Below are 58,431 nucleotides of genomic sequence, written 5' to 3' on the forward strand. Positions count from 1 at the left end.
AAAAAAAAAAAAAAAAAAAAAAAAAAAAAAAAAAAAAAAAAAAAAAAAAAAAAAAAAAAAAAAAAAAAATCACATAAATTTGCCTGCACTGAAAAAAAGGAAGCTGGTGAAGCAGCTTGACACCCTTACAATTAGCATTTTCAGAAGGAGATGAGCAAGTATTTTCACGTTTCCTATAACCAGCAAGAAGAGCTGAAGTCTGTGCGAGGTCCAAATCATGACTTGCTTGCCAAATAAACTGGTACTTGCATAAACAATCTCACTAAAATACATCTGGGCCATTAAATACTCACTAGACCACTGCTCAGAATATAGAAGTCATCACCAGAGAAGATAGTGCCTGGGTAAGATGAGAATGTCTGCACCCATCCCGGTACCACGGGACCCCCTAAGAACACAAAATAGATAACTCATTAAAAAATATTTTTGAATCTGGTTAGTTTACATATAGTTTCATACACATGGCTGCTAACGGAATAGCAACTAGTGTATTAATGCTCCATTCACAGTCTATGAAAAAAGTGGCACAGCAGCCCAGGCGATTGTCACAGCAAGTTTGAAGGAGCAGAACACCACAATAAATACCAGGGAAATTAAAAAAAAAATTTAAAAAAGAAGAAGAAAAGGTCATACGGGCAATGAGTAATTTTTCTATCCCAAGACAAATAAGAGTCACAAGCAACTAAGCCAAATGAAAATAATCAGCCCTCACCACTGGCATTTCCACGAAAGGGAAGTGTATACTTCTTGATAATGCGCAACATGGACTGGTAGGTATTCCAGGTTACATGAGAAACAAGCAGATCCTTATTGCCGGGTAGAAGTTTGACAAGTGCTGAGCAAGACCCAGAACCCAGCTTTCTCTTAGCATCAGACTTATTCAGAGCAGCTTCCAGATCTTCTAGGTCTCCACCAAGTTGGAACAGCCTGTCCAATATTTAAAAAACAAACAAACAAACAAACAAAAAAAACAACACATTTAAGAGGATGTGAGAAATAAAGCATTTTACTTAGTTACTGTGTATGTTTAGGTGTGATTAGGGAGTGTCATGTCAGGAATTCCTAATTGCAGCGGGAGCTATCACATGTTCAAGTTAAAGGATATCTATGAGGTGAGCGATTTGAGTGACAAAGAAGCCGTCACAGGTCGGCTCTATAGATCGGGAAGTGAGCAGAAACATGCCGCCGATCCTCTCACTTTCCAATCGTCTCCCTGCAGGGAGCGGTGACCGTCAGTCACTTCTCCCCGCATGGATTCCCTCATCCCCTCTCCGATCCTCCAGCGCTGAGTGGAGGAACGAATGGGGGAGGGGGCAGGCACAGCTGGCTCTGCCTCTAGATAGGCAGAGCCAGCTGTCACTCAAGCAGCTGAGTGGAGCGACAGTATTGCCGGTATCCGTCCCGGATGCAGACCTCACAGTATATCGAGGGCATTAGTCCACGATATACTAAGCTTTGGTTCACGGGAGGACAAAAGTATATGTACTCCAGTGACCCTAAAGAGAACTATGTGGAAAACACTTACCCCATGGTTCTCATTTAATGATCAGGTGACAGCCACTGCAATTAAGAGCCGGCACATCACATGTAATTGTATGTAATGAACATGCGATTAGGAATCAATCACTCTTCCTGGACGCATTGATCGTGCATTCAGGGAGAGGGATTGATTTCTAACCGCATGTAATTGTTTCACATATGATTACATGAAGTGTGCTGGCAATTAAATGTAGCGGTTGTCACACGGTCATTAACTTGAACGGGTAATAGCTGCCGCTTGTAAACAACACATTAGGGATTCCTGCTGCAAGAAAATGCACCTAAACATACAGGTGTGAATGGGGCCTTAATCTCCAGACTGTACTGACAGAAAGACACATTCTTTGGCAGGTAAAATCATTCTCATATTTATTTTATCTGTGCATTTAGATGCTTGCTTGGAGTTCAACGTTACATTATCAGCATCTTTCCTAAAACCAACCCTCCTCAACTAACCTAGAATAAAATGCCCACACCCCAGCCTCACAGCTGCTTTTTGCTCATGCTGTTTACTGAATCTTTCCTTTACAGCGATGGCTGTGCCTGTGCAGTGAGCACTCACAGACTTGTTTAGAGCCGCACTCAGGCACTGAATTTGTTCACAGTACGGTTGGCTACACCCAAGTCTATAAGGGCTCACTGAACAGGCAAACTTTCACAAGTTTCTAAGTGCCTTGCAGTCACTCTATGGGCCCGCTTCAAAAGCTGCCCTTTCTACAGGGTCATACAACACATGCTTCCAAACTTATAATCAGACTGAACTGTAAAATTATTTCCCAGTGTAGCGGTTTGCCTGGAATTCAAAAATGGCAACATTTTACACACAATATACATTAAAAAAGTTGTCACAAGATGGTAACACCACTCCTACTTACACTGTACCTTACTGTGCTTTCCCCCTTTCCTTCTCTCCCTACCTGGGGGGTTGGACAGGACCCCTTCCCCCTCCTTGCCTTCTCACCCCACCTTCCCCTCTTCCCCTATTCCTCCTCATACCCACACTTCCAGACCGGCTCCCGCCCTTCCCACAACTGCCCCCCCAATGCTATCATTGCCCGCCAGGCAATGATAGCACTTCATATACAAATGATCATCCCCGATATCCAACCCAGATCGGACTAGAAACAACAAACCTTTGGACAGTATGACAGCCAAACCCTCCTTGCTATATGCCTTTTCCAATGTTTAAGGGGTTGCATTAACCCTGCAGAGTTAGTGAGATCTGTTATTCCTTTGGCCCACCCAACTTAAGGATGCAGGTATTCCTTTCCACCTCAATATGTGAATTAATGTGATACCAGTACAATGGAATAGGAACTCCCGTGTTGGGCCCCACTCTACCACTGTTATGGTACCCTCTTTGCTTTATTGCTTTGTAACACAGTTTTGGATATCACATGGCTGTTTTTGATTATCAGTTTAACGCCTCTATACCTGTCATTGTCAAGGCTCTTAACAATAAAAAACAAATTTTACTTGTGAAAAAAAAAAAGTTGTCACAATTCGCACTAATAACAGTTTTGCAATTAAGAACTTACAAGAACCCAAAGGGATTCAGTTTAAAGGTTTTCTCAGGAAAGGAAATTATTTCATTGTAGCTGTCTTCTAGGCCTTTCAGCTGAAGAAGTGCAAGCCGAACCTGCAGAGAATACATAAAGTACCACACACTTATAAAATCCAGCTGTGTAGAAAGACTGTATAATCTTCACAGATACCCTTAAAACATCAACCACAACCACAAATTGTGCAAAATCTACAATATCTTTCTTTAAAGAACTCCTCTGGGGGAGGACCTTACCCTTGCAGCAGGGCTACACCCACACTCAAGGGTTAGGTGCTTGTTTTTGTTTTTTTCTAGGGGGACTCAAAACCGTTTTACTTAACCGATACCGGCCCCCGCGGTGGTCAGCGCTCCCCCCTCCACTCCAGATTTTGGAATCTCCTTCGGCATTCTCACATCTAACATAGGTCAATGGACCTGCAGAAGTCGTGATTACGTCAGAGGTCCTAAAACCACCAGAGTGAAGTGAAGAGGCTGTGGGGACCGGTCTAAAAGTCTGGATGCAGACTACAGGACTGAGGTTTCGGTAAGTAAAACAGTAGCGTCCTCTAGACAAAACAAGCACTTCATCCTTGCAGAGCAGAGGTTAAAAAAAAAAAAAAAAGTTCTTTTTTTTTATGGGAATGAAGTGCATTTCACTGGGTGAGTGTGGCTATGATGTAACCAACTTCACCAAGCAGTGAAGTTACACTTTCTGGGGATGATGAGTAAACCGTTCACACAGCTCTTTGCTGTTTGAACGAGATTCGCAGCACTGTACAGCCACTAGATGGAGCCAAGAAGCATAGTGGCTGCGCAGTGCTATGAAAGTTCTTTGCTGTGCCAACGGTTTAGAAATCAGCCCCTTAGTGTGCAAACAATATCCTTGGTATATCTAAAGCAGACTGAGCAGAGATTGTATAATTAGACATGACCAGCATGCCATTAGACATACACCTTACAATATGTTCTTTCATCCAAATTCCTTGGTTTTAAAAGTAGGTTTTCATTCAAGCCAATATTAGCAAACTATGCAATCAGATAGTAACAACTATTGCCATTTTAAACGCATGTTGAAGTTAAGTGCCTGAATGTGGCGAATTGATGAGTTAATAAGTGATGTCTTTAACAAACACAAGTTATAGCGCTCCACACAGAAATTATGATGATAATTACAAATGTTTACTTTACATATAAAATCAGGCAGTAGAACAGTAAAGATGAGATGCAACTGTCATGCGTCCTTACGTAGAAAGACTTTCTATGTCGTCATGTAAGATGCACACAGAAGCAATCTGCAGGATGCAAACAGGCTGACAGGAGGATAGAAGGCTGGAGTCACGAGAGAGGAAAGGTGGCAGAACCATTGAATGAGACATGTGAGGCTAAGCAATCAACTTTCAAAGTCAGCCAGGTAGCAAAGTGTAGAAGTCACACATTGCCATCAAATCCTTCTGCATGAAGTGTGACATGTTGATTTGGGGGTGGGGGGTTACGTAGGATTGACTTGCCTACCATCTTCAGCCAATTGTTTGTGTAATTCTCCTACCAAGATTACCCCTGCCGATAGATAGATAGATAGATAGATAGATAGATAGATAGATAGATAGATAGATAGATAGATAGATATAATAATGGATAGAGAGACCTCTATATGTTAATAAAAGCAAAAATACAACTGTGGATCTTTTTACAACTATACATCTGAAAAAGGAGTAGTTAGGAGAGACCTAGGATATTTCTTATACCATTAACTTTCTACTCCAGTTCCTACTAAAAATGACCCGAAACAATGCAGATTAATTATTGTAGTAAAGTAAAACACAACTTACATGATGCCAATAATCCTGGTCTTGATTCAGCTCCATTTGTTCCTGCATCCAAGCTAGGTTGGCCGCTAGATAGTCCCTCAGGTGTTCACAGTATGGGGTTTGGTATTTATAAGGACCACAGTAACCAAACATTGTGTTCATCCAGTGCATGTAGATAAGCTGCAGAGGTATGCAAGCAAGTCGTATAAGAACGGCTTCTGTTACAAGAAGGTATTCATTTTTCTCACTGGCTATTGTGCACAAGTTGAAATAGTTTATCCAAGGGCTAAATAAGCAGACCCTAGATCAGGGGTGGGCAACTCCGACCCTCCAGCTGTGCTGTAACTGGAAATCCCAACATGCCTCTGCGTGTCATGTCTGTAACAGTCAGTCTTGTAATGCCTCATGGGACTTGTACTGTAGTTCCACAACAGCTGGAGGGCCAGAGTTACCCACTCCTGGGCTGGTTCAACTGAATCTTTATGAGCAGTCCATTCATTGCAAGTAAAACTGTAGTACCTGAAGTGTAGCTATAACATATGTCCATACTTTACAATTCTGCAAAACCTCCCCTTCCCCCACCATAAACAGTGGACATCTTATATGAAAGAGCAAGTAGCAAGACCTGGACTTTCAAATCACATAATAGTTGCGGATGTATCACATTAAGTAATTCACTACATTTTAGAGGGAACCAGACTAAACTTCCTTGTTAAAGTGCAAATACATTGTGCAAGTACCAGTGTTATTCCTTTAATGGATCCCTATGGTGTCCTCTGCATCCTATATATAGGCTGTACACAGGACATTGGTTTCTCCCTAAAGCTGGGTATACTTGGTTTTATTTTTTTAATTCAACCTGCAGACTAAATGAAAAAAATAGAATAGATTCCTCCATCTACACTGAACAGCATGGATGGACGAATCCCCCACTGTTTGCATTGTAATCAGACAGCAGCCACTTGCAGAACACCCAGATGCAGCTTGCATGATTGGCTGCAAGCTCTGTTTGGCTGAAGATTGTCTGACCTGCTCCTTCAAATCAGATGATTGAGAGATGCAGGACGGAAGTGTGCCGACATTGGCACACACAAAGCGAATTAGGAACTGGCCAAAATTCTTATCATGAATACCCTACTTTAGCACTGCTAAAGTCCCACCCCTCATGGCACCAAGCCCCACCCTTGTGTCATTTAAAATGTCAAATGCTAGAGCCTTAGGCATTTTACAGTTAAAGTGTGTATGTCAGGCTTAAAAAAAACAAACATATTCATATCCATTTAAAGCCCCTGCAAGCACAGGGAAATATCTCTTGACCTACTAGAAATGCACTCAGCTCCTAAGTCCTGTACCAAAAAGGTACCTGTAATATTGCTTTATAACTCTATGATATTGATTTAGAAGAAACCACTATTAGAATACCTTAGCTTTCTAGTGTTTATTTGTAGTCATGTGACTGCTAACCCTCTGTCCTGGTACCTTACCTGGTAAGCAGTAGGCGGATTTTTCCCTAAGGACAGATATCCTAAAAGCCAAAGTGAGGGAGGAGCTGTATGTGCACATTCAGACCAAGCAATGGCGGGGCCCAACCTAACAATTACAGCACACGAGCACTGGAGGGAGCCTCCAACGTGCCCAGTGGTTTTACATACTCAATGGAGCAGCAACACAGCTTGTGGATGCTGACAACGCTTGGGGGGGAATGGTGTATTTGGTGTGAACAGGGCCTTACACTGCAGCAACAATCTGATAATAAGCCCATCAAAATCTTTGGACATCTTTGGAGAGTAGTGGGAGAGGTAAGCTTACTTTAAAAGTTGGCTATCCACAGGGCCAGGGTAATTACATAACACAAACATGGAGGATGGACACAGAGTGTAATTATCATAGCTATGGACCTTGGGAATCTTTGTCTACCAGACATCTTGGTAAGTGTAGTTCTAGCATGGCTCTGAATGACTGGCATTCACTTCAGGATAGCAGAATATCTTTTCAATCTATAAGTGGCCAATTTGTCTGATCGTAGCCATGGAACTAAAACATCCAGATGGCTAAACTGGATGGAAAGCCCAGTGCGTGGTTTGAAAATTGCAGCCTTACTCTTAGGGCCACATATCAAAAACGCATGATGATCTGCTTGCTGCTCATAATTCAGTTTTCAGAGAAAAGGAGAGAGAATATAATAATAATAATAAAAATAATAATAATAAACCCTCATCTGAGCTGTACATTTCCATGTTTAAGCCAACAGTGACTTATAAAAGCCTGTTTGTGATAAAACACTGGTGGAATGTATACACGTCAGCAAGTTATACATACACTTACCCGCTGAGAAACAGCAGCTTCAGCCACCCCCGCAGCATATGCCTGAATGCTGTCATTATATTTTTCATTGCTCTGCACCTCTAAAATGGCCCACCTGAAATATACAGTACATCAATATCACAAGAGCAACCTTAGCAAGTGAGGAACAACATCTTCTCCCATTTTACGCAGCACTTCCTATTCGATAGAAAAAGAAAATGGCTACTTCATAAAAACCCTTATGTTTATGAGAACTTTAAACACTTGTCTTTGTATTCTACAATAAAAGCCCGGGGCAGCCATGAATCTGCATTACCTCTTAGCAGTTGCGGTTATAGAGATGTACAAACAACTTAAAGGTTGCCATAGCCAAAAGGACACTGGCACAAGAGAACCCAGCTCTACTCTACAATAGTAGTCAACATTCTAAAATTATTTCCATGACATGCATGACTTGCCTAAGCAGTGCATTGGTCTGCCATTTATAATACTATACTCCTGCATCAGATAAATATATTAGACCATTCAACTGGACATGAATCAACTCAGAAGAGGGCTGGCATAGGATCACTGAGCAAAGAGTCTTTGGGGGGGTACAGTCATAGTGGAGGCAAGTATAGCAGAAAGAGCTCCTTTTTTACTTTAACTGGTGCAGGACAATATGTTTTTTTCCGAAAGCTGGGCTCTATAAGTGTTGCCTCTCCAATCTCCATTTCAGAGGCACTTCCTCTAGTTACCCAATACTACTTACGTCAAATTATGCAGATGTTAAATTTTACTCAATGTGTTTGGCAAATGCTAGGTGACTCGTGACTGTCTAGGGAGAAGTAGGAGGGCTGCCATTGCTGGTGTCCTTCTAAAAATGCTTCCTGGCAGTGTCTGACTTAAAGCAAAAGTAAACCGCTTTGTAAATTATTTTGCAAGTATGCACAGCTTACCTTACAAGGGTGCCCTTCTCTAAAGCTGGACATGCACCTTACAACCATCACACGACTTTCGTTGTGCAATGGTTGTAAGGTCATTAAAATTTCGTACGACCTGCCCATCTTGGACAGGCAGATCGTACTTGTGATCATTGCAATGCTGAGTGGGCAGTGTGCGCTTGAGCATACTGGCCCGTGCAGCTTTCGTCTTCCAAGCACGCTACCAGCCAGCCGTATCGGCGGGTTTTCCAGCGTGTTAGGAAGACGAAAGTCGTGCGACCGTACAGTAGATGCGGTCGCACGCTGCCCATACACCTGCCAATTATCGTACGATCGCGGGCTCAGCCACGATTATCGTACGATAATCGGGAGGTGTATGTGCACCTTTACACTGTGAGATCGATCTCAGGTCCTCAGCTCTGTCTCTTGCCATCTCCACCAAGAACACTTCTAGATTTTCAGAGGTCCTCTTCAGCCATTCAGCCTGTGTATGCATGCAAGAGTTACATCCTCCACGGCACCTGGCCCAATCACGGCATCTTACAGATGCGGTGAATTGCCTGAGTGTATACACTGCATGGTGCGTGCGGCATACAGTGTACAATAGAAAATTTAAAATCACTAGTGGAATAGAGAAAACAGTTATGGGGCAGAAGAGACTTAGCATGTTTCTTCTGCCCAAAATCCTGACCTGCCAGCAAGTTTCTATTTTCCTGACTTTACTTCTACTTTAACCCCTTCGTGACGGGAGACGTACAGTGTACGTCCCGTCACAAAGTGGCTATATGACTGGCCACATACACTGTACGTGCCGAGTTATATTAGCCTCTGTAATGCTGGTAACTGCTGATTCTCAGCAGTTCCAGTAATTGAGGCATTCATTAATTAAATAGTTAAGCTTTTGTAAAAGCTTCTTTCTTTCATTAATGAAAGAATGAAGCCTTTACATTCAGATATGGGTTCGCTAAATAGCGATCCCGTATCTGACAGCTGAAGATAGCAGAGAGGTAGCAGTGACTCACCTCTCTGCTATTCGTTTTGACAGCTGTATAGCCTGGCCCGATGTTAAATTATACATTTCAAGCACTAGATACAAATGTATCTCTTGAGTGAAATGTATCAGTTTTGATCGTCTAGGAACGATCAAAGACCTAGTGAGGTCTGATTCTGACAAGCTGTCAGGATCAGTCTCTAAAGTTATGATTAGCTGTTCCTAAGTTTGGAGCAGCCTGATAATAACTAAAAATTAAAAAAAAGACTATTGAATCACAAACCCAGAATAAGTAAATGAGCATCAGATCACATTATTTTTATACTGGTTTAAGGTCAGTGACTCACAGAGCATTAAAGCCAACGCATCAATATGACAGCCAGGGAATTAGTCTTCCCAAAGGAAAATTCAGCAATGGCAGCTCCCATGATCCTCTCATGACAGCGTCCCTTTAAATCACTACGCCGATATCCCCATGTGCTTTTGGGCCCCATAGAAGTTGAATAGTAGTTATTTGGATCATTTGATTTACACAACTTCCCTACCACTGCAAACTTGTGTGCATAACTTTTCACAACAACCCCCCCCAGTCAATACTTTGTAGAGCCACCTTTTGCAGCAACTACAGCTGCAGGTCCCTATAGGCTTGGTACATCTAGCTACTGGGAGTTCTGCCCCCTCTCCGAGGCAAAACTGCTCCAGCTCCTTCAGGTTGGATGGGTTACGCTGGTGTACAGCAATCTTTACGTCATGCCACAGATTCTCGGTTTCCCAGTACTGAGGCATTCATTAATGAAATAATTAAGCTTTTTGTAAAAGCTTCTTCCTTTCATTAATGAAAGAATGAAGCCGTTACATGCAAATACAGGACCGCAATTTGCGATCCCCTATTTGACAGCTGAAAATAGCAGAGAGGTAGCAGAGTGACTCACCTCTCTGCTATTTGTTTTGACAGCTCGAGAGCCCGATGTTTAGATACATTTCACTAAAAAGATACAATGTACTATATTTTTCCATGTATAAGACTATACTTTTTCATAAAAATATTTACCTAAAAAGGGAGGGGCGTCTTATACACGGGGGCCGAGAGGAGAACCGCGGTTGCGAAACTGCTGATACCTCTGCAAACTAGCCTCACGAGTGAAACTTCCGATTGCAAAGACAAGCTAACAGGTTTCCTCCAATCATGAGCCTTATGTACCCGACTTCAGCTGATGCTGCGGAGAGCCTGTAGCCAGTGCCCAGATGCAACAGGGAGCGGTAATGTCGGAGCATTCTGAGCCCATAAAATGTCAGAAAAGAAAAAAAAATCCCGGTAAATACCAATACCAGGAAGCAGCTGTCTTACTCTGCAAAATTTAAACTGGATGTAATCAGTTATGCAAAAGAGCATGGAAAATATTGATTTCTGAATTTTGGGTAAGAAAAGTGGGGGGCGTCTTATAGACGGAAAAATACGGTATATCTTTTGAGTGAAATGTATCAGTTCTGATCGTCTAGGCACGATCAAAGAGCTTTTAGTGAGATCTGAATCTGACTAAAGTCAGGATCAGTCTCTAAGGTTTAGCTGTTCCTAAGTTTGGAGCAGCCTAATAGCCAAAAATTTAAAAAAAAAGTTAATTTATCAAGCAGTCATAGTGACTGCTTGATATAAACTGACAAGAAAAAAAAAAGTTTTTTTTTTTTTTTACAAAGTAAAAAAAATTAAAGTGTAAAACAAAATTAGGAAAATAAAAATTATATATAAATATATGTTTATACTATAATTAATATAACAAATTCTAAAAAAATAATAATCAAAACCTGTGAAAAAAAGTGTTTTCTTCTGGTTTTTTTCCTCATTTTTTTTATTTTATTCAAACTAAGTGAGGGGTTAGGTACACATATGTGATATAATTATATAGCCCTATCTGTCCTCTAAAAAAACTATATATAATATGTGTGGGTACATTTAGTAAGAAAGTATATTACTGCTGTGGAAGAATCACACAGCAAAAATGTAAAAAGTGTGTCAGTCATTTATGAACAGAACCTGAAAACTAGCTCAGTCATGAAGAGGTTAAACGGGCACGCTGCCAATGACGTACTATGTACATCACTGGTTGCAAGGGGGTTAATGCCCTCCTTGTCTGAGTTTTTGTGGGGGTGGCCCTCTTCTTGGCAGGTTTGTTGTGGTGCTCTATTCTTTCGATATTTTATTAATGGATTCAATGGTGCTCCGTGGGATCTTTAAGTTTCGGATATATTTTTATAACTCAACCCTGATCTGTACTTCTCCACAACTTTGTCCCTGACCTGTTTGGAGAGCTCCTTGGTCTTCATTGTGCCGCTTGCTTGGTGGTGTCCCTTGCTCAGTGGTATTGCATACTCTGGGGCCCATCAGACCAGGTGTGTGTTTCTTACACACACACACACACACACACACACACACACACATCATCTGGACACAGATTGCACACGGGTGGTCTTTATTTAACTAATGATGTGACTTCTGAAGGTATTTGGTTGCACCAGATCTTATATAGGGGCTTCATAGCAAAGGGAGTGGATACATACGCACACACCACTTTTCTGTTATAATCTTTTATAACTATTTAAAACAAGTTATTTTCTTAATTTCACTAACATTTTGGACTTTTTTGTCTATGTCCATCACATGTAATCCAAATAAAAATGCACTTTAATTCCAGGTGGTAATACAACAAAATAGGAAAAATGCCAAGTGGGGGTGAGTACTTTTGCAAGCTACTGTACGAGAGCCCCATCTCCTCCTGGCATCCCCTCAACTGTCATACCCCCATATCCTCCTGCATCTCTCACCCGTTATCCTGGATCGTGTCCGTCAATTTAGCCCAGGCCACGGCGTCATCCCTCCTTCCCGGCACGGTGCTGAGGTTTCCTGTGTGCGGGTTCAGGATGACCGACACCTCCGAGCTCTGTGCCCTTACCACCGAGGGCACCAAGATCACCAGCAGTACCCAGCAAGCAGCCATCTCTCGCTCTCTCGTCATGTGATGCCAGGTAGCAATCACGTGCAGTCAGCAGTCAGCTGACACCTGTAAGGGCGGAGCCTTGTATTAACCTTTTAGGGCTATGTGGATAAACAGTGTGAGGCGATTCTGGCTGTCGCTGTTACAACTATAACAAACACCGACTAACTGATATGAGCACCACAAGCGCCTATTATTAACCAGGCTACATTTTGTCACTGAAGCGTCGCCTCTTTTATTTAGGGGTAAGACTTTGGTAAAATGCGGTCTCTTTAAGCGAGACCCCGCCCATTTCCTTCAGATTCGTGCAGTGGGCGGAGCCTGTTGCTCCGTGTTGTGCGCTCGGGTCAGCTGATCGCTGGGTGTAGTGAACTGTAGTTGGTTGATTACTTCTCAGCAATGCTGACGGAGGTGCTTGTGTAGAGAGGAGTAGCACACCGGCCACATCGTGCAGGTAATGAACGGACAGACAGACAGAGTGACGTACAGCCTTCTATCTGTATGTGTACATTGTGCTAGTGTGTGATCACATGGGTTCCTATTACCAGGGGGAGGGTGCACAGACCACTGTTGTAAAGTACCACCTGTGGGACCAGGGGGGGGGAGAGTCCTGTTTGTTTACCATTTTTATGTTGGAGACCATGCACCCCTTTCATCCTCCCATCCATGATGAGGTATGGAGGCTTCATGGGACTCCCACAGCACTCTGCTCAGGCTGATACTATGAAATCAGGGGTTGATCTGCAATCATAATGTGCAGTTCACCTTGTTTCTAGGTTTCACTTTGCATAATAACCTTCAGCTAACATATAAAAGTTGTCTTGGCCATTTTATTTTGTAATGTAGTAGCCCCCATTCACACCCTAGCCTTTTGTTGCTTGTTTCCCGACGCAGGGGTAGGCAACCTCGGCCCCCCAGCTGTTGTGAAACTACAAATCCCATGAGGCACTCCAGTACTGACAGTCTCAGGTATGATTGCCAGAGCCAGTGGCGTGATGGGATCTGTAATTTTACCACATCTGGAGTGCTGAGGTTGCCACCCCTGCTTTGCATATTGCCATTCTTTTCAATGGTACCTGTACACACCTGGGCTTTTTGTCACTCGACAGACGTCTCCTCCTCCTTCTAGTAACTAGTTTCCCAATGGCTAAAACAAAGATGCTCAATCCTAATCACACCTGGAAAAATGTGTGAATGGGCGTCCTACACTGCTCCAATATAAGCCTGCTGACTTCAAGCAGTGTGTGACCTCGTTGGCACCCCTCTGTTCAACAAAAGGCATCTTTTCAATCAACCTTTGTTGAAGGAGCCAGTCTGAAAAGTCTCAATCAACCAATCAGCAGAAGTCACTGTTCAGGTATTCTGATGGCAATGATACTGGAGAACTAAATAGATCAGCAGTTAATGACCAATTGATTTTGCACTCAAAAGCTGACTGTATGGCTAAAAATGTCTGTGTGTATAATATTAAACATTTACTCAGCCGCTGTTTTGGATTCACTATCTGCAGTGTCCGATAACATGGGAGTGCTTGCTGCTCTGGATTCAGACCTGTTTCCTGAGTCAGCAGTTTAACAAGAAGGTCACGAGTAGAAGATAGAAGGCAAGAAAAATGCTTGTTCATACCAGACATCAACTGATTTCCTCACTTTCTGTGCTGCAAAGTCATCTGATCTGCCCAGTTTACTTCTGCGGACTACAGAACACCTCCCATGATATTGAGATGAGTCCTAGCACACTTCTGTCCAAGGGTGACAACATTGCTGCTGTAAAGATTCAGTGCAGTGAGTAAAGTTGGGTATACACGCTTCTATTTTCTTCGTTCAACCTGTGGACTGAACTAAGAAAATAGAACAGATTCTTCCATCAACGCTTATGAGCGTTGATCATGAAATCTCCCACTGTTTCCAGTCACTGTCAGAATACCTGAACAGATCCGACAGCTCATTGGCTGCCAGCTCTATTCGGCCGTCAATTTTCCAAAATGCTCCTTCAGGCCCGGTGCACACCTGGGCGACACCTCACCACGCGGCAATCATGCATGATTCCGTGCGGATCGCTGCGCGATCAGGAGTAGCCAAGGTATGAACTGATCATGATGTGGGTGCCATTATTTTCTAATGGCAACTCAGTTGCGCAGGGCGGATCGTGCGGTTTTCCGCCCGCGCTTCCGAACACAGCTAAAACAGCCGCACGTCGTGTTTCACAAAAAACATGTACCTTTTTTCTGCGATTGCCGCGCGGATGTCACCCCATTGAAATCAATGGGTTTGCGCAGCAATCGCTGCCTGCATTGTGCAGGACCGCGCGTTCCCGGAGGTCTGCACCGGGCCTCAATCAGCTGATTGTGGGATGCTGGTCGAAAAGGTGCTGACAGCGGCACCCACGAATCAAATTTCGGTCGGTTCATCAAGAACCAGCTGAAATTTGAAGCATGCACACACGGCTTAAGTGTTGTCACCCTATGACAGGATCACCAAGTGAGAATAAAAAGGAAAACAAATGCAGCCACCACATTGAATGACCAGTAAGCTACAGTATTGGCTTGTTTTTCTTGGCTTTAGATACACTTTATACTTTTTACTCCGACTCCAATAAACACTGAACATATATTGTAACTTTCATCTGTCACACTATCTATGGTAAACATGACATTTATTACAGTTTATCCCTTTCATCAATGCTCCCCATGTACCTACTGTGTGGACCACAATAGCAGTTAGAGTACCTTCCATTATATTTTACATAACACTGTAAGTAGATTTGGTTCATATAGGATTTATTATTGGATACATTTCCAAATAGTTGTAATGAATCTAGCGAGCAGCCCCCCCCCCCTCCCCAGTGTACATTCACCACAGGCTGAGGATCCATTTTGTTGGTTACTTTGATATAACTTTTAAAAGCATCTTCACTTTTACATCGTGTAACACAGATGTATATAGTAAGACCTCGAGGTGCAACTAAATGGAATTTTCAGACCGAAACAGAAAATACTACATATTAGCCCCTGTATGATAGTAATAAAGTTAAGTAAAAAAAAAAAAATTATGTGTGCTGAGTGCTGCCCCCATTCCGCTGTGTGCCCCATATTGTGGTAGCCGGGCAGCAGCGCTCCCTAAAGGTGCCCATACACCTAACGATTATCTCGAGATTTTAGTTTGCGATCGCGTTTCCGTATGACAATCGCACAGTTGATGGGTAGTGCACAACCGCATTTACTGTACAACCGTTCTACTTTTGTCTTTCCAGCAGGCTAGAAAACTTCTGTCAAATCGTACGACATTCGATGGATTAGTGGCGTTTTCGTACGGAAAAAATCGCACCAAGAACACTGCTCATGCGCAAACGAAAATCCGTTCTGTCAATTGACGACATTCAGGCCAGGTGATATTGGTAATGAACGCTAATTGAAATCCTCAATGGTCTGTGCATGATGGGGCAGTTGTACGAAAATGGTACGACGGTAGTGCGATGGTTGTAAGGTTCTTCTCTATGGGACTACGCAGCCGTATGCCCCCCTACGCTTACCCGCCCTGCACGTCCGTGCGGATGCAGGTGAGCGTACTCATACGCTGACAGGATGGATCCTGTCTGCCTCCGAGCCAGGAAACACACCCCTACGGACCTGCACTTGAGGTGAGCATAGGGGGGCGTACGACCGCGTAGTCCCATAGAGAAGGACGAGGGCTGCGTACTAATCACACACAGCACCTGTCCTTCTTTCACTTTCAGGAATAGATACATAATGTATCTATTCCTGAAAGAAGAATGTTTCCGTTTTCTAATCGTTGTTGGAACATTCAGAAAACCTTTAGTGACAGCTGAATCCTGAACTGCTGCAGGATCAGTGTCACTAACTTATTATTGGCTGTTCTGAAGTTTGAAACAGCCTACTAATAACCAAAAATGTATTAATTTATCAATCAGTAATAGTGAGATTAATTCACAATGACTGCTTGATATAATTAAATAAATTAAATAACATTTTTAAAAGTTTTAAAAAATAGTGAAAAGTGTAAAAAAAATAAAAATAGTGAAAAGTGTAAAGAAAAAGAAAGTGTAAAAAAATAAAGGACAAATAAATTAATGTATTTATTGCATTTTTTTTTAGCTGTGCTGGTTTTGTAAAAAATACTACAAATCAAAACTGTTTTTTTTTTAAGTTTTTTCCTCTTTTTTTTATATATTATATTTGTCCTAAGTGAGGCGTTAGACACACATATGTGATATAAATATGTAGCCCTATCTGTCCTCTAAAAAACAATATATAATATGTGTGGGTGCACTTTGTAAGAAAGTATATTACTGACGTGGAAGAATCACACAGCAAAGATGTCAAAAGTGTGTCAGTCATTTACGAACAGAAACTAAAAACCAGCTCAGTCATGAAGGTGTTAATCCTTGGACAAGTAGTTAGTTTAAAAATGTCCTAACCCCTGATTGGGGCCTTTTTAAGAAATAATGGCACTGTATTGCACCATTGTCACGTGATCTCGTGCAATGTGGGAATGCACAGGTGTTTCATAGAAATGAACAGGGCCTACCCTTGTAGAGCTGCTCACACTGCATAAGAGACAGAAACGAGGCTGTATGACAGGAATAGGTCTTGCAACCACCGGGCATAACTTTAAACAACTGGATATTATGTTTGGAGAAAAATGCATTTGGTTGGGAGAGATGTAACCCTGAAATTATCTGCAGAACAGTTTGCAGAATGTTTCTTTTCTTGTCATAGTGACCTCCTTGTCACATAGTTGGTGTATGTGTAGCCAAGGCTGTGGTGAACCCAAATTCTACTTGCTGACAACACTGCATTTTTGGCACACATGATTCAGCATTTTTATCAGTCACACATCAGAGTCACCTGATGAATCTGGATTGGCTGTGGATTGCTCTCAGAGTAGCCGATCCTTAGAGCAATACAATGTTTCCACATTTACAAAGTGATTTTTTTTTTTTGGTGCTTCTGGAAATTTGTGGCTGAAACTATCAAGAGCATCCATGGCTTAGGTCAGGGGTTGCCAACTACCACTACATCTGTCGTTGAACTACAAGTCCCATGAGGCATTGCAAGACTGACAGCCAAAGGCGCATGATGAGGTTTCTTGTTTTTCCACAACTGGATTGCCAAGGTTGCCTACCCCTGGCTTCAGTGTTTCAAAGGAGGTTGAGAGGCGTCGGAAACCCGCACATTGTTTAAAAAAGAAAATGAAACGTCTTCTAGTTTCTCTGTCTCCGATAACGTATTCTGGTGTTACTTTTCACCTGAACAACTGCATGATGCGAGGGATGGAGATTGTACACGAGCATATAATCTATGGCAGCATAATGTGTAAAATGCCCCGTCCGCCAGCCTGTGGCTAAGCATGCTCAGAGGAAGTGTACTTTTGCACCAAATTTGGGTTAATGCCTGTTTTATAACTGTTACATTTTCTCATTTAACATAGCAAAAAATAAAGCTGCCTTCCTTTTATTTACTAAATAATCCTACAAAATTCTTACTTAAGCTAGCCACACACTGTTAAAAATTTCACAGAAACCGGCGACATTTTTCCATGGCTTTGCCAGCTCAGCAAAAGTTGATTAGTCAATCGACGTTTGTCAAAGAAGCCAGTCCAAAAATTGTCAGCCAGTCAAGATACTGTTTGGGTATTCCAACAGTGGCAGTCACTGACCTACAGAATACAATAGCCCGAATACGGAAAGTTTGACTGCTAAAGGGGTAATAAACTATATGCATGCCTAAAATTCCTCTATGTGGTCAAACAGGAAATCGTTCTGGTTGTTTGTTAGTTGCGTATGTCACGTAAAGCAGTACATTTTGTACATAGTCATTGGAATGAAGGAAAGTACATGTCTATGTAGAGTAAAAGCCAGTCACTGAATAAGGGCGCATTCACACTTCCCTGTTTATAGACACATGCAATCTGCATTGAAATTAAGGGAAACACATGAAAACATGGGTCACTGTGTGTTGCAAAACATTTTCATGAATTTCTGAATCAGTGGTAGTTTAATATGGGCTCCAGTATGCCAAAAAAAATGTCAAGTGGGTGAGGTGCAGCAGACTGCCACTTGCCTAATCATCTTGTACATGTCTTTCCTATGTATATTTTCAGTTGGGAAAACTAAAAGGAAGTTAATATTTCATAACATGCACGATATACTGATTTACTGTATATGCTTTGAAATATAAGGAACTGTGCAACCACAAAATCTGGACCACAGAGGTCAGCACAGTAGAGGCCTTGGAGGAGATGTACTCGAAACCCTTGTGCTAAACAGAAACTCTCCTAAAGGCTGACAGTTGTAGGCTACTAATTGTTCCCAACACAACTGCATTTTGACATTGAAAATCCTTTCTAACTCACTGCTGTTATTGTTCTTCACAGGTTACACTATACATTGCTTAATAAGTTCTCGCTTTGTCAGACATTTCCAAGCATCTGTCAGTCGTGAGTATGCTTATTATTTACTGTCGTTTAGGTTTTTTTAATATGATTTTTATTAAAGTTTCCAGTATGCAGATCTAAAACTTTATATACAACAATAGCACCAACAAGGCAGTAAACAAAAAGGGGAAGGAAACTAAAGCACACCTGTGACAATACATATTCAACATCAATGTAAGGTTTTGAAATTTAGCTACCATATGCAACAGAAACATACAATATGGAACATTATACCAGTACAGGGTACTTGGTAGTGAAGGCACGTGTGTGTGTGTGTGTATCTGTAATAGAAGACAATAGTGCAGTGAGAATCAACCATAAGGCCTCATTCACACTGGTAAGAGCCGGACCGTACAGATCCATGCGGCGCGCACGGCCGTATCAGGCCGCTCCCAGGAAGGACGGGTGCTGCGTGTGATTGTATGCAGCAGCCACTTCTTCTCGCGGCTGTACGTTCACCCGAGTTGCACATCCGTGCGGGTGTGGGTGTCCGTACTCGTACGCAGACAGGATGGATCCGATCTGCGTCCGAGCACGAACACCCGCACGGATGTGCAGTTCAAGCCAAAGAACTTGCTAATAACTTACATAATTTGGTGGCAAAAGTAAAAAATGGGGTTATACAACCAAACCGTGTGGAAGAAATTGGCTAAATCATGGCAACCCTTAAAACAGGATTGCTGAGTACGCAGTCCAAGCGTATATAACTTTGTGGGAGTATAGTAAATTTGATAAAACAATTTTTTGCAGCCAAATTGGGATAACCCCTATTTTATATTTGTTACATGTTTCCCATTCACATAGCATTAGCTAAAACAAAAAAAACAAAAAATGCTTCTTGCAGTTTAAATTACTTTTACTTGGATTAGGGTTTTAAGGGTTAAAACCTCTTCTTCTTTTTTATGAAATGTTAGGAGGGGCTGTAAGGGGTCTTTACCATTTAGAGGTGGCTTGTCAGTTGTTAATTAAGCTTACCAGATAAACACAATCCTCGAATTTGAGTCCCAAGACTTTCCATTGGGACAGACCACTGTGAAAGGGCTTAGAAAAACCTGGAATCCGCCATCTTGCCTGATTTACCAAAACATCTAGAAGGTCAGAAATTTTTATTGTTTTCGGTATTCGTGAATGGGAACGCATAACAAACATATGGAGGTTTTTTTTTTTTTTAATTTGACTACAAAAGTGGAAATGCACTTTAAGCTAACTAGCTCTGCCTTTTAGCCAAAATAAGAGTGGACATAGATGTTTCCTCAAACTTTCGCCAACTATTCTCCGTTAAAGATAGTATAAGGGGAACCAACGCTGCTGGGCACACGCAAACTTGGAGGTCTTATTGCTCAATACAGACAAATAAAAGTAAGAGATTAGCTTAAGTGGGCCAGACCTCAACAGTACTTTCTCTAAGGTTGTAGGAGCGAGAGCCACATCAAATAACCATAACTGCATTTTAGTTGCACATTGAAGTTGTATATAATAAACTTATTCTACTGAATTAGATACATGGTCCCCAAATAGTTGAGACATAGACTTAAAAATAGGGATGCAACGAATTTTGGGCCTCCGAAACATATCGGCACAAAATGCCATTTTTTTGGGGCCTAAATTGTGGCGCATCTCTGGTTTCTCTCCTCCCTGCTGGGCGCTGCTCTGTATCTCAACGCAGAGAAGAGAAACTGTCACAGGAGGCTGAGCGCTGCGGCAGGAGAGTGCTGTGAGCGGTCGGCATCTCTCCTGCCCGCACTGCTCAGCCTCCTGTGACAGTTTAGAAGAGCAGCAGTGTGGGAACAGCTCTCAAAGGTGTCCCAGGAGGCCGAGCTCTGCTCCCACACTGCACAGCCAAAAAAATAAAAATATTTAATAAAAATAAAATATAAAAATTTTTAAAAGTTTATAAAAAATTTGAAAAAGTTTGTTTCAGCCTGACCATATTTTTTTTTTCATTTCGGTTTTGAAATTTTCCTTTCGGTGCACCTCTACTTAAAAACACCATCCTGAAATAGCTGATGAAGGTATTTAACATTCCCCTTTTAAGGGCCATAGCCTTGGCATCTCTCATCCAGCAATCTGACAAGTAGGTAGACATCCCAGTTAGGCAACGTAAGTAAAGAAACAGATGGTAATGTTAGGCAGGAAAAAGGGACAGAAGGAAAATCTGGTTTTGCGCCAAATAGACTAGGAGAAATACAGTGAAATCCGTCAGATGACAGGACAAGCATAGCAACCACAGCCAATAAAGTCCTATCCTTGCATCAACAACAGAGGACAAAGTCCAGGCAAAGGCACTTACGAAATGGAAGTGGCAGACTCTGCTGGCTAAAAAGGGAAGCACATGTTAACAGAACCAATTGTATAAGTGAACAGGAAAACAATAGATTCAATGCTGTTGTAGGCCACTTCTATGATCTTGTCGTTTATGTTGAGATAAAGAGTCCAACCACTCGGAGGCCTCCACAGGTGTAGAAAAGAATGAAGTTTTCTCCTCCACTGACCGTCACAGATGAGCAGGATAAATCATCGCATATGGAATATCTCTTTCCCTGGGACATTTCTTGACATCCTGAAAGGCAGCATGTTTCTTCGCTACCTCAGATGAAAAATCTGGGAATATGGCTATTTGGTTGTCATTATAGCGTAGCTCTCCAGCAAAGTGCGCAGCTTTCAGGATAGCAACTTTATCTCTGAAATTCAAGAGCCTAGTATTCAGGTGCCTGGGGATTGCACCTGCTAGAGGGGGTTGAGGGGGAGAGTGGTGAGCCCATTCAATAGAGAAGAAGGAAGACCGTATAAGGTCAGGTATATTAGTCTGGATCCATGATTCCAAAAAGGACTCGGGAAAAGAACCCTCCGTTCTCTCTGGGAAGCAACAGAATGCAAATGATTGCACCCAGAGCAGTTTTCTATGTCATCCAACTTGTCAGTGACGATCAATTTAAATTACAGTGCATGGCCCTATGTTCAGCCTCCAGGAGGGAGAGGGTGTCCTGAGTGGTGCTGATGCAATCCTCAGCAGCTGCAGTGTGGTTGAAGAGGTTTTGTAAATCTTGCTTTTATAAGGAAAACTTTCAAGCTAGGTGATTAACGCTGCCTTAGCCCTCATTCACACGAGAAACGGCCGGCCTGTACAGATCTGTGCTCCGTGCACGGCCGTATAGGGCAGCTCTTGGGGAGGACAGGTGTTGCGCGTGATTTGTACGCAGCAGCCTGTTCTTCTCTATAGGAGTACGCGGCCGTACGCCGCCCTACACTCACGCGACCTGCATGTCTGTGGAGGTGTCCGTACTTGTTTGCTAACAGGCTAGGGTTGCCACCTGTCCAGGATTCACCCGGACAGTTCGGGTTTTGAATGCTGTGTCCGGGTTTCATGGCAGCAGAAACCCAGACACAAGATGTGAGGCAGACAGGGGACACCAAAATTAAGATAGGGGCTACTGGCCCCCCCACTGAAAATAGTCTCACCTGTAATATTTGCATATGAATGGGCGGCGCTATTTAGATATGAATAAGCCACAACTAATTTTCCCCAAAAATTGTCTGCGCGTCTCTAGAGTGTTCGGGTTTCGCTTGAAGAAAAGGTGGCAACCCTATAACAGGCATGTCCGGACGTGCAGGTCGGATGAGCGTAGGGCGGCGTACGGTCGCGTACGCCCATAGAGAAGGACAGGCTGCTGCGTACAAATTACACGCAACACCTGTCCTTCCCGGGAGATGCCCCATACGGCCGTGCACGCATCTGTACGGGTCGGCTGTTTCTCGTGTGAATGAGGGTTTACAGTGACAATAGCTTTCATTATTTGTGCAGGGGTGGGTTTGAGGGGGTTAATCAGCACTTACAGAGTCCTGTACCTCACCTGGATCATTAGGTTGGGATAAGGAGCCCCACCAGTGCAGGAGGAGAGGTAGGATCATCCGAAAGATGTGCAGCTGCATCTCCAATTCCAGTTTTCTTTGATCGGGGCCTGCTGTTTGGCGAAGGAGGGAAGTATGCCCCAGAGGACAAAGTCGGTGCCATCTTGGCTGTGCTGGAACTTAGAAAGGCATTCAGTGGTGCTAGCTGCCTTCCCTTGCCCAATCTTCACCATCATCAGTGGCCAGCAGGTACAGAAGGTAGTGTAGAGGGTTTGTGACTGAATATCCACGTTGCTGCTAGTAGTGAACTTAAAGGATATCTAAATCTAAATTATATCTGGCCAGGATTAGGTGTGGCCAGGTATTTATTTAAGTTGTATTAGCACTTCATTCCTATGCAGTTAGCATTTATTGTTTCACTTGATGGCCCCTCACTTTCTTCCATATCCAGTGGTAACTTTTTTTATTTTACTTAAAAATCAATGTTATGGTGAATTTAGGGTTCCAGTCTTAGCCTGCTAGTTTTTAATATTATCCTACTCTGTTTTACCTCCTATCCTGCACTAGGGGGACTCCTTATCGCAAGCAGGGCCAGATTCCCCACAAGGCCACCGGGGCACGGCCTCGGGGCGGCAGGGAGCAGAGGGGCGGCAGCGGTGTGGAGTACCCCGATGCCCGGTACATGCAGTTCCGGGCGATAAGTTGCTTTCTACACTTAGTCCTGCTTTGGGAGGGCAGGACTAAATGTAGTTTGAGGAAGCCGCTTGTTCGTTTACAAGTGATTGCGGCGATGTCGCCGCGATCACTTGTAATATGTCTGCAGCCTGTCCGTGTCCCCCCTGCACCTACCTCTCTCCTCTGGCTCCGTCCTCGGGACTCCGTCCTCCCCCCGGCCGCTGAGTCTCTCTCTTTACTGGCCGCTGATGCAGGGAGCAGAGCGGCAGGGTTAAAAGTAACTCTGCCGCTCCGTGTAAACAGTGAGAGGGGAGAGCAGTCTTCCCCTCTTCAGCTGTCACAGGAGTTCCAGCACAGTGCTGCGCTAGAACTCCTGTATTGGAGGTGGCAGGGCCAATAAAGAGAACCTCCCAAATGCTATCACACAGGGGCATTGCGAAACCTGGCCTTGGGGCAGCAGGGAGAGTAAATCCGGCCCTGATCGCAAGCCATCGCTCCGGTGAGGTAGAGGACTCTAAGTACCGATCAGCACTCTGAGCCCACCTTTGCACAAATAATGAAAGCTATTTGTCACTGTACGGCAGCGTTAACATCCCAGCTTGAAACCGTTACAAACATTCCCTACTACTACTACTGCAACTACTACATTTTAAGAAATAACAATGAGGTAGTGAATGTGACATTTACCAAGCATTCACTTCAAGTATAACTTAAAACGCATGCACCAGGAGGGTTCACCTGCAGTGACTGGTGAAGGTCAAATTTATGTGTTTAGAAAATAAAGGCATACAGTATATGCAAAGTGGTAAAAGTGCATGCATGCAAATACACTGTAGGGGAATCTTCTTGTTGCATGCGTTTTAAATTACAGGGAATTATCAAACTGCTTGTGAATGTCGCATTGCTTTATAAACTTTTTCTATATTGACATAAGGGCCTGTGGCGTTGTGTTAACCGCACAATACCATACGACTAACGCTTGTTATAGCACAAGGCGTGCATTACCATGCACTACGTGTGCTAAGTTGGCATTCATTTGAACGGCAACCCACTGTGCACTATAACACACGGTACGACAATATTGTGCACTACTTTTTCCATGTGTGACGTGAATGGCCCCTTCATGTAATATAATTGTTCTAAAGTGGTCATGACAAATCCTGGCATTATACATAAAACTAGGCGTGATTAAACTATATATCAAATTCCTTCTATATATCAGAGTCTTCAAATTGTAAACATATCAAGTTTGAATGATACAACTAAATCACAACCAAAACCAAAAATTAATATCTGTTAAAGCTTCAAAAAATTCCTGATGCTGTTCTGCTTCTTTCAGCACTGCAGACATGGCATTTTTTTGAATATAAAGGTTTCTAATTGTTATTCAGAAAGTGCATTGTCCTTATTCATTTAGTTATGTTCAGTACCTACCTTTTAGATGAAAGACCTGTGACAGTCTACTGACGGTTCGCTCCACAGTAGTTAATGTCAAGCTTGAGCTGGCACTACGTTCTCCTGCATGCACACATCCATCCAGCTATGAATGGAATTTGTATATGTACACTCTATTGAGCACTCAAGATAGAGTGGCTTTTACTTTTCAAATGTCATTTTTGTAGGTCCTTGAGGAAACAGTATCCCTTTGTAGACCCCTTTGGGACACTTGGATCACAAAAAAAATGCTAAAGCTCAGTTGTGTGCTATAATCTATTATATATTTAATCTGCTTAACGTCTGCCGATCAAAGGAGCAAACAGAGTCAGCAGCCACTGAGCTGCCGGCTCTGTTTGGGTATTCCGAGACCTGCCTGCGGCCGCTGTCGAGATGCAAATTAAACAACGGGGATTCCTCGATCAACACTTGTATAGCTTTGATTGAGGAATCTGTTCTTTTATTTCTTTAATTTTTTTGTTGAGTTCGCAGGTTGAGCGAAAAAAATGGAAGCGTGTATGGCCAGCTTTAGAATAGATGACAATGTGGAAATAAGGGACACAGTGGTTTATTTTGTTTTTATTTAATATATTAACTTACAATGTACCACCCAAGACTTGAGATCTTTAACCCTTTGGAGACACAGTCCTGCACATCTAGTTTACAACTGATAATGAAGATCTGCCAGCACAGTAAAGACAGGGTGAATTATGGCAAACAGAACCCCTCAGCAATTACAGCAACCCCTTAACAATACAGAGAAGGGGAGAGCGTAGATTTTTTTTTTCTCTCAACAAGTGAAAAGCAAGTAATATATAAGCATCAATTTTAAAATATTACAATAGCGGTTTGCCTGGAGTTCACTTTCATTGGGGGGGTTGACATGCATGCATGCATGGCAGATCTGCTATACATACTTCACGATACCATGACAGGTTGCCTTTAATTTGAGCAGATCGAAGTGTAGTGATCAGTTTTTGCTCTCTTCTTCTCTTTTTTTTCTCTCGCTGTTTTCATTGTGGAGAGTCACTTCTAATACAGATCTATTGCTGGTTGCAATCAGCCAGCAATATATCACAATAGCAGTGATCTGTTGCTACATGGAGATGCTGGACTGAGTTGTAGCGGAAGCATTCACTTCTACAGTACTCTCCTATTGCGGACTCTCTAAACACTGGAAACCCACGAGCTGACTATTTCAGATTAGCCCTGGACCCTGACTGTCGCAGACAGCCAGGATTGTCCGGGAGCTGCTGAGCCACTGAAAACCCATGAGCTGATTATTTCAGATTAGCCCTGGACCCTGACTGTTGCAGACAGCCAGGATCGGCCGTGAGCTGCTGAGCCACTGAAAACCCATGAGCTGATTATTTCAGATTAGCCCTGGACCCTGACTGTTGCAGACAGCCAGGATCGGCCGTGAGCTGCTGAGCCACTGAAAACCCATGAGCTGATTATTTCAGATTAGCCCTGGACCCTGACTGTCGCAGACAGCCAGGATTGTCCGGGAGCTGCTGAGCTACTGAAAACCCATGAGCTGACTATTTCAGATTAGCCCTGGACCCTGATTGTCGCAGACAGCCAGGATCAGCCAGGAGCCACTGAGACCTACCACCGTCTCTGCTATCCCAATTCTTTTTCAAAATGGTGGCTGGGACTCGTGGTTAAAAAAATGTTTTTGTTAACATTTACTCTTTCACATACTGTACAGTATATAAAATATATTCGTCTTGCACAATATACTGGAACTGACCCTATGCTTAATAGGTTGCTGTAATGATTCCTGACTGGTCACAGCAAATTAGATAAGCTTGTCATCAAGTGCAAATCTTCTTTATTGTATAATCAAATAGATAAGCATCTTTTCAGGAACACCCATGCCTGATAAAAGGTCCACGCTGAAGGCTCCCTGTGTGGTCCGGAAACGCTGCCTATCCATGTGATCATATATTAAAAAATCTTTGGACTTGAAGAAAATCTTGTGAGTGTGCTGGTGACAAATCTTCTCTTTCTTTCACATATGGGTTTAAATTTAGAAAGGTAATACTGTGCTTATGTGATGAGAATGTAATATATTCATTATGGGTCATCTTTCCAATAATTACTCTTTGCTTCCATTCCAAATGGAAAAAACTTTATATGCAAAGAATTCAGGGGAATATCACAAAAGATTGTTTTCTCCGATACATGCATTCTTGTGTTACGTGAGTCGTAGCGATATCTGACCCTTGGTATTACTATGACTGCCAAATATGAGCAGTAGATGATGGATGGGAAATTGCCAGCCTGGTCAATAGCCTTTTTCGCTGTCGGTGACCCCAGCTTGTCTGCAATTGTCCACACACAAAACGTCGATCTTTTCTAACCTTAATAGTATAATGTCCCTGCAGTGCTTATAGACGCACTTTAGGGCTTGTTCACATCAGCGGCCACGTTCTATAAATATTGCAGAGCATGGTTTTGTTTTCTTGCAACTTTTTTGAAATTCATGACCATTAGGGGCCTGTTCACATGAGTTTCAGGTCCGGATCAGGCGTGGGTCTGCAGAAGCGGTGCTATGTGTTTTTGATGCGTTCCAGTTAAAAAAATATTATTATTTTTTTGCTGGAGTGTGGCTGTCAGTATGTTAGCTGCAGTGCAGTGCGTTTTTGACGCGTTTTGCGTTTCCGGACCGTTTCCTGACCATACAAAATGTGAAATGCAGTATTTTTCTGCCGTAACCTGAACGGACTGCGCACGTGAGAACTGCAGCCCATAAAACACATAGGGATACATTGGGATGCATTTTTAGTGTAGGACGTACGGATCAGGTCAGCACAGAAAACGGACGTCGTGTGAACAGACCCTAATGATCATAAACATAATTTATGTTTATTCACTGCAGCTTGTTGGGATGTGGGTATAGTGTGTCGCAACACGCTGCAGTGAAAAAATTTACTGCAAGTCTTACTTTTTTGCAGTGGTGTGAACTAAACTAATGAAATGTACAGCAATTTGCCCTTTCTGTGCATTGAGAATGCATTTGGCAAGGCTGCCTAGCTCAGCCCAACGCATATGGTATGAATAGACCCTTAGGACCAATTCTGTTTGGCCTACCTGTATGTTTTTGGACTGTGAAAGAAAAGCAAAGCGCACAGGGAAGTTGTACAAATTCTATGCGGATTGTGTCCTTGTAGGAGTTGAGTGGTAACATTCTCTCGTACATTGTTGTTTCTGCTAGCTTCGGCAATTTTCTGGGTAATATGCCCCTCCCCTGCTGATGTTTTTAAGACTATTTGCTTTACATTCTCACTTAAGATGCATGTAATGGATGATATTTTAGTCACAGATTGTGGATAATTTGACTAGTCCATAATATATCTGGCGCCATGCATCTTCAATGACCTTCACTATCTTTCTTCTGCAGCGGTCTGGATAAATTCCCCATGACCGATGCCATTTGTTTCACAGGCAGGCTTATTTTTTCCCCATGTTTATTACAGTCAATATTGTGTCTTTCATGAAACCATAGAAAATTGGTATGAAATAAATGTAAGTGCAAAATCTGGAGTCACTTAGAAGTCTGTGTGTGTGAAGAAAGTCTGACCACAAAGGTCTGTTTTGTAAAAAAGAAAAAGTCTACGCCAGCACATCTAGAGAAGAATGCATGATGAATTTTCAGGAAAAGTAAATAAACTGTTCTGGGATTTCAGGTCCTGTATACTTTAGTGTTCTTTTTAAAGTGGTACACAAAGCAGCACAATTGTGTTACCTAAAACAACAACAAAATCTTTGATTTTAATATAGTGTTTATGCCATGTAGAGGCAGGACTAAGATGCCCAACACTTTAGGAAACCATCCTTGCTACAGTATTGGCCATCCATTGTGATGAGTGAACATCTGAATTGTACAGGGGCACAAAGTATAGTTTTACCTTTCTCATAACCACAAGTATGCTGCAGTACACCAAGATCACCCTTCTACTTGATTTCTGTTATCCTTGAAACTCATATGTGGATTGTCATTAAAGTAGGTCTAAATTTTATCTTTATTGCCCAGTAATCAGTTTGTGTGACAGCATTGTTGTCACACAAAGTGTATGTGAACCCCAACAATAAACCTCTTTTTATGTACTTCCTTTGGTCTGTTAAATATACAATTTGAAAAGTAATCCACAGCAAACACTGCTTAAATTCCAGAACCGGCTTGCACTGTAATTGCATCCCAGGTGCAGGCAAACAAGCATGCCGCTGCCTATAGCAACCAAATCCAGAAATAGCCTCACTCCAAGGGTCTTCACTGAAGATGAGTCTTTATTTATGGAGCAAATGCATACTGTCAGATCATCCCCACGCATGCTTAACCACTAACGCATTTCACCATTCTGGCTTACTCATAGAGATGGAATGGTGAAATGCGTTTGCAGTTAAGCATGCGGTGGGAGGAACTAACAGTATGTATTTGCTCCATAAGTAAAGATTTTTATCTTCGGTAAAGACCTTTTTTGAGAAGTGAAATGGATCCTCAGCATGATGTCCAGTGTGGGCTGCTGTGCTGTGACGGAGCTCCATCCATATGTTCATTGTGTTTGTACAGCTCCCTTGCTCGCCCTGTAGAGGTGCTGGGAGCCAGAATGTCATGTCAGTCCGGTCCAGGCACCTCTACAGGGCACACATGGGAGTTGTAAGCAATGCGCACTTATGGATGGAGCTCTCTTATGGCCATACTTGCACCACACCTCAAGCTGACATGGCTGCAATGCACAAGAACTGATGGTGCAGCGCTAGGGGGAGGCTGAGGAGTCTCTCACCTAGAATTAAGGCATGTCGCGACCAACTGAACATGAGGTTGCGACCCACTTTTGGGTCTCGACCCATCAGTTGAGAACCAAGGCTCCAGCCTGTCTCCTTCTCTGATGCAGCATTGGAATCTTTCTCAGCAAACTCGCATCTATACACCGTGTATAGACGTGATGATTTACCACTGCAGAGGAGGGGGAGCAGGGGCTGACTGGCAACTTTTAGCCCAGGGGGCAAGTACAACCCAGAGGCCCATGGTGCAGCAACTTGGCCACCCTCCCGTCTGCCTCTTCCCCGCATTTTCCCCGCCCGTCTGCCACTTTTGCCATCCATGTAACGGTAGTGTGAATGGTCGGGTGATGTGAGTACTCCTAGGAAGTCCATGAAAGGGGTGACTGGCTAGGTGATGGTGCTCTCCTCCCACTGGGCTCCCTACATGGTTCTGGACTTACTCCTCTCCATGTCCACTACTTAGGCACTCTCGCCCACTGTAGGCCGCCGCTGGCTGTCCATGCTTCTGGGCTGTGAGCTGTGGGAGGGGCCGTACAGTGTCAAAGTCAGTGTTCTATAATTTTTCTCGATCCTATACATTTTCTCGACTGTGTCACTTCCAGTGGGGCCGAGTCATCTGAATCAGCTGTTTTCATGACATACACACCTGGAAGAGATGCGGTAGAGAAATTTATCGGTTGAGGAAAATTATAGAACGCTGGTAGTGGAGGGATGCCTCGTCAGTGCTGTGCGCGTGTATGACTGCTGCGACCCTGGTAGTTCTGCCACTAACTCCAAGTTGTAGAGGGACTACAAATCTCAGCACATTATACAGGTGAAACTCGAATCATTTATTTCACTAATGCAACTTAAAAGGTGAAACTAATACATGAGATAGACTCATTACATGCAAAGCAAGATAATTCAAGCCGTGATTTGTCATAATTGTGATGATTATGGCTTACAGCTCATGAAAACCCCAAGAACCCCAAATCCACAACCTCAAAAAAGTAGATTATTACATGCAATCAATAAAACAAGGATTGTACATAGAACAATATCGGACCTCTGAAAAGTACAAGTATGCATATGTACTCAGTACTTGGTTTGGGCCCCTTTTTCAGCACTTACTGCAATTACTTTTGCACGATATTCTAATTATTCGAGTTTCACCTGTACAACAATGTAGAAAAATATCACCAGCTGTAGAGGGCTATAAATCTCAGAAATACATTGTACAGCATTGCAGAATGGCATTGGCTATAGAGAGCTACAATTCCAAGCAATACATTACACAACAATGCAGAATACCATCGGCTATAGAGGACTATAAATCCCTGCAATAATGACTACCAACAGCTATAGAGAACTACAATTCCCAGCAATACCATTATACAGCAATGCAGAACAACATCAGCTATAGGGCACTACAAATCCCAGCAATACATTATACAGCAATGAAGAATACCAACAGCTATAGAGAACTACAATTCCCAGCAATATTATTATACAGCAATGCAAAATGACTTCAGCTATAGAGGACTACAAATCCCAGCAATGCAGAATGACATCAGCTATAGAGGACTACAAATCCCAGCAATACAGAATAATATGAAGCTACATACTCTGTTGCTCTGGGTTCGCCGCCCGATGTCTCCAGGGTCTCGGGAGGGTTGTGCGGGCTCTCACCAGAGGTCCAGAGAGTTTAACGGGTGCGTGTGGGTGCAGCAGAGGCGGCTCTCAGGTGGCCAATGCGGACTGTCAGGTGGTCAGTGCGGGCTCTCTGCTGGTCAGTGCGGGATCTGTGGGGGCTCCCTAATAATCACTGGTGGCTCTGTGGTAGCTCCCAGGTGGGTAGTGGGGGCTCCCTAATGGTTAGTGGGGGGCTCTGTGGAGGATCCCTGGTGGTTAGTGGGGGATCCCTGGTGTAGGGTGACCATTTATCTAGCTGCAGCTAATGATTATTTTCAAAAACGATTAGCCGATTATTAAGTTCAATTAACCGGTTAATCGGGATAAAAACAGGGTGGCAATTGCAATATTTCAGAAATCCCAACTCTCCTGGATGCTCCGGGAGTCTGCGGCTATTAGTTAGCGGCTCCTGGCCGCCTGGGAGAAAAACATTTTCTCCCAGAAAGGTTTACTCTGCTCGATCTAGCAGAGTAAACTTTCCCTGCTGTCTGTTTTGTTTTTTATTCTGATATAGGAGCCGACGTCAGAGTAAATACAAATAAATAGCTAGATTGCTATTGGCTATTTCAATTTGCAATAGCCAATAGCAGACTAGCTATTGCACCCGCCCACTTCTGCTGTCAATCAGCAGAGGTGGACCTGAAGTTCTCCATCAGGTCCTCCTCTGCTGATTGACAGCAGCAGAGTGCGGGTGCTATTGCAAATTGAAATAGCCAATAGCAATCTAGCTATTCATTCCTATGCTGTTTTTTTTATCCTGACAGCAGCAGCTGTCGGAATACTAAAAACAAAAACCAGATAGCATGGGAAGCAATAGCTTCTTTGCTATCTGCCATCATTTCAGGGGGGGTGCTCCCCCCCCCCCCCCCCATGAATGGCAGAGGGCACCTCCCTGCAATTACTTTTTTCAGGTTGGGATCCCTGATATTTTAGTGCTTTCTATAAAGCACTACAGAATATGTCAGTGCTATGCCTCTTAAAGTGCTATGAACTTTGTACATTGCATGAGATATTAATGGTCCATTTCATGTATTCTACCTGTACCGGAATACTGACCTTATCTTTATAGAGTTGCATAACGTCACACATTTAAGATCAAGCTGTTTAAGTCTAGCTTTTTACACTTTTGACTAAAAAAACTTGCATGATCAGCCTAGGCAGTTCTAAAGGAGTGGCTTGCATCTAAGCTAATCTAAATAAAAAAAGTTTGTATTTTAGGAAATTGTTGAATAAGCTCATGTCGTCATAGCCACTTTTTGGCTGTTTAGCAAGACCATATATTTGGGTGTGAGTGTGATTGAAATGTGACTTGTTTGAATTATATTTTTACTTCCTCCTTTGTCTCACATGATCTTTAACTGGGAAGGAAATGAATGCACAACAACTGTATCTAGACAGGAAGGAGGCATAGCATGTTAGAGAGGCATGGCCTGACAAAATGACGGCTTATAAAGCCTTTCCTTGGATGTACAGTTAACTGTGGCTTGTCAAACACAGGATGCCCCTTGCCATTTCACGATGGTTTGCGACTGCTGCATCTTCAAGTCAAGAAGCCGCCAACCTCACACTATTCTACAGGCTTCTAGCTTCAGAGAGACATGGGAACTATGGAAACTACACTACAGGAGAGGTTGATGTAAGTAGAAATCTTGGAGGTGTTAATCCTAAATAGTATTTCTTAATATTTTGTTTAGTTTATGTTTTTATTATGTGTTGAAGTATGTTTATGTATGACCCTGCACATAGGTCATGTACATAGGAGAAGAAAAAGGAGATGTATGCATGCACATACAAATACATCATTTTCTGATAGCAGATTTATTTGCAAGAAAGTGAAAGAAGCAAAGGAACAATAGCAGTTCAATATTTTATTCAAATGTATCCACCTGTAGTATGTATTCACCTGTTGTGAAAGAGTTCTTTGTCAATAGGTAGGTATAGCCTTGTCGTGCAGTCTTACAGTATTGATATTAAAGTAGAACTCCAGGGATGATTTTTTTTATGGAAACTTGCATTGATCTAACTTGGCTCAATGTAAGTATCCATATCTAATCTCTGGAGAGCCACTAGGGATGCTGAAAATTACTGTAGTAGTCCATGCTACATTCAGTGATAGCTGGTCTCTTCTAGCTGTGGTACCAGCAGCTTCCCCACTGCACAGGGAGTTGCTCACTCGGCACCCCCACCATTCAGAAAACTCATATTTTTTCAATGAATAGATGGCATTCTCTGGTTGGACAAGGTGGACATGATGTCATTCACCCCTCCTATTCACCTTGTCCAATCCAGAAATATACAGTTAAACCTTCAACAAACTCAAATTAGAACTATGGCCTCCCATTAATTAAAAAAAAAAAGTGCACTCAATTATAAGTCCATCTGCCCTCACAGTTTTCTCTTCATCCCCCTGAAAAGTCCTACAAATACCTGTTCATCCTGCCAGTGAAGTCCACCTAATATTGCTTCCGGTGATGGTATGGCAATGATGCTGCACTGCTCCAGAATTCAGAGCATAGATGCCACTCATGTAGGCTATGCCTGCTTGCACTACAGTGGGAAAAAAAGGGTGCAGGGGGCGTGGCTATCAACATTGTCACCACTGATTCACAAGTCTGTATCCTGTCAATCAGCACCTGGCAACACCTAGTCCTGCTCTCTGGGTTGACAGCACTGACTGCTGAAACCCTCCCACTGTGAGCTGCAGTATTTGGGAGGGAAAGAATATGAGATACAAATGATGGAGGATCTCAACTCCTCACTTTTAGACTTTTAGTTCTAGTGTCCCGATTGGATAGGGCAGGGACAGTGGGATCTACCCCCCATTTTTTCCCCTTTTTTTTCTTTATCCATCATTTCTTCTTCTTCACTCAACCCCTCTCCATCCTCCCCACCTTCTCATTTCCTCTTACTTTGCTTTATACCTTCCGAGATCCTCTTTACTACTCCCTTCCTCAGCCCACCTCAATCTGGCAGGTCTGAAGAAAGCACCTTGTAACCCAAAGGTGAAGATAGGACATACACCTTAGATTATTTTACACTTTTCAGTATGCAGAGAATTGCGCAGAAGTGATCATAGGAGGAAAGAGTGGAGGCATGGTTGGAAGCGGTCCGGTGTGATCGAGGAGGGAAGGAGAACAGTTATGGATAGAAGAAGGCTGAACTGGTCATAGTGGGAAGGAGACCAAACAGGGATTGAAGAGGAGGAAAATGGCCATAGAGGACCAGTGGACCCCTTTACTAATGAACTAGGCTGAATCTCATTCTCAGCAGATCTGTTGGCTTATCTTTGATTAAGAATTGTGGACGTAGTCTAAACTTTTGTAATTGGTTAGCTTTAAATTTACTTGAGTCTTGTGGTTTTTATTTGTGCAGTGTCAAGAGGTGGGAAAATGGAATGCCTCTCTTCGCTGTGACTTTATCAGAAGAACACCAGATTGCAATGATAGTGATGGATACTTAAGTTACTTGGATGGGGCGTTCTGCAGTTTTCCTCCATCACTTTTTCCACTGGCTATCTTCTTGTATGTAAGTATATATTAATGTCAACCTAGCAATAATCTACTTTTTGAAGTGCTTGTGTAAAACTTCATATGGAATTTTATATTGCCAAGATTGAGCAAGTACAGTAGGATAGCTTGTAGTATAACGATATATAGAATAAAGTGAAAATAAATTATATATACATTATGTGTACACTGTCAGTCACCGCTACCCGCAGATATTTCCCCCTTCTCCTCTCTGTTCCTCCAGCGCTGACTGGAGGAACGGAGAGGGGAGGCGGCGGGCACATCTGGCTCTGCCTGTAGCAAATACTTTTGTCTAAGGCATTGGACGGAGGGACAGGTAAGTATTCTACTTTTTTTTTTTTTCTACAGTTTTAGTTGCTTTAAGAAGCCTGCCATGATAAATGCATATAAATCTTTTGTTTGTATTGGTATGACACAATAAAGTGGAGAACAAAAAAAGCCAAATCTGACAGAAATGAAGAGGTGATATTTGTGGCCATGACTGTGTATATATGCATGTATATGCGTGTGTGTGTGTGTGTGTGTGTGTGTGTGTGTGTATATTACACACTTGTTTTTGTGCATAGTAAATAATTACAAGATTTCATGATTCAAAGTAGGAAACCCCTTTGTCAGGTAGCTGGGGTAAGTTATGGCAGTGTGGTATTTTACTTGGGTTTTGTATTGGCACAACTGAATGTTTTAGCTATATATTCCGACAAAACACTACAGTTCATTGGTACATTTTATGTAACCTTTTGTTTCCTGTTTAGGTTCTGTGGCTTATTTACCTTTTCATCATTCTTGCAGTAACTGCAGAGAAGTTGTAAGTATTTCAGTTGACTTTCTCTTTTTTTCTTACAACATTGACCTGTCTTGAAGATGATTTACAAAAAAAGTTCAAGTGCTATACAGATCCTAAAACTTGTCCATATCTGCCTTTTTAACCTATGTCCCTCACAATACTCATTATATCTTAAAAATGCATTCAAGTACCGTAACTATTAAAATATATTATATAACTGTACTTCACAAATGCTTTAAATCAGTTTTCTGAAATGTGTCAACTGTAGGCCTAATTTTGCAGGGCCTACTAACTGATTTTTGAATGGGACTAATGTTAGTGCCTTCAGATGTAGATTTTACAATGAATGCATATTATTCAGTATGCTTTATTTTCTATTTTCATTGCTTTTACAGCTTTTGTCCAAACTTGTCTGCAATCTCAAGAACACTCAGGCTTTCCCATAATGTGGCAGTATCCTTTTCCATCTACTTCATTGGGGTTCACAAAGTAAACGTTGTGGTAAAACAGTTTGTAGTTCTTATATACTATTAATTGGCTACAACTAAAGGTGCCCATAGACTTATGATGACCCCCCCAATCCTTGATCATTTTATGTATATGGGCACCCTCCAAAACCACCAAACTATTCATAGTGGGGAGAAAACGACTGGATAGATTAAAAGTCCTTTTATATTTTTCCAGATACAGGCTGCGCTGGGACCTTCTGTGTGCTGCTTTCCCTCAGACCCAGTCATTCTTGTTAACTGGCCACGTACCCTATTCTGCATGAATGGAGGAATACCTGCTACTGGCTATTGTGTTCAGCTGCTGCTGCTCAGATGCAAGCACTGTTCGGCCGAGAATTTTCGGACTGGCTCCTTCAACAAAAGTAAATAAAAAAATAGACTTGTGTTGAGCGGGAGGGTGCCAACAGGGCCACGTACAGCCGGAATCAGTTGAAATTCAAACCAGCTTAAGAGATTTTGTGAATGGTCCTTGTTCTTTGAGCTCTAAGGCCAGCTTATGTGGTTTGAAAACTAAAGGGATTGATGTATAATAAATAAGAGTAGTCTTATTTCTGTCACTTGAGCAGGTTTGGACAGTGGTCTGGAAATGTATGGGATGCGCTGTCTGTTGTCTAACCTCAAAAAACCTATGTAGAACAGAGCATTGAACCTTCCTCTTGCAGGATAAAATATAGCATATGATACTTTCAGCTTCTGCTAACACTTTTTTTTAGAACTTAGCCCTTCTTCTTTTTTGTACTGCTACAGAAAAATCTTCATATAATTATATGTTTGCACCATTTAAAGTATTACTAAAGGCTGGGCGTTTTTTTTTACCTTAATGCATTCTCTGCATAATGGTAAAAAATGTCCAGTACCTTTTAGACTCCCCAGTTGTCGCCGCCGTTCCCAGCAGCAATCCTCCGCCCCAAACTTTCTGGTTCTGGGGGAGGATACTGAGGGCAGAGAAGCCATAGGCTCCTTCTGCCTTCAGTCAAACTACTGGGGGGGAGGAGGGGCGTGGCATGCTGCAGGGCTGTGTGTGTCTAGCGACGCATACAGCCACTTCGGGCATGGCTGTGAACAAGCACACAGCCATGCCCGTCCATCTGAATTTTTTTTAAATTCTTAATTCAAAAAGAAAGTCATGTCGGTACATTAGTACAGTTCACAAATTGCAAAGAGACATACAACAAAATTCAAGGTTATTCCAAAACAAATATATATATACAGATACAGTGCGCACATACGGTAATGTTACCTCCAGCAGGTTTCACATAAACAGAGTTTAGTGAAGTAAAAACCTGGATTATATAACTGGTACCACTGCTCAGTACAGGGTCCATATAGCACCTCTTGCTCCTACCAATTGTATTTATATTTGGACAGGATATGAAGGGGAAAAAATTGCAGTGTTGAGTTTGGTGAAGATTAGGCTAGGATCTTGCATAGGTTTAAAGGAAAGGAGATTTGTGGGCAACTGGGTAAGCGGAGAGGAATAATCGGTCAGGTGGGAAAGGCAAGGGAGAAAGTGTGAGGAGGGGGTAAGGGACAATGCCTAAATCATTCCACTAGATAAGCTTCCCTACCCCGATGAGAGAACGGTCTTGCATGTAGATAAAGTCCACCCAGTAAAACTAGGTCTTTCTGATCCTTATTCCTTGCTTGAGTGTGGAGGTGATGTCCTCCATAGCTAGGTCGGGAAGGAGAAATTTGTTTTCATCGTAGCAGGATGCATACTCTGGCGGTGGTTTGTGTCTTTTGTATTTGGGCTTTTGGACAGGAGGGTGAGGGTGTAGTAGGTAGCGGTGTACCCCATCCCAGAAAGATCTGAGCACCAAACAGTCCCAAAAGATATGAAGTATCAATCCCATCTACTGTTAGCAATGCCAGCATAAAGGATGAGCTTGGGAAAGATCTCATGGAGGGAAGAGGGGACTCCGTACCATCTCGACAAGATCTTATATATCTATTAGGGGTTTAAGCGCTACATTCAGGTTATCCTTTAGAATTGTGATCCTATCTGCAAATTCCTCCAGTTTAGCTAAACAGGTTTCAAGGGCGAGAACTTGGTTGGTGTTCAGCATGTAGATGTTGACCAGGGTAATTTTCCCCTTTGATAGTGCCCTTCAGAAAAGATCTACCTCGCTTGTCTGTTGCCTGGTCCTAGAACAAACAATTAGTGTGTCTGAAGAATCAACAAGTTGGAAAGGCCAGAACAATAAGTGCAATGAGTGCATAAAGAGTCCGGTGGTTGTTTCCCCACATACTGTAGAGCTGCACCAGCACAGCATTACCAGTCTCTAGGAGAACAATGGTCTTCAGAACCAACAATGGTTTCCCCCAATGGGTACAAAAGGTGATAAAGCATCTGCCAAGGATGGTTTTGTCCTGTGTATTGTCCAATAGTTGAAAAACAGAAACTGTTTGGTAACGTAGTTGGCTGTTCTAAAGTTCAGTGGGTCTCAAATAGAGAAAGCCGGCTTTTTTCTATAGCTTCTCTAAGTGCATATAAAGTAGCTCACCCATGTTGCATACAGGGCCAACAGTATGGGTGGGACATGCCAGGGTTAGGAAAAAGGCACATGTGGGATATAATCCCACAGGTCCAGTGTATGTTGATGGTGGGTGCAAGACATCTGGTGTAGTTGCAGACTCCCCAGTCTTGTGCCATAACAATATAAAGTATCTGGGATCTCTAAAAGATGTTTGTCCTGGTGAGGCAGGGGCCAAGCTAAAAGGAGAATCCTTGGGTATCATATAAAAAGCTGGCGTAGGGCTTATCAGGAGGCTGCGATAGGTAGTCTGTTTGTGAAGTGGCGACTGAGAAGGTCTTAAAGGAGAACTATGGGGTTCTGGCTTTTTCCCATAGTTCTCCTTAGGGTAACGGGGGGACACAAACTAGCGTCCTCCCGTCACCCTAAGCTCAGTATACCACGAGCTACAGCTCGCGGTATACTGAGATGCCGCAGTATACTGCGAGCTACAGCTCGCGGTATACTGACACGCTGAAGTGGATCCCGACAATTATGTCTGGATCCGCCCAGCTGCGTGAGTGACAGCTGGCTCTGCCTATCTAGAGGCAGAGCCAGCTGTACCCGCCCCCTCCCCTGTCCATTCTGCCAGTCAGCGCTGGAGGATCGGAGCGGGGGGAATCAAGCCACTCCCCTGTCACGGCAGAGAGCTGTGACAGGATCGAGAAGTGAGCAAACGCCGGTATGTGAGTGAAAAGCACTCACCTCATAGTTCTCCTTTAAGTGAGGCGTCAAGGATGTGAAATTCCATCCGAATTGTGCTATAGCTGGGGAGTCTTGCTCAAACAGCAGATCGCCACAGGAGTTAATAGGCTAATGGCTGTAAAATTTAGGAGCCTTTTTACTTTAGGAAGTCTCTGGGTCAAGTGTTTTTGTAGTACCTGAGGTCTGGGGGGCGGCGGCGGCGGCATGTCTAGTTTTGGAGGGATAGTTTGGTTTTCCAAAAAGCTGATCTGATCTGCCACCTGGGAGGGTTCATGCAGCAAAAACAGGCCATTTTTCCAGACCTGCACCCCCAGTGTGTTCAATCAGTAGTTTAAGCAGAGCTCTCATCTGCAAGGCATGCTGACATAGGTCAGACAGGATGCTGATCTCTGCATGAAAAGCAGTTGGCCCCCTTTCCCAGTCTTTCTTCATGATCTCTTTTTTGAAGTGCTAAAATGGTCTATTGGGGTCTGGCGAGGATGGTGGTGTGACTATCATTTCACATATGCTTGGGAATACCTCTTAGCCTGGTTCCAGCTGTCTTCCCATTCTCTTTCATGGTTTTCTCACTATTTCGCATACCCACACCATCCTGTGATGATCCTGCTGTTGTGTACACCTCTTCCCTTTGTTTTTAAAGCCTATCCCCTCGCTCTAAGATGAGAAAAAAAGCAAGGTACTAAACCAGAGTCAAATCCAGACCCTTTAGGGCCTGTTCACATGATATCAGGTCCGGATCAGGTGCGGATCTGCAGACGCGGTGCTACTGATGCAGTACGTTTTGCCCGCGTTTTTGATGGGTTCCAGTTAAAAAAACTGCTGGAGTGGGGCTGTCAGTATGTTAGCTGCAGTGCATAGCGTTTTTGACGCGTTTTGCGTTTCCGGTCCGTTTCCTGGCTGTACAAAATGTGACATGCAGTATTTTTTCTGTCGTAACAGCGTACGTTAGAACTGTAGCCCATAAAACACATAGGGATACATTGGGATGCATTTTTAGTACAGGAGCGTACGGATCAGGTCAGCACAGAAAACGGACGTCGTGTGAACAGGCCCCCAGGGGCTATTCTACAAGGTGCACCCACAAGCCAGAAATTTAGTTCCAATATGCAGTCCTCATGTACCTCCCCAAAGGGGTTTCTGACGTCCTTTCTCTATACAGTAGTGCAGTTTCACATACAACTAAAGGTGCCCATACACTGCACGATTCTCGTACGAGAATTGCGGGAAATCCCGCAATCGTACGATAATCGTGCAGTGTATTTTCGGCTGGTTTTTAATATGATCTGGGGATCACTGCCGAACGGGCCGGTGTGCACACGCGCACACTGCCCGTTCAGCATTGCAGTCATCGGAAGCCCGCCCCTCAGGGCTTAAAGGTGCCCATACACTTTACAACCCTCGCAAGACTTTTGTCTTGCGAGGGTTGTAAAGTACTTAAAAAAACGTACGATCTGCCCATCTTGGACAGGCAGATCGTACCTGCGATCATCGCAAGCCCGCCCCCCTGAGGGGCGGGCTTCCGATGACCACAATGCTGAACGGGCAGTGTGCGTGTGCGCACACCGGCCCGTTCGGCAGTGATCTCTCGATCATGTTAAAAACCAGCCGAAAATTGTACGATTCTCGGCTGGTTTTCCAACATGCTCGATATACAAAAGTCGTGCGACCGTACATTAGAAAAGGTCGCACGCCTTCCATACACTGCACGATTTTTGTATGATCGCGGGATTTCCCGCGATTCTCGTACAAGAATCGTGCAGTGTATGGGCACCTTTAGGCAGCACATAGGAATTACAGACACTAAGCCACAGCCTCAACAATGATTCTGCTTCCAGACTCCTAAGGCAACTTCCTTCTTCAGGGCAAAGTAGTCGCAGCTGATGCCCCCAATATGCTGGACATGTCGCCACAATCCCAGTCCAGGAGAGATCAAGGGAATGCCAAGAGAGGCTGGAGGTCCAAAGCCACCACTTGCCAAAATAGTGCTAGTCCAACTGCAGGGTAAATGGAGCAGATGCACACAAGACCCAGGAGCTAGGATGCATCGCATTCCTTCACTTCCGGTACACAGTTAGGGACACTTCCCCCTAGATTTTTTAATTTCATTTTTACATGCTCAGTTGCTTGAACCATGCAAATAGCAGCAGACTTGCAAGGTAGGCAGCCAGAAACTGGTTACTGGGAGGGGGGACGGGGGGCTGTAGACAGTGGAGCAGGGTTGGTATATCAGCCCTATGCAGCTGAATAATAATTCTGTTTCAGTGTCTGTGATGTTGGAACTACATTTATTATGTACACACTTCAAACATCCATACTCATTTTACTTTCTTTTTTTTTTGCCTCACAAGCCCACCTTTTTTTTCCATTCTTCATTTCAGCTGTTTAAGCAATTGGTACACTTTTACCAGCACACTATAATCGTAAAAAATATAATAAAATATAATTGCACACTGAGAAACAGTTGTCATTATTGGTAACATGACACAATGGGCCATTTTGGACAACAGGTTTACTTATTGGTAAAGCAAACTTCCTTGACCTTTTCACTTCATGGTGTCACCTTTTTAGCCTTTGGGAATGGAGCCCCTGATGTGTTCAGTGCTGTGGCTGCATTCTCAGACTCCAGGACTGCTGGGCTGGCTATCGGCGCTCTCTTTGGTATGTATGAAAAACAATAAAATCTAAGAATGTGTACAATTACCTTCCATAAAAAGCAGGTCTGTGACCCATATGTCATGTTTCCCAGGTGCTGGTGTATTTGTCACCACAGTCGTAGCAGGAGGCATCGCATTGGTAAAGCCATTTACTGCTGCTTCTCGTCCATTTTTGAGAGATATTACATTCTATATTGCTGCAATCTTCCTCACATTTTACGTGCTGTATCAAGGTTATGTGACTTTACCGATCATTCTGGGTATGTATCTTTGTCTCACTGCACTATTTATTACATTATGTTTCCGTTTCAATGTCAGTCTTTGCAAATGATTTTATAACGACCAGCAGCTATTTTATATAAATAAATGTAATTAATACTTCCAGTGGAGATCATCATTCCATGCATTACATATCATACACATTTTATTACTCTAAATTTGGCTGTGTATACAAATTCCCCTGCATTTCACTTTCTGTACTTACTCAATTTCCACCTTAAAGTAAAAGCTGGTATCACGTATATTTATAAATATGCAGCGCCACTCTTGTGAATGTGCCTTACTAACTAAGTAACATGTGTACCACTATTGGTCCATCGACCTGTATTACAACCGTGATAAGTGATGAATGAAAATAAACGATCAATGTGTATAGATCACTATACACTTTCAAATGTATCCAGTGTCCAAAATATATCCGCCAAATATATATATAAAAAAAATATACAAACCAGTGTATAGCTCTAAATATAAGTGAAACAGTGCAAAAGTGAGTGACTGAGTAGCATACTCGTATATACACCTGTGTATATGTGATACGATAATCTTGGACAATATATCCCGCAATATGCTGTTTAGATATTACTATTAGTGTTAAAACACAGTGAATAATCCATACAGTCCTATAACATTCCTGGTGCAGCAAAATTTATCGCAATCCGTGCGTTGATGTGGGTGATCCTGTGAAACTTGCTGGGGATTTAGGCGAGTGCCGTACGTCTCCACTCAAAGTTTGCACTTACCGTGATCTGATGGCTGTGATAAGCAGCCGAAAGCGCTTATATAGAAACTCACAGAAACCGCAACGTCCTCACTATCTTTTTCCAATCAATGTCCAGCGGGCGGCGTGTCTCCAGAATCATACAAAGAAAAGGCTCATCATTGTGTAGTAAATTTCCAAGAGAGCCCAGAAGAGAAAATCCCACCGATCGTCCGCTTGCCCCTCGGGTCTGGCCCAAAAGCTGGTATCGCAGCCTCAATGCCTCTCACTGTTAGACATTGGTCTGCAGAGGAATATTAAAGAATATGGGCAAGAATACTGCTGTACCCAAAGAAAGGCTGAACTCTTTTATCTTGCAAAAAATAAAAGCTGTATTACTATTACAGTTTTCTATTTTGTTTACACAGTGTATCTACTGATGTACGTGGCTTATGTACTTGTTGTTGTGCTCTCCTCCTGGATCTATCAGAGGATGCGCCATCATCTGTTGGCTGCCCCCAGCTTAAGCGAGCCAGGTAACTTATTATTTGTAGTTTTGTTGTTTCCATTGTACTCTCCTACCTCATTAAGGATATGGCAAATGACAACCCTACCATCAAACTCAACTCCTCCCATATTTGAGAGGTTGCTGGGAAGTGAACTCATGCCAGCATAAATAGGTACATGCTTCTAAAGTTTTCTCAAATGCCACAGTCCATATTGAGGCAAATGTTGGATTTGAACTCTATAATGCAAACAATTACAAGAAGAGTTTAGCTATGAGAGGCTTTATTGCTCTATGGCAGGGGTAGCAAACCTCCGGCCCTCCAGCTGTGGTGAAACTACAAATCCCATGATGCATCTCTCTTCGGGAGTCATGTCTGTGGCTGTGAGAATCTTGCAATGCCTTGTGGGATTTGTAGTTCCACCACAGCTGGAGGGCCGGATGTTTCCTTCCCTTGCTCTATGGGAATCTGCAGGAAACTGCCCAACTGAAACCTTTACATGGTATGTCTGGTATGCCAACATTGGGGGAAAAAAAAACAGATTCATCTCTTCAATGTGTGCATATTTTCCCATGTCTTGTCTCTAAAAATGTTTTAAGCACTGGAAATTACCTGTTGATCTTTCAATCCACTGAGTTAGTGATTTCAGTGCACACTGCCTCTACTGCGCTGAAAGCAGTGTTGTTGGCCCTGCCCAATTCTCTTCTGCTGAACAAAAGAACACCTCCTCTGATGGTATGGAGATGGGAAGGTGTGTTCTGTAGTCCAGCATAAGAGAACTAGGCAGGGCTGACAACACTGCTTGGCATTTCAGTGCAGCAGAGACACTGTAATGTCATCTCAGACATGCACTTGAAGGGTTATTCAAAGCAGATGGGTGATGTAGCCTGCCGGTTCACTCCCCATTGCCCATGACACCAAATAAGCTATCTTTTTCCAGTTTAGGAAAGGAAAGGATTTATAGATAACATCTTACTTTGCTGCATTAAACCACATGATGGCTCTTAGTCTATTTGCTCTATTTTTACTTTGAAGAGCTGATGGTTACAGTGTCACTCGGTAGCTCTGTAAACGTAGGGTAATAAAAGTTAAAACTCCATCAAGCTCAGTTATAAGTTTTACCACACAGAAGTTAAACTGTATAACTTATCTTGGGAAATGAGGCTTTTTTCATGTCCTCTATTTCCTCTTTCTATAATCAGATCTTCTAACGGAAAAAGATGAATCTAGAGAACCTAGTCCTCATGGCTCTGAGTTTGGTATGATATTTGTTTGTCTTTGTACTTCCTACCAAATGGGGAAATTCTGTGTTCATAAATTCACTTTAAACTGTTTAGTTGTGATGTACAGTCTGCAACTGAGTAAGATTACTCCATGAAGGGGTAAAGTGACAACCCCCATGCCGCCGCCGCACCATAGCTCATGGTTTATGCCAGTGTGGACTGCTTTTTTCTTGCAGTGACCTTTTATGAGGATCTAACTAATATAAAGGTGTAATGCTAGTTTTGTCTTGGAGGCATGTAATACTTACCTTATTCCTAAGTCCTGCAATCTGCTTTCCCGCCAGTCCGGTATTCATGACTGGTCCCATGAAGTAGCTCCTCATGTGGCCACCACATAACAACGTGTTCCCATACATTGCAGGACCAGTAGCCACTACTGGTCCTGCATTGCATGTTATGACATCAGAGGCCCACCCAATTTTCAGGGCTGGAGCAGAGAAGAGCTTTGGCTACAGAGGGAGCAGGGAATAAGTAAGCCTCTTTTTGCACACTAGACTAAATGAGCATTAGGTACTTCATATACAAGGTGGTGGGAACAACCAAATGTGATTATTTTGTAAACTGGCTGGGTTTCAGCTTAAGTCTTACATTTGTTTAAGAGAACACTTTTTTGTGTAATTTTATTCATGAACTGAGGACAGTTACATAATTGTGTATTGCTGGCAGTTAAACAGGCTATCGCTGCTGCATGGAAGAAACAATTTGTGTCTTGATGAGGTTAGATGTAGAATGCATTTCTTTTTTATTAATAAAAAACCGTCTAGTATACTTTTAGACTCTAATAAGCAGTTCCTGAAAACCTAGCAACCTTGGATAGGCTACGCTCACCCCTCACTTTTCCAGAGAGCTTGTCATTCTTCTAGTCATGACTAATGCATGTGAGCCCCGGCTTCATCTGTTGTTCTCGTTTCCTTCTTCCACTATATTGTCCTGTCTTTTCTATTTTCACTGCCTACTTTTTTATCTTCCCTTTTTTTTTCCTTTCTTCTTTTCTCTATTGAATTTATAGGATTGCTATGTATATGTTGCCTGTTCTTTTATCCATTATGTAGCATTTGTACGGGTTTTTGTTTTGAAATCTACTTGTGGCACTTATCTATATTAATGCCTATTTTATTTGTTTTGTTCAAAAAAATGTATTAAAATCTTTGAAAAAGAACATAATTGTTTACACAGGCGATGAGTATCAACCATTATTACCAGTGCAGCAAGGTACCTGGCAGATCCTCCTGGAATCTGTGAATCCAGTGGATGCAAGGAAGTGGAGACAAAAACCCTGGCATTGGAAAATTCTAAAAGTTGTAAAGGTAAGAAGGATCAAGGGGGTTAAAAGACTGGGCAAGCCATTGCATTTGTGATTAATTTATTTTTTTACTCCCTTTCCTCAGTACCCCATAGAGGTGCTACTTCGTATTTCTGTCCCTGTGGTGGACCCTGACAAGGAAGATTACAACTGGCAGAGACCTTTGAACTGCATTCATCTAATCACCAGTCCTGTTCTCTGTGTTTTCGGTCTAAATTCAGGAACCTGTGAGTGCCCGTACTATCTTATCGTAAACAGCTACCATCCCAACCTTTATTCTGCCAGTTACTTACCTGAACATTATTTCCATGTGCTTGTGCCTGACATGTACAATTATTTCCTGTATATCAAGATTAATGTGAGTATTGCTTTCTTTCACCTTTTAGATGGACTGTACCTTATTCAGGGCAAACTGCCAATCTGGGCACTTTTGATGATCATTGGAACTCCATTGGCAGTCATCATCTTCTTCACTACAAAGAACAGCCAGCCACCCAAGTACTACTTTGTAAGCATCTGCCTAAAAGCCAGGTTTTGTTCACCATACTCCAGTGTGTCTTATACCTTGTGTTTACTGCCTCCTCTTGCTGTCTTTTCAGCTTTTTTCCTTCTTGGGATTCGTTACCAGTGCTCTGTGGATCAGTGCTGCTGCAACTGAAATTGTTAATCTGCTACGCACTTTTGGAGTTATCTTCCGGCTGAGTAACACAGTGCTGGGATTAACCTTGCTTGCTTGGGGGAACAGTATTGGGGGTTAGTAAACAATATATGTTTTCTATATATACACCTCTGTTTTTTTATAGCGAATAGTAAACCTAAATTTACAGGAACTGGAAAACTTTAGAATACTCCTATATATCACTGTAACCCTCTAAAGCTGGGCAATCAAATATATAAGGAGATAAATGAACTGGAATACTATGCCGGCCTGAATTATCACTTATGTCAGTAGTTGAAGTGGCTGAGTATTTTATAAGATTGTTGGCATTCATGATACTTTTAATAACACACTAGCCAAAATAATGTCCACTCACTGTTCACCCCATGTTTTTTTTTAGTTGGGTAGGGTGAACAAGTAACTGGGTGGTCCAAAATTTAGAGTGCACTTACCCCAAAGATGGCCATCAAAACATTCCAGGAGCATATAGTCATGTAGATGACATTGTTCCTCGAGGTAGACACACCAGTCAAACTGCATTCCTGCATCGTAGAGTAGCAGATCACTTGAGGCAGTTACCAAATAGAACAACAAACAGCTTTGCAGGATGCAGAGCCATCACTCAGCAAAAATGGCCAAGAGAGAACACAGCAAATACTAAATTGTAGATTTTCACCTCATTCTCCTCTCCACCCACAAGCTGGTAAATGAAAGGTGGAAATTAAATCACCATTAAAATGTAATGTTCGCCTTGGTGCCTCTCAAAGAATTACATGCTGCCTCTCAGCTGATGGCTTGGTATCACTTGTGGTAGATGCATACACAATAGTGACTATAGCCCTTGTTTTTTGCTGGCTAGCCATTATGATCTGGTTATTGTACCATTTAGGCGATCCATGAAAACTCATCTTTTCAAGGAGGCCTATTCCAGCTCAATATAAATCCTTTATAAGAATAATAATAATCATATGTAGGCTTTATTACTGATTTGGGTACTCTAGTGGTTACTCTTCCAAACAAAGATCTGACCACCGGCAGTTCTCTGTAGTTGAACACTGGTATTCTGCAAAGCACTCTCTGAAGAAAAGACTCAAGTTAGAATATTAGGGCTTGGGCAGACAGGCTCTGTCGATGAACACTGCATTTTGCCTTTTAACACATCACACAACCAATAAGTTAAAATGTAACAGGAACTGTTACACTCAAACACACCACAGGTCAAATGTAGTCTTTGGCCTGGTTCACACCTAGGTGGCACCGTTTTTGTGTGACTGTAAGCGCACGCGAGCAGCATGCGGTTATTTGCGCATTTTTATGCGTGTACATGAAGACACGCGTTTTGACTGGCAGCTCATAAAACATTGCGGGCAAAAACGCTCACGAAAATGTGCAACATGCTTCTGCCGCGTGTTTTTAGGCATTTCCATTGAAGTCTGTGGGGCAAAAACGTGCTTTTAACTGCCCAAAGAAGCTCATGTGCCTTTTCGGGCTTTTTCCGCTGGGGTTTTTCTGCTTAGGTGTGAACCAGGGCCATTGAAAATCATGGGATTTCTTGTGTTGGGTAATTAAAAGCGCTTTTCCAACAGCTCAAAAACTCCTAGGTGTGAACCCAGGCGTAAGAATGGTCAAATACACATCAGTCGCAGATAAACAAAGCCTGCATATATATGAATCATTAAACAGGTTTCCAGTTTTCCTAATGCAGCTGTTATATTAAAGCTCTCTAGGTAGATATAAAATAGACAAATGAATGCAAATCTGTAATAATTAATACATCATTAAATGTATTTTTTACACGCAAGTTTTAAACCACTTCCTTTTAGATCATAAATTCCCAAAGAATATGTTGCTGTCTTGCCTGCTTACTGCTTTATTCATGAGCTCTCTTTTACTCATTTCCAGATTTTGTATCTGACCTCACACTGGCTCGTCAAGGCTATCCTCGCATGGCATTCTCTGCGTGTTTTGGAGGAATCATATTCAGTATCCTTGCATTGTTTTTTTAGCCATGTAAAGGGAATGCGTAGTGGTCTTTTTTTAGACAAAATACTCTCACCTCAAGTGCAGGTCCGTACGGGTGCGTGTTTCCTTGCTCGGACGCAGACATGACCCATCCTGTCAGCATACGATTACGCTCACCCGCACGGACGTGCAGGACGGGTGAGCGTAGCGGGGCGTACGGCCGTGGAGTCCCATAGAGAAGGATGGTGGCTGCGTACTAATGACACACAGCACCTGTCCTTCCCAGGAGCTGCTTGGTACGGCCCTGCACGGAGCTGTACGCGCGGGCCGAATTACAGTATGAATGAGGGCTAAATTACAAACTAGCATGTACAGTATGGTAATATATTGGGGCTGAATCATGGAAACTGACAAAAGAAAATGAGCACCAAATTGGAGTTGCTGTCTATTGCAATCAGTCTGATTTTCACCTTATTTTCTTTTTGTAGAAATTTCAAACAAGAATTCTGACTGATGACAGCAACTCCAATTTTGTACTCCTTTTCTATTATCCAGATTGTATGTATCAGTCATACTGAGGGTTAATTAAAAAAGCAAATGGCAAAGCGAAACCCATAGTAATTAAACAGATATCAACCTGTACTGATTTGACTTCAGGAAACTGTAATCGGGTTGCTATTGGTTACTGATCTGTGCGTGTTTTTGTTGAATAAGCCCCATTTTCCTGCAGTATAATATTACTCACAAGAGTTATGCTAGAATGATGTTATGACAGCAGTGTGATAAACAGAGGATTCAGTCAAAAGCCACGTTGAATGGGGAGAGATTGTTAACTCACTACATGATCTACAATTTACCATTATATACTACTGTGTATGTTCGCATCTGTTCAAACAGGTAAATTACCTTTTAACCTAATAAATAGTTTTTAGAGAGCTGTTACGGTTTTTCTTCCTTAACTGGGCTACAGATGTGTTAATAGGAGTTGGTCTAGGCTGTTTGCTGCAGATGGGCCCGTCGAAGACTGTGTTACTGGTGAGTTGTCCTTCAGACCTCTTTTTATTTAATTTATACTTCTATTTTTGTGTATTTTTACCAATTAACTACTGCTGTTCATACAAGCATGAGTGGCATTCTGTACAACTTCCTCTTGTTTAACCAAACTTTTTTTTTTCTTCTTGGTAGTCTTGGGAAATCCCAAATCTTGCACCACATCCTTCCTGTTGTGTATCTAGGAAAGGAAGTAAACCTTCCCAAAGGGACAATGACAGAAACATTTTTGTTAACATAGGTTCTAACTGTATCCAAACGAAAAGTATTTTGGCTGTATATACACTCCAACAGTCTTAAATGGAATGCATTGTTTTTATTATTAAGATGAACATGTAAAAGAGATTGGCTTGATGTAAATGATGTTCTCAGTTTGGTGTTAAAGGAGAACAATGAGGTGAGTGCTTTTCACTCACCTCATAGTTCTAGCCGACCTGTGACAATGACTGTCACAGGTCGGCTCAGTAGATTGGGAGGTGAGCGAACACATACCGGCGTTCGCTCACCTCTCGATCCTGTCACGGCTCTCTGCCGTAACAGGGGAGGGGCTGGATTCCCCCCTCTCCGATCCGCCAGCGCTGACTGGCGGAACGGACACGGGAGGAGGCGGTTACAGCTGGCTCTGCCTTTAGATAGGCAGAGCCAGCTGTCAATCACGCAGCTGGGCGGATCCAGACATATATATCGGAATCCGCTTCAGCTGCGGCGTCTCAGTATACAGCGAGCAGTAGCTAGCGTTATACTGAGCTTAGGGTGACGGGAGGACGCTAGTTTGTGTCCTTCCGTTACCCTAAGGAGAACTATGGGGAAAAGCCCTAACCCCATAGTTCTACTTTAAATATTTTATAATTGTTGTATAGTTTTTCAATGCATCTATGCACTGGCCAGCCACATTTGCTCATTACAGCCTCCTGCTTTGCAGTGATACACCATGGTAGTACTTTACAACACAAATCAAGTCTATAGTCCATAGTAGCTAAACTACAAATTCTTCTTGAAGCAATCTACTGTAAATGTGGAAGAGCATACAAATAAAATTCAGATTCCTATCAAAAATGTATTTAAAGTAAAACTAAACGCAGGAATTAAATCTTAAAGATACATTCAAGTACCTTAACTATTAATAAAAATGTATCTTATTTGTGTATCACTCAAGCTGTAGACCCTCAAATCATCTCTGAATTGGTGCCGACACTGTCCTTCCTTCTGGAGGGTGGCTACTTTTCTTCCCCATGGTCCCTGTGTGTGTTGTAAAGTAGCCTCTGCTTCAAGCTCACTCCCATAGTTGACTGCGTTCTCACATTTAGTTTACTCATTTGTATTGAGATTGTAGTCTACCACAGGAGAGGACCTAGGGTAGTGGCTACTAGAGGTGCACGGAAATGGAATTTTCACACTGAAACTGAAAATAGAAAAATTTGTCAGGCCGAAAACCAAAATAATTTTTTTGTAACCTTCTTTTTTTTAGGTTACAAAAAAATGGACTATAATCTCAATACAAACTAGTAAACTAAACATGAGATTGGAGTCCATTACAGAAGTGAGCTTGGAGCGGTGGCTACTTTACAACACACACACAGGGACCATGGGGAGCAAAAGTAGTCACCGCGCCAAGCTCACTCATGTGATGGACTACAATCTCAATACAAATTAGCTAACTATATGTGAGATTGTAGTCCATCACAGGAGTGAGCTTGGAGCAGTGACTACTTTACAACACACACAGGAACATGCAGAACAAAAGTAGGCACCCTCCAGAAGAAAGGACAGTGTCAGCACAAATTCAGAGATGATTTGAGGATCTACAGCTGAGTGATACACAAATAAGATACAGTTTTGTTAAGAGTTAAGGTACTTGAATGCTTTTTTATGATTTAACTTCTGAGTTTAGAGTCACTTTAAGGAAAATTAGACAATAATAACTTGAAATATGTGCTTATGAAAATGCATGATACTTTCCCTTAAAGCGGACCTTTACCCATATCTTTAAAATAACAACAAACACACCTTTAGAGATATTTAGTAATGACAATCTACAAACACATACTTCTAGATAATTGCCGGCTTTGTATTCTTTGCATACCTTTTTTCTCTTTTCTTCCCTAGTCTTCTGGCAGTGGCCATGTTTACTAAGGGCAGATTACTAGCTCTCCTATTACTTCCTGAAAATCTGGCACATGTGACTAGTACCATGCACATCATCTCAGGGGAGGAAAATGCCTTTCCCTGAGATGAGATTTTCCAGCGAAACTCTGCTGATGACCAGGCAATCCCTGTGTGCATTGTTTTGGCAAACTGCAGTCATTTTGCCCTTTCATAGCAGGTAGTGAATGCTCTGCAAGTGTAAGTATTTCACAATCACCGCATTTTACACCTGACGTGTCTATGTTATTATTAATCATACATAGAGGCATGCATTGGTAGAATTTTTGTGTAGAAGAGTGTAAAGGTCCCCTTTAAGTCACTCATGTATGTAAACATTATCCCTGTTGGTAATTGGCTCATATATATGCGTGTCCAAGAGGTACCTGTTTAGATAATAAATGACAGGGATGGATCTGCATTAGGACATGTACGTGGCTGTCATATGATCAAATTGTCCTCTGGACAATATGGGCTTGTGGGCAGCTCCAAATTAAAGGCAGTTGCATATTGGGCCAAGAAGGTATCTTGAGGCCCCATCTGCCTCTGCCTCTATTTGCTTTAGAGAGTATGAAATTGTTACAGAATATAAAACAGGCCAAGCTTCTTTGGATGGCTATGCCATATACAGGGATTTAACAGAATAGGACGCACCATGAGAAAGGGCAGAGAATACAGTTGGTTAAATAAAACTCTAGGTGTGTACCATAGCATTAAGAGTCTTGCTTGTATCTTCAGACCAATGCTATAGCAATGTCAGTTGGAATTTACAACAGCTCTGATTCGAAATAGTTCTTGTGGTAGCATACCTAAAGCAAAGTTTAAAGAATACATTCTAATTTCTGTCCATTTGTTTGTTTGTTTTTTTTAGCTGGATGCACAAGGTCTTTTGGTATGGGTATTGGCAGGAGGTCTTGGAGTCAGCCTGGTTTTTTCACTAGTTCTCGTGCCGCTGCAATGTTTCCATCTTCGTCGTGCCTATGGAATTGCCCTCATTGTCCTCTATGTTCTCTTTCTACTTATAGCATTACTAACTGAGTTTAGAATAATCAAACTGAATACCTGATGCTAAAAGGGGAAAAAAACGCTATAAAACAATATGCTGTGTGAAGGCAGCATCATCCTTCCATAATTTCCTCAAAGTCCTCACCCCTCAATGGCTGCATCACTGTCTCAGGTCTTTTTTTTTTTAACTGAATTTTATTTTTTTAAGCACCAAACAAAAATGGTTTTATAATGTGTTCTTTATTTAAAAGGGAAAATAGGCTGTGTTTTATTAAATATTTAAAAAACAAAACAAAACCGTGCTGTTGAATGATGTGTGACTTGAACTGTATTTTGGCTTTCGCTGAAATTCCCAGAAGCCCCAAAGAACTTGTGACCTGCCAATGTAATTATATGAAATATATGTTATATGCAGAGAAGGTTTTTTTTATATAGACTTCTTTTTAAATAAAGCTGTTCCTTGAACTTGTTACTTCCTGTCTGAGTTTATTGATTTCAAAATCTGTTTAAAGCATATCTAAACCCAAAAACAAGAATTCAGTATTTGCTCCCTATTGGTTTCTTAAATATTTCATTAAATTGTTTTGTTACCGTGTTTCCCCAAAAGTAAGACCTACCCCGAAAATAAGACCTAGCACTATAGCTCACGCCCGCACGCACAATGGAAGCAACATCCGCCGGGACCGGCAACAGCACACCGCCTTCCGGGACCTCGTCCACTCCTCCCCCAGCCAGGTAAGACATCCCCCGAAAATAAGACCTAGTGTCATATTTCGTGCAAAAAAAAAATAAGGCAGTGTCTTATTTTCGGGGAAACACGGTATATCTGTGTAGCGCTCCCCCTTCCCGGTCAGCGCCATCCCTATATAGGATAACCCTACCCGTGGCTCTGAAGGGGTGATCTATAGTAAACTGAACTAACGGGTCTCCCTATCTTTCCTCTATAAGAAACCTCTATTATGCACACCTTGAGTTGCTAGGGTCGGTTGCTATGGGTTACAACAGCTCCGATTCTTCTTGTATAGGGGTATTGTTGCTCACTTTGCCCATCAGCTCTTACCACCCTTTCGTTGAGCGATTGAAGTGAAGTCCAGACTGTAGTTGTGATGCTTGAAACATTTATTGAAGAACTTTAGGGAGAGAGGTAGAGGAGGGTTAGGATCATCCAGGCAGATTCAGACTCCATGGCTTCTCAGGGAGTGTGGCTACAGCTTCCATGCACCACAGGCCAAGCACCTGTAACTGCATTACTTGAGGTAAGAGTTACTGATCCTTGTCTTTAGCTGTAGCAACCACTGGACCTGCAACCACCAGGCTCCAGGGTGATTGTTAGGGCCTAGTCCACTTAGGCTGTCCAGTGCAGCATCCCCGCAGGCAGGGCCTGGGGGAGGAAGAGAGAGCTCACATGGCCCACCCCGAGTATTTATCTCCTCCCCCAGCATGCACCAATGGTTCATTCAACAGTGATTGGCTGGGAAGGGATATCTACTCCTAGCAATCCCATTGGCTGCTCTGTTCTATCACCAGGGCACACCCTGTAATACTTCTGGCAGCAGACAGATGGCAAGCAATGATAGGTTGTTTAGGGGGAGAACCACATGAACCAAACTACAAAATAGTATCAGACCACATACAAACTGATAAACTCTAGATTTAATAGGCAGGGTGCTACATCTGTTTGATAAGTTAAAACAAAATGATGATCCTCCAGACATCATGTGAGCTGATAACTTCCTTTGCTGACTCTTCTCAATTACATTGTTTTCAGATATCTCTAAGGACTACAGAAACCTGCTCTCTGTTGTCCTGATACGGTATGGTGAGTGAGTGTTGTTGGCAAAATTACCAGGTGAAAACTAATAGAACAGCATCTCCTCTGAGGATTGGTAGTACGCAATATATTACATTTTTGATTTGGGGTTTACATGTGCATCGGTATCGGGACATCCCTAGTAAAAATGCATTCAAGTACCTTAACTATTGGCCAATATGTATCTTATTTGTGTATCACTCAGCTGTAGATCCTCAAATCATCTCTGAATTGGTGCCGACACTGTCCTTCCTTCTGGAGGGTGACTACTTTTGTTCCCCATGGTCCCTGTGTGTGTTGTAAAGTAGCCATAGCTCCAAACTCACTCGCTCCAAGCTCACTAAAATCTCAATACAAATTAGTAAACTAAACATGAGATTGTAGTCCATCACTGGAGTGAGCTTGCAGCGGTGGCTACTTTACAACACACACAGGTCCATGGGGAACAAAAACCACTTTTCTAACCTTTTTTAAAAAAAAAACATTTTTATTTATTTATTTTACGTTACTGTTGGGGGCTCTTTTAAAATAGAAAACGAGATTGAGGACACAGTGTCCTCAATCTCTTTTTCTGCAGCCCCTGTTATGAAGGAACAGGAATCTCTATACTGAGTGCTCCTGTCCATTCATAAACTGTGGACATAGTATGAGTTACTATGTCCACAATCATGAATGAACAGGAAGTAATGTATAGCACTTCATGTTTATTCATAATTGGGGATAAAGTAAACATGCTGTGTCCTCAGTCATTTACAAACACTCACCGATCCGCTGATCCTTGAGTGCTTGTAACCCGTTCTCCATCCTGACTCGCTGTCACAGGAGGTAGAGCGGGGGCGGTGCGGGGGAGAGAGCTCAGTGTCTTCTGACAGATAACTTCTGTTTCCTCCCTGCACCACTCTCCAGCCTTATCTGCCTGTCACAGGAGATCGAGCAGGGAGGTGCGGGAGGAGAGCTCAGCCTTCTGTGACATACTGACAGCGCTCTCCTCGCTGCCCCACTCAGCCTCCTGAAGGTTTCTCTCCTCCCTGCTGGACGTTGCTCTGTGTCAGAGGGGATGCTTTTTTCCCAAAGTACCATTTTCGGCCAAATTTCTGTGCATCCCTAGTGGCTACTTTACAACACCCACAGGACCCTCCAGAAGGAAGGGCAGTGTCAGCATGAATTCAGAGATGATTTGAGGCTCTACAGCCGAGTGATACACAAAGAAGATACATTTTTGTTAATAGTTAAGGTACTTGAATTCATTTTTAAGATTTAACTCCTGAGTTTAGTGTCACTTTACAATAGGCTGGTATAACCAGTACTGTCATTTTGTTGCCAATCTCTGTTCTACTATATACACCTAGTTACAGTAGCATCCATGATCACTGGAATCATGGCCTTCTATAAAACACAATACAAATGATACAAACCCAAGTTTGAGTCTCCTTTTAAATTATTAGGGAGTGGGTGAAAGGGCTTTGCAGTCTGGATACAGTTTGTTGGCTAGAATTAAAGCATAGAGGTAAAATTCATGTCACACGGTGTTCACATTTTGTTGTCTAGAAAACTCTCTTCTGTGTCTCTCTGGTTTTCTTTGATTAGAATGCTCATGTGACCCATAGCAGCTCTCTGTTCTGGTGAACAATCACAGCAGATTCTGCATTGTTACACTGACAACTCTGCTTTCACAGAGCACTATAGTTAGCTGATGCTTATACCTGACAGGTCAATTTATACATACTGCTTTCATACCCCTCACCACACATCCTTATCTGGCTTATTTCAGTAAAGTCCACTGCCATAAGAGAAATATGTAGGTTGCCACTGCTGACTTCTCCTTCTGACTGATTGCTGAATACTCTCTGAGTTACAGGCACATGATCAAGTTAGAGATAAGAATTCTGACTTCCACTGGCTGCATGCTTGTTCCAGATCTGTGACTAAGAAGTATTAAAGCCAGACACAGCCAGGCAACTAAATTTTTCAGAAGGCTGGCAATGGCAGAACCATATAAACAGTACTTAACATTTTGAGTTTAGATCTGACTTGACTGTTATCCTTATCCTGGTTTGCAGTGAGAGGTACCATCCTAAATATACTAAAGTAGGTAATAAAGCTGGCTAAATGGCAGGGAACCTATAAGATACTTAGACGGGTTGGGGAGGTAAACAACGAAGTGTACAAGCCAGGTAGAAGACGGAGCAGATCAACCATGTAAATTTTATTAAATCTTGGAAAGATAGAGAAGCCCTCTTAGCCATGGGAGATAGGCCCCTAAAAAAATAAAAAAAATAGGAGGGCATATGGGAGGTTCATATAGCTGAGGCCCTGTCCTTAGCTCAACAGTAAGAGGTGAGAGAGTTTCTTCAGCAAAATAAGGACATCTTCCCAAAGTTGTCAGGCTGCACTGTGTGGAATGCAAGATGGATTCATTGAAGTATCAGGAAATCCTGGGAGAAAATGTCATGCCGTCTATGAGTAAGCTGAAGCTTGGGTGTTGTTGGACCTTCCAACAGGACGATAATCCCAAGCATAACTCAAATTCCACCAAGGCTTGGTTTGCAAAAGAGGTCCTGGAAGAGTCTACAGTGACCATCACAGTCACCTGACTTGAACCCCATAGAAAATCTCAGGTTGGAGTTAAAAAGGCAGTTGCAGTACGCAAACCCAAGAATATTGGTGAAAAAGAGGCCATTGCTCATGAACATTGGGCGTTAGATTCCTCAGAAACGCTGCCAGAAACTGGTGTCTTGCTATGCATATCGTTTGCAGCAGGTTATAACATCAAAAAGGTGCTCTAAGTACTAAAGACTTTTGCTATGAAGGGGTTAAATGATTTTGAGTATAGGTTGTCCTGAACTCGAGAAGTAGGTTTAGCAGCAAACTAAACCGAAGGTGTCCTGGGGCCGAAGCTAGCCGAAGGATCAGCCGAAGCTATGGCTAGAAGAGCGGTTCACTTTCCCGAACTTCAATACAGGTACACTTCACATATCACCCAATCAAAACACACCACGCTCTGGTTTACGTCCTAATTTCTCTAAGTGGTTACTAGAGAACAAAACCTTTTGTCCCCGCTACGGGCGCCATGTTGTAGTCTTTACTATGGCCCTCAATAGGACCCCTTCACCTATGCGTGGCCGCCTTCATAGATTGGTTTGAGGACACATCGACTGATCGTGTTTTACCACATTGTTTTCTCCTAGTGTTTGAGCTCTTGAAGTGCTGCGTGGCGATGCAAGGTGATAGGCTAGAGGGAACTGTTACGTAACGGGAGTAGCCAATAGCAGCTGAGACGTTCACGCAGTTGGAGCCGAAAGGAGAAGTTTGCTGTGCGTCATCCTAATGGGGAAGCCTGATCGGTCCTAGGTGATGAGGGTGTTTGGGGGCTCTCATGTATGTACTGACACTGGTGATGGGGGTGTTAGGAGGGGCTCTTATGTATGTACTATCACTGACAGGTGTTGGACGGCTGTATCTACTGATACTAACAAGTGTTGGGGTGCTCTCATGTATGAACTCTCAGTGACAGGTATTGGGGGCCTCTCATGTATGTACTTTCAGTGACAGATGTTAGGGGAACTTTCATGTATGTACTGACACTGGTGCTAGGGGTGTCAGGAGGGGCTCTCATGTATGTGCTGACAGTAGTGCTGGGGGTTTCATGAGGGGCTCTCATGTATGACCTCTCACTGACAGGTGTTGGGGAGCTCTCATGTATGACCTCTCACAGGCTGGTGTTGGTGGCTCTCATGTATGTACTCTCACTGACAAATGTCGGGCTGCTGTCATGTATGAACTCTCACTGACAAGTGTCGGGCTGCTGTCATGTATGAACTCTCACTGACAAGTGTCGGGGTGCTGTTGTGTATGAACTTTCACTGACAGGTGTTGGAGGGCTCCCGTGTATGAGCTCTCAATAGTTGGTGTTGGGGGTTCTCTTGTATGTACTGACACTGGTGATAAGGGGGGTTGGGGGTCTCTCATAATGCAATGATGGGCTGGTGGGGCTGTCCTGGGAAGCTCTTATGTATGTATTACCAATGACAGGTGTAAGGGGGGGGGGGCTGGTGATGGGGGGGGACA

The 58,431-nt window shown here is 42.7% G+C and overlaps 3 protein-coding genes across 4 annotated transcripts in view; 2 read left to right on the top strand and 1 right to left on the bottom strand.

The window, feature by feature from the left end:
• PLBD2 (phospholipase B domain containing 2) overlaps positions 1–12,158 on the bottom strand; it is a 19,420-nt gene extending 7,262 nt beyond the window's left edge. Inside the window, exons 1-6 of the mRNA XM_018560567.1 lie at positions 11,929–12,158; positions 7,216–7,309; positions 4,912–5,070; positions 3,078–3,178; positions 713–927; positions 294–388 (exon numbers count right to left, since the gene is read on the bottom strand). Coding sequence (XP_018416069.1) covers positions 294–388; positions 713–927; positions 3,078–3,178; positions 4,912–5,070; positions 7,216–7,309; positions 11,929–12,119 — 855 coding nt within the window. The 5' untranslated portion in view covers positions 12,120–12,158. The remainder of the gene's footprint in view (positions 1–293; positions 389–712; positions 928–3,077; positions 3,179–4,911; positions 5,071–7,215; positions 7,310–11,928) is intronic.
• Positions 12,159–18,495: 6,337 nt separating this feature from the next.
• Positions 18,496–52,623, top strand: SLC8B1 (solute carrier family 8 member B1). Its single transcript, XM_018560945.1, has 16 exons — positions 18,496–18,556; positions 32,471–32,609; positions 34,346–34,498; positions 35,253–35,305; positions 35,680–35,737; positions 41,537–41,669; positions 41,758–41,925; positions 43,073–43,180; positions 44,353–44,409; positions 45,610–45,740; positions 45,822–45,963; positions 46,123–46,244; positions 46,336–46,489; positions 48,297–48,377; positions 49,327–49,391; positions 52,420–52,623. The coding sequence occupies exons 2-16, from the start codon at positions 32,472–32,474 to the stop codon at positions 52,612–52,614; spliced, it is 1,758 nt and encodes a 585-aa protein (XP_018416447.1). The 5' UTR covers positions 18,496–18,556; position 32,471; the 3' UTR covers positions 52,615–52,623.
• Positions 52,624–57,670: 5,047 nt separating this feature from the next.
• FICD (FIC domain containing) overlaps positions 57,671–58,431 on the top strand; it is a 7,008-nt gene continuing 6,247 nt past the window's right edge. Inside the window, exon 1 of one of the 2 annotated variants that reach the window (XM_018560964.1) lies at positions 57,671–57,723. The gene's annotated coding sequence lies outside the window, so the exon portion shown is untranslated. The other variant, XM_018560957.1, reaches the window with a different exon arrangement.

The sequence above is a fragment of the Nanorana parkeri genome, unplaced genomic scaffold (assembly GCF_000935625.1).
Source record: "Nanorana parkeri isolate BGI_ZX_2015 unplaced genomic scaffold, ASM93562v1 scaffold18, whole genome shotgun sequence".
In the NCBI taxonomy this organism is placed as follows: domain Eukaryota; kingdom Metazoa; phylum Chordata; class Amphibia; order Anura; family Dicroglossidae; genus Nanorana; species Nanorana parkeri.

Bases quoted from the DNA above. Each gene is read 5' to 3' on its own strand.
- SLC8B1 (XM_018560945.1), top strand. From the start codon at position 32,472: ATGCCCCTTGCCATTTCACGATGGTTTGCGACTGCTGCATCTTCAAGT. The intron at 41,670-41,757 runs GTATGTATGAAA...CATGTTTCCCAG, and splicing joins GGCTATCGGCGCTCTCTTTG to GTGCTGGTGTATTTGTCACC. The intron at 41,926-43,072 runs GTATGTATCTTT...TTGTTTACACAG, and splicing joins GACTTTACCGATCATTCTGG to TGTATCTACTGATGTACGTG.